The sequence below is a fragment of the Trifolium pratense genome, linkage group LG2 (assembly GCF_020283565.1).
Source record: "Trifolium pratense cultivar HEN17-A07 linkage group LG2, ARS_RC_1.1, whole genome shotgun sequence".
Taxonomy (NCBI): Eukaryota; Viridiplantae; Streptophyta; class Magnoliopsida; order Fabales; family Fabaceae; genus Trifolium; species Trifolium pratense.
Window position 1 is genome coordinate 42,104,083 of NC_060060.1, and position 60,948 is coordinate 42,165,030.

The 60,948-nt window shown below is 32.5% G+C and overlaps 10 protein-coding genes across 12 annotated transcripts; 4 read left to right on the top strand and 6 right to left on the bottom strand.

The window, feature by feature from the left end:
- Positions 1-1,712: 1,712 nt before the first annotated feature.
- On the bottom strand, positions 1,713-2,291 carry LOC123904723 (zinc finger protein GIS3-like). Its single transcript, XM_045954351.1, has one exon. It carries the CDS (start codon positions 2,289-2,291, stop codon positions 1,713-1,715), a length of 579 nt encoding a protein of 192 aa, XP_045810307.1.
- A 3,331-nt stretch (positions 2,292-5,622) lies between these two features.
- Positions 5,623-10,526, bottom strand: LOC123908065 (hexokinase-3-like). The gene is made up of 9 exons (XM_045958572.1): positions 9,975-10,526; positions 8,754-8,904; positions 8,467-8,646; positions 8,234-8,308; positions 7,512-7,667; positions 7,330-7,428; positions 7,122-7,249; positions 6,265-6,346; positions 5,623-6,171 (listed from the first exon to the last, which is right to left on the bottom strand). The coding sequence occupies exons 1-9, from the start codon at positions 10,244-10,246 to the stop codon at positions 5,821-5,823; spliced, it is 1,494 nt and encodes a 497-aa protein (XP_045814528.1). The 5' UTR covers positions 10,247-10,526; the 3' UTR covers positions 5,623-5,820.
- Positions 10,527-23,925: 13,399 nt separating this feature from the next.
- Positions 23,926-28,787, bottom strand: LOC123908066 (zinc finger CCCH domain-containing protein 55-like). Of its 2 annotated transcripts, XR_006809551.1 has the most exons (9): positions 27,421-28,787; positions 27,132-27,320; positions 25,699-25,878; positions 25,524-25,621; positions 25,132-25,386; positions 24,871-25,045; positions 24,588-24,780; positions 24,401-24,445; positions 23,926-24,284 (listed from the first exon to the last, which is right to left on the bottom strand). XR_006809551.1 is itself a non-coding variant. In XM_045958573.1 (7 exons), exons 1-7 carry the CDS (start codon positions 28,383-28,385, stop codon positions 24,603-24,605), a joined length of 2,040 nt encoding a protein of 679 aa, XP_045814529.1. In that variant the 5' UTR covers positions 28,386-28,755; the 3' UTR covers positions 24,585-24,602. The 2 variants fall into 2 exon arrangements, 1 of the variants encoding a protein (XP_045814529.1); XM_045958573.1 differs by lacking the exons at positions 23,926-24,284; positions 24,401-24,445 and having other exon boundaries at positions 24,585-24,780; positions 27,421-28,755.
- Positions 28,788-32,879: 4,092 nt separating this feature from the next.
- Positions 32,880-36,469, bottom strand: LOC123908069 (RNA-binding protein Y14). The gene is made up of 5 exons (XM_045958575.1): positions 36,328-36,469; positions 35,957-36,229; positions 35,725-35,861; positions 34,348-34,499; positions 32,880-33,205 (listed from the first exon to the last, which is right to left on the bottom strand). The coding sequence occupies exons 2-5, from the start codon at positions 36,222-36,224 to the stop codon at positions 33,160-33,162; spliced, it is 603 nt and encodes a 200-aa protein (XP_045814531.1). The 5' UTR covers positions 36,225-36,229; positions 36,328-36,469; the 3' UTR covers positions 32,880-33,159.
- A 1,405-nt stretch (positions 36,470-37,874) lies between these two features.
- LOC123908068 (probable serine/threonine-protein kinase At1g09600) lies at positions 37,875-41,975 on the bottom strand. The gene is made up of 8 exons (XM_045958574.1): positions 40,802-41,975; positions 40,092-40,376; positions 39,584-39,901; positions 39,212-39,439; positions 38,983-39,083; positions 38,778-38,892; positions 38,384-38,671; positions 37,875-38,253 (listed from the first exon to the last, which is right to left on the bottom strand). The coding sequence occupies exons 1-8, from the start codon at positions 41,225-41,227 to the stop codon at positions 38,110-38,112; spliced, it is 1,905 nt and encodes a 634-aa protein (XP_045814530.1). The 5' UTR covers positions 41,228-41,975; the 3' UTR covers positions 37,875-38,109.
- Positions 41,976-42,786: 811 nt separating this feature from the next.
- LOC123908070 (11-beta-hydroxysteroid dehydrogenase B) lies at positions 42,787-45,132 on the top strand. The gene is made up of 6 exons (XM_045958576.1): positions 42,787-42,969; positions 43,421-43,613; positions 43,773-43,858; positions 43,948-44,079; positions 44,212-44,376; positions 44,598-45,132. The coding sequence occupies exons 1-6, from the start codon at positions 42,787-42,789 to the stop codon at positions 44,913-44,915; spliced, it is 1,077 nt and encodes a 358-aa protein (XP_045814532.1). The 3' UTR covers positions 44,916-45,132.
- A 391-nt stretch (positions 45,133-45,523) lies between these two features.
- Positions 45,524-48,794, top strand: LOC123908071 (pentatricopeptide repeat-containing protein At4g20770). The gene is made up of 2 exons (XM_045958577.1): positions 45,524-48,089; positions 48,172-48,794. Exon 1 carries the CDS (start codon positions 45,680-45,682, stop codon positions 47,996-47,998), a length of 2,319 nt encoding a protein of 772 aa, XP_045814533.1. The 5' UTR covers positions 45,524-45,679; the 3' UTR covers positions 47,999-48,089; positions 48,172-48,794.
- A 290-nt stretch (positions 48,795-49,084) lies between these two features.
- LOC123904724 (butanoate--CoA ligase AAE1-like) lies at positions 49,085-51,648 on the top strand. Its single transcript, XM_045954352.1, has 2 exons — positions 49,085-49,282; positions 50,161-51,648. Exons 1-2 carry the CDS (start codon positions 49,085-49,087, stop codon positions 51,646-51,648), a joined length of 1,686 nt encoding a protein of 561 aa, XP_045810308.1.
- A 3,786-nt stretch (positions 51,649-55,434) lies between these two features.
- LOC123908072 (butanoate--CoA ligase AAE1-like) lies at positions 55,435-58,602 on the top strand. 2 transcript variants are annotated; one of them, XM_045958579.1, is made up of 3 exons: positions 55,500-55,878; positions 56,426-57,906; positions 58,473-58,602. In XM_045958579.1, exons 1-2 carry the CDS (start codon positions 55,681-55,683, stop codon positions 57,899-57,901), a joined length of 1,674 nt encoding a protein of 557 aa, XP_045814535.1. In that variant the 5' UTR covers positions 55,500-55,680; the 3' UTR covers positions 57,902-57,906; positions 58,473-58,602. The 2 variants fall into 2 exon arrangements, with proteins under 2 accessions (XP_045814534.1, XP_045814535.1); XM_045958578.1 differs by lacking the exon at positions 58,473-58,602 and having other exon boundaries at positions 55,435-55,878; positions 56,426-58,171.
- A 113-nt stretch (positions 58,603-58,715) lies between these two features.
- On the bottom strand, positions 58,716-59,771 carry LOC123908073 (ethylene-responsive transcription factor ERF020-like). The gene has a single exon (XM_045958580.1). It carries the CDS (start codon positions 59,515-59,517, stop codon positions 58,987-58,989), a length of 531 nt encoding a protein of 176 aa, XP_045814536.1. The 5' UTR covers positions 59,518-59,771; the 3' UTR covers positions 58,716-58,986.
- Between the last annotated feature and the right edge of the window lie 1,177 nt (positions 59,772-60,948).

The following is a 60,948-nucleotide window of genomic DNA, read 5'->3' on the forward strand; positions in this document are numbered from 1 at the left end:
AGAGATTTTCACAAGCGTCCAAAATTATGACCGCTATAGATTGAGTGTTTGGGTAGTAAAAGACTAGTAGTCTTGGTTTAGAAATTTATTTTGAGTTAAAGAGAAATTCAATCTTTTGAAATTACATTACTCTAAATTATTAATTTGGAGAGATCTATTATTATAATACTTAATACATTTAGCATTATGAGTTTACTTTATTCTTTAAAAGAAATGGTTCATCTTTTCGGTTAAAATTTGGTTAATTAACGTCCCGAAAATTTGGGGTGTTAGGTTCGAATCCTAGTCAAGACAAAATTGTATTATTTTTTAATAAAAATTGCAAGATAAAATAGAGGGAAAACAGAGAAAACAAACTAGAGTTTAGGGTTTGCTTGTGTATACAAGCTTATAATATAAAAGTTTGTGTGAAAAAATCTTAAACGGTTGTTATTTTATTTTTAGTCGATTAATTTAATGGCTATAATTTTATCTTATAAAAAGAATAAGTGGATATACTGAAGTTTAAACTTCGGTCTCTGCATATTGAATCCAATATTCCTATCAACTAAAATATGGTTTCTTCAAAACCTCTTATAATTTAGGACGAAGGGGGTATAATTTATTTTATAAAAATTGTCGGTATAATGATTTGAACTCGACATTAATCACAACTATCATATTATAAAAATTATTTGATTTTAATAATACTAACTATTTTATGGTTTATTTTTGTGTTAATCCTCTAGTTTATTTATAAAAAAAAAAAAAAAAAACTTTCGCAATTTCCATTAATCATATACATCGTTCGTAATATATCTGGAATTGTGACAATTGTTACAATTTTATTTTATTTTTTGACAATAACAAATGATATTCACTCATCCAAAATGATAGAATACATCAATTACAATAACATATTCAACATCGCTAAAAACGTAAAAGGTGAATCTGAGAAAAACGTACAACACCAAGGTTAATAGCATACAACGACAAAATACCTACAAATAATATGATAAAATCAAAGTGATCAAAATATTCATGCCTCCAGATCTGCAACGCTAATGCCCAAATCATTGGTTAAATATGTAATTGACTGGAGTCGATCTTTCAATAGGAATTAAATGGACACCGCAACAAGACGGTAAATCAAACAACGACGAACAACACAACGTCGCACTTACATGACAGAATAATAAAAAAACACACAAGAAAAAAAAACTTAATCAATATGAAAACCCCTTATTTAGATTAAAAGAAGGAAAAAAAGATACAGATGGTTCCAAACCAAAATATGATCTAACATTACGTCTAGGGGATGAAAAATTAGGGCTTGCTTTTACAATTAGGGTGACTTATTAAAATTTTGGCAAGTATAGAAAATAAAGTATTAAAGTTAAGAGAATGTTATCGATAACATAACACCTTTGATGGTAAAAAATGCCAGCTAGTTAGCATATAGGAAACTTTATTTTAAGCAAAAATGATGACTCGAATAAGGTAAACAAAGGCATCCCAACTACGTTGGTGCCCTTCATTTATCTTAAAAACCGAGTCATGACACAATTATTATTAAAGAGAAAAAAAAGGAATACAAAACTTGGGGGGACCAGACCAAAACCCAAGTCGGAGCTAAACAAATTAAAACTGCCTCATTAAAAACCTTACATGTAAAATCCAAACGGAAAAACCAGGTGAAGGGAAAAAGAGTACAGCTAACGAAGAAATGGTGATCAAATTTGGTGGTTATTTGGATTGTGATTGTTATTTTCCATTAGAAAATAATTGTTACGAGCATCACCAAATGAAACCTCCAGCTGATTATTGTTCAGTTGAGTTTGAGTAGCCCAAGCAGAGTTGTTGATCATCCCAAATGGATTGCCATAGCTTGTAGGTGCAACAAGATGAGGCCATCTAATTCCATGATAAAAAGGTGTCGACCCTGCAGTTGTAAGGGGATATTGATGATGATAATGACGATTTGAGCATGGACACAAATGAGGACCAAGTCCAAAAGTTCCCATTTGAATTTCTCTGTCCATTCTTGAAAGCACCCTTTCACGCCTATGGGCGTTTTGGTGTCCTCCCAAGCCTTGAGGACTTGAAAACATCTTATTGCAAAACTTACATGGGTATTTTCTCTGCTCATCATGGATCTTAAGGGATTTGGATGAAGATCCCCTTCCTCTTCCACCTCCTATACTCAAAGACAATGACAGATGTGAATCAGCAGCTAATCTTTCCTCCATCTTGCGCTTTTGCTTTCTGTTCTCTCCAGTAACACCATCACCAAAGTGTAGTGTTTCAGACATTATTAATTATATTGTTTTGCAACTCTGCAGACGATTGATTGTTATGTGAGTTTGAAGGATATTTATGAACAGAATATTTGATATATTTTATTATCCATTAAAGGAATACGTTCGGAATACCAAAATAAAAAAGGGTAATTCATTGCAAATGCAATGAACTTAGCTTAAAATAATTAAATAATAATTTGTTATCGTTATTATCACTATTACAGAAAATAATAAATCATTATCGTTATTACTAGTAATACAGAATATAATAATTCATTATTGTTATTATTACTATTACTGAATATTTGAATTTTTAAACTTTAGGATGCATGAACGTAATTTTTATAATATAATATTGTATAGTCGAAAGATTTTAAGCTCAATTATAGGTCACTTGGGTCGTGTTAGATGCGACCCAATACCTCGTCTAGTCGTATAGAGATGAAGGCCAGCCTAATTGAGATAAGCATGTGGTGAGTCTCAAGCGGAAGCGGCTGGTAGCTGACTGGACGAGTGACACCTAACATGAGGGTACAAAGGAACGGAAAGTAGGTCATTGAGAGGTGTAGAGCTGAACTCACCTATTATTATTCGTCACTACTCTTTCGACTACCCAAAATATTTTCAATTAGTTAAAACATAGTGTGAGAGTGGGTCTCTCCACTTTTTCCTCAATGAACTCCCTAACTATATAAGAAAGGACTAAATCTAAGGTACCAACTATACAAATTTTGTAAGATCGTTGTTAGGTACACTGTCCGCTCGATACCACTAAAAATAACCTTGGCAAGATAAGTACATCTCAGTCATATCCTCCATAGAGTATGCATTTTAAACATCTTAAATTCATGTTCCCCTTCACTAAAAAAAAATTGAGGGCGATTTGAACTATCTCAGTTAACAAACGCAAATGCAGTTGTTAGTTCTTTTTGATGTAGTGATATTTTTTTTAAGTAGTCTAGAGGTTAAAAATTCACCCCTTAAAATGAATAAGTGAAAAATCTTGAGTTTAAATTTTGGTTCTTGCATATATAATGCGATGTCCCTACCAACTGAGTTATGTTCTCCGAGACTTATGTAATGCCATTGGTAACACACATGATTGTCAAAATATATTTTATTTGTATGTATAATTCAAAGAAGAAAATCAAGCACTCTTATTCATTGTATCAGTCAGAGTATGAGTCATCCTTATTATCCCATAGTTTATCGTATTTCATCGCTATCTCAGATGAATGGTGAGATTTATTGGCACCACATATTCATATAAGCAAATATCAGGCCGCGGATGCGATCTGCCAAAAACATGAATTTAGTCTTTTCTTGCCTTTTCATAGTTTTGATGTCCCTTGGCTGATGTTGTTGCGATCAACTTCCTTAGGGTTTTTAGTCTTGTTGTTTCTTGGGCTTTAATGTCCTTTTTGTTAATATATATATATGGCTGCTAACTTACTTCCACCTAAAAACATGTTGGAGTAAGTTAGCAAGCCTACTCCCACTTTTCTTTTACCAAAATACCAAATCTATCTATACATAACAGTTATTATTATAAGGTTAATTTTGTAAATTTACTTTCATTAATTAAGAACAAAAAGAAAACACCCTTTCACCCCAAACAAACATCACAGTCACACACATCGCATGTTTTTAATTCACACACATCGTAGGTCTGTGTCAGTGAATTTGTAAGACGTCACTTAGTACATACCCTAAACATGACATGCATGGCTTCTGATTTTTTTGTTGAAAGCTTGATTCTACGATTCCATAGATTAAGTGTGTGTTTGGTTTGGCGGTGAAAAGAATTGAGTTTGACAGAATTGAGTTTAAGAGAATTGATTTTGGTTAAAAGTGAGTTGAACAGAATTGATTTATGTTTGGATATATTAACAGAAAAGTGATTTTTGTAAACTCATGATGTTTGGATAGTTTGGATCAAAATTGAGTTTGAATGCATAATTACTAAAATGGGTATTGACATCTACTTAAAATTATATTTCTAATTTTTTGTCCAGACTTTTTCTGTTTTTTTATATCTAAGTCTCTTTATGCTAGGTGATTAAATAAATGGTTAATTGCATATTTTGTCCCTTATGTTTATTTTAGATTTTAATTTGGTACCTTATGTTTAAAAAGTTTTAAGTTGGTCATTTACGTCAAATTTTCGTTTAAATCGTCAACTTATCTAATGAATTTATGTACGTGGACCACTTAGGAGAGTACTATGTGAAAGTTTTAAAAGAAATTAACTCAAAATTTAACAAAAAGTTAGAAAAAATTAACTCAAAATTTAACGAAAATGACCAATTTATGTTGAGATCAATAACATAAGAGTCCAACTTAAAACTTTTTAAACATAAGAAATCAAATTGAAATCTAAAATAAATATAAAGGACTAAATATGCAATTAAGCCTTAAATAAAATATTGTCAATTTTTTTTTGTTACAATAAAATATTATCAAATAAGTCTATCAAGTAAAACATAGTAATAATAATAAAACAATTGTACTGAGAGAAATAATAATAATAAAACAGCATTGCCCACTCAAGGTTAACATTGTAAATATAAAATTGAATAACTACAAAAAGATGAGAATTGATTTTACTAAACGCAAAAGCTAGGAAATATAGCTTCTTGTAAACGTGAGTCTGAAGCTAGAATTGATTTGCTTTAGTAAAAGCCAAACACCTCAATTTATAGTCAAATCACGTTTGACCCATCTAGAATTGCTTTTGATGAGTACAAACGTGGATCCAAACAGGTACTAAGCTTCCAGATAAGCAAGCAGCCCTTGAAAAGATATATACATCAGGAGAGTTTGGATTAGGAATTTGATAGAGAGAACAAGGTGTTGAAATTGCATGGAAAAAGTTCGATGATGGTGTTGAAACTAGTGTTTACTTTTGGGAGGATGATGATGAAAACAACTGTGGATTTTATAAAATTAGTATTCGTTATAATGTTATTATGACTAGTCCACCATAAACCACTTGATGAAGTGGTCTATATTAGAATTTGGGTTTCATTTCTCAAAATGAATAAATGATATAATTTTTCTCTTATAAAAAATTCTCTATGTGGCTCTCTCTCTCTCACACACACACACTTTTTTCTCTTTATATTAAGACTCTCTTGTGCAAGGTTATGCATCTTGTCGTTGCTATATTGTTTTCTTTGTCTAAGATCTTATTTATAGGAGAGAGCACTGCATGCGACATGCCAGATTACAATTTTTTCCAAAACAAGACTACAATAAGATATTCTAAGTCATAATAACTCCTAATACTATTGCATTTACAACCCCAAAGGATCTCACAACTTATAAGAGATCAACGTCATAGTAATATAAACATTCAGTAAAGAATTATAATGATAATAATATTAATGAACATAACCTGATCAAAGAATAGATGAACCCTCTATACAGAGATATTAAATATAAAGAACAAATTCTGATTTACAGGGCTATGTGTGTGTGTGTCTATATATATCAATCAATGTTGATATATATAAATAGCAGGTGTACCCTATCCACATTTTTAAGAATATGATGCAGCTAGCAGTGCCGCTCCAATGCCTGATCCATCTTCGGTGACATTTAGAGTTACATGCTTAGCAATATCTTCCCCCAATATTTCGTTCAAAGCTTCATGCAAGTACTCCCTAAATAATGTATAGCTCGAGTATAATCCTCCTTCAATTGCCACAACTGTTCTTTTCATTTTTATATCACTCCTGCTCCGCCCGCCTGTAATGCCACCACTCCCGTCACGACCAATCTTCTTCAAGATGCCAACAATACCAGCAGCTGCTAATCGAGCAGCCCTACGAGTCACCACATCACACACCTTCACCACAGTTTTTCTTGCCTTCAATGGAAGATCTAGAATCTAAGACAGGCAAATACAAGATAAATGGCTTTTAGAGTTGCAGACAGAACACTCAATTAGGGACAAAAAAAATATGGTGGCCAACTATTTTACCTCAAAGGTGTCATTGAGAATTTTTGCTACTTCTATCAAGTCAGGTGAATCATCCTCATGCATGGCAGCCATCAAAGGAGTCCTGAAATGACATCAGGAAAGAGTTTCAGATCTAATTCAAGCCAGAGATTTGGAAAACCTCAATTGAGCATTGAACATCGTAAATATCAAAAGAAATATATCTTCTCAGCCTATGCCTATTGTTCTCATTGAGGACATTTTATCAAGCATACGTAGAAAGCAAGCATAGCAGCCAGAAAGAAAATGGAAGAGTGCATCATATAAAATTCAAATCCATACACTGATCATATGCTAATGAATCCCTCCACACCAACCTAACCTATAGTGAAGTCACTTCGGTTAAGCAACGAATCATTTCCCCCCACATGCTCCAAAGAAAAAAATAGTTTAAAAAGAAATCGTATTTACCACCAAGAGGATAAGAAAACAAAAAGAATTGATCCAGTATGTTTCATGCACTAAAATTGGACATGAATAATCAATTAAATTGAAGTGATAACAGAAATAATATAATACAAGAACAGAAATATTCAAATGTCAAATAAACACCACGGTAGGTTGTCAAATCACCAAACAAAGATATATACACATCAATATTGAATAATAAAGTAATAGTTAAAAAAAAAATAAACGAATAATTTCAAGAGTAGAATTTGCCTCTAGCAAATGCTTTGTAAAACCCAAGGTAAAACCGCCTATAACAGAACTACAATCGGTTTGATCCTTCCCTGGACACCGACACAAGAGATACTTTGTCCTATCAGATTGCCTTTTTATTGAATAACAAACACATCTGGCCTTAGTATTTAAGTATTTTTCCTCGACATAGGACATACCTCAGTACGAATGGCGTTGAAAGCTTGGAAGAAATAGGTCCAAACATTTCTGACTCTAGTGACATCCTGAGAATGACTCTCCTCACTATGTCACCGAGATACATTCCTGATATCATTTTCTCAAAACCCTGCACCCAAATCACCAAAGTTTTAGTCATGACAAATGACTAATCAAGCAACAGAAGTCATTAGCAGCACAGAACCTAACCTGATCGTTTGGATTAGGGCTTTCAGCATCTAATTCAATGTCATACACTGTTCTTGGTAAGTGAGACGACCAAAAGTTTCCCCATTCCATATTGACAACCTAAAAAACAAAAGGATTGCAATAAGTTCATAATTAGAACCTAAAAATAAAATATAAAAACTGAAAAGAAGAGAGAACAATACCATGCGTCCTGATGTTGTAAGAAGACCTTGACACTTGATAATAGCATCAATTCGTTCCAAATAGCATGCATTAGTACCAGTACCGATTACTATTGCAGCAACAGTGTCTGGATCATGATAGTGTCCAACAGCTAATGTTCCAACAGTATCATTGACCTGTTTAAAGTGAAGAGGAAAACATATTTTAAGTAACATAATAAAACAAATAGGATTCATCTTAGACGACAACACCCATTTTCCTCCACACCAAATTAGAATATAAAAAAATAATAACTTAGGGGTGTAAATGGATATCCATGGGGACGGATAGTATGATATTTGTGCCCGCTCCATATCCGTGTGGGTATTCTCTAATCGGGTAATCCACAGATATTGAGGCGCGTGCGGATATTTATAGATATCCATGGATGACTTTTTTTTTAATAAAACCGATTATTGAAAAGAAAAAATAGCTTCTTTTAAAGACATAAAAAATATTAACACATAATATTCATATATTTTGCTAAATATGATTTTTATCGAATATGAAAAGTTGCTTCAACAGAAGAATATGAAAAGTTGAGCCTCAAGATTAAAAAAGAATATGAAAAGTTTTCTTAGAAATCACAAGATACCTTAATCCCAGTTGTGTAAATATAAGGCAAGCATTACTTTCAGAGAGAAGAATTGGGTAAAATAGAAAAACATATAATACACTTAGACAAAAGAAAATAATTCCTTACCAAGGCAGCTACATGCACATCCAGGCCTTTTCGTGCAAATGCTTCCTGCAAACACGCCGCAACATCTTTTCCTACCTGACAACAAATAGCTTTTGTTTGTTGATATTTACATCACTATACGGAAAAATCAAGTGCAACTTGAATGGGATATACATATTTGTTTCGTAACTATTTAAGGAGGATAAAAGAAAAAGCCAATTTTAAAGATCAATTAGGAAGATCAAATGACTAACCATATCTACAATGGAAAACCCTTTTGTCCACTTGATCAAAATGCCCGAGGAAACAGACATTTGTTTGACAGGAAAGGAGAATGTAAAGCCAAGTTCCCTTCTGTCTTGTGAAGTGTTGGAACCATCACCTTCATTAGCAATGAATTCCTTTAACGATGAAGCGATGAAATCAAAGAGATCCTGCAAGCATAAAACTCAATTTAACCTTAATATGAAAACGACATAATCATAATCATAACAAATGAATACCAGAGAGCACCAAAGTTTTAAAGTTTTGATCATGTCACCTCGCTTGTGCTAGTCATTAGATGCGGGGGAATGGGTTGTCGCTCTACTTCATGCTCCAAGACAGGAGATGGTTGACCACTTAAAAGAACACGCGTGACCCTAAAATTTGTGCCCCCAAGATGCAGGGCATAATATGGTCCTTTCTCTGTCCTGATAAAAAAAACAAACAAACCAATTAACAAAAGGACTCTGAAATCAAAATAGATTTCATCGTGTTTACGATGTTGATAACATGCGTAAGCATCATCATTGCTTGCCAAAGAAAATGAATTTGGTAACTGCAATGTGTGCTCAACTGCTCATAGTAGCATATCCGGATCCAGCAGGCGAATCTTCTTGGCCGGTGGATCTAGTAACGCTCAAAGTAGATACAAACAAAATTGTACAGCTAGAACAAACAACACTTGGCGCATCCATTGGTGTGTGCCACAAAGCGCTAAATGCCAACCCATAGACTCAACTGACAGAGTGACACATGGACTCTCCCAATACCAATCCAAAAACACAATCTATCAACCATTCTTACAGCTTCCAAAGTAAGCTTATTATTAACACAAAGCATACATCATCCTTGCAAAGTACAACTAGCCAACAGGCGCATCTATTGGCGTGTGCCATAGAGCGTTAAATGCCAACACAGTCAATAGCTGTCATAGACTCAAAAGACAGCTGACACATAGTCTCTCCCAAATCCCAACACCAATCCAAACATAATCTATCAACTTTCAAATTAGCTTAATTATTGACACAAACCATGCTTCACTTTCACAAAGTTAACTATCCAGCAGCCATTTATTGAATTTCCAAAGAACATTTTACATTCATAAAAATGTCGACTCTCATAGTTCAAAACCAGATACTGTAGATATAAACATAAATCAATGAACAATTGCACACAGATATGAAAAAACAACATCAAACAGACAATAACATCAAGTAATCCGACAAAACAAACAGCTGTGCATAGAAATTGCAAAATTTTACAACCGCGTGAAAAACAAAAACAGAGGAAATTGAAAAGAAAAGAAGAAAAAAAAAACCATGAAATGACACTGTTGAAACAAAGATAAAAAACCAAGAAACAAATCAACAAAATAGTCAGCATTTTGAAAGCAACAGCTTAATAGTAAATAAAATCACATCATCATCATAATTCATAAACTTATTCAATAGCACAGTTAAGAACACACGAAAAATGAAAGAAAGAAAAATGAGATTACCCATTAGGAAGATTATCAACATAGGTAAGAAGCATTTTGAGCTTAGAACCACCTTCAGATGCTAAACCAGCGTGCATCTCCACCGCCATAGCATCAACAACTTGTCTCAACCTTCCAACACTCGTATCACAACCATCTTCAAGCTCTTTCAACACATTAGCTACTTTCTTCCACTTTCTTCTACTCTTCACTCTTCTTCCAACAATCACCGCCGCCACCGCACACGCCGCCACCGCCACCGTTACCGTCACTCCCACAACCACTCTTCCCATCTTCACCGATCGATCAAACTACATCCGTACGACGCCGTTTACCAACTCTCCACCGAGTGTTAAAACGTCGGCGTTTTAACATGCACGCGAGAAATTAGCTCTTTGTAAAATAGGTTTGATTTTAGTTTAAAATGATTGAACTCCGGCGAAATAGGAAGTTGCCGTTGCCGTTGCCGTCGCCGGCGATTTGATTTTCCGGCGAAAGTGAACTGAAAAGTGAGAGAGAGTGAAAGAGAGAGAAAGAGAGAGGGGCGGCTTAGAAATGAAGAGAAGTGTTGGAAGAAGAACCGGTATAGTAAGTTTTTATAAGAGATATGTAAAGACAGATTTACCCTTGAACATTTCCGATATTACGGATTTGTCATAGTATCTCTCTCCGCAATCTTTTTACCGTTTATGACAGATTTTGAGGTTAATCACAACTTTGACTTGTGCTTTCTTTCACTTCATTCTCTTTCTACATTTTTTCAACAACAATATTAATATCACATGCAAAATGTTAGTAGTACTATAGTCTAGTATAGTATATAGTTTTTATTTATTTTTAGATTTTATTGTCATTCGTATCACGGTTTGAATATTTTTAAAAGTGATACCAATTCTGTGAATATATTTACTACTGTATTAAGAATAAGAATGATGCGACTTTGATAAGGTGAGAACATCAACAGTAATATAAAGCAAATTAAAGAAAAAAGACAAAATTTCTTTGTGGTCATTATACCGTTTTTAATATCAAATTGTCGTCATACGAGCTTAACTCGGTTAATAGAAACATTACATTATATATGCAGAAATAGAAAATATGGGAGTTGCATTTTCACCACCAAATATAGGAGTATTTTTTATGATTAAAAGTCTAACTTGATATTTTGAAATTTATAAAATTTATACACATCGCATAATGTGGACCAACAACTTACATTATATTACGATGATTTTCATTTTATCTAGACTAGATTGGATTTCGTGTTGTCAAAGTTGAATTTTCGAACATTGTCGACTTTAACATTTTTTTGGAAAATGATAATAAGGGCTTTCATGACACTTTTTAACCATTTCATTTAAATAAATTATTTATTTAAAAGGTTAAATATTTCAATTCTCAAGACATTGACTTCACCTATTTTCATTTAAAAACTTATTTAAGATATTAAAGAGTGTTCAGTGACACTTGTTAACAAGACTCGTATTTTTTTACTAAAAATTTGTTTATATATTAAATGAAATTATTTTGGTATACATAATTAAACTTCTTTGACAAAAAATATAATTAAAAATTCAGAATTAATTAATATTCTATAAGAAGATAATCTCTATTTTGTTAAAAATATTTTAATATTGTTTTATATATAGTTTTTTAATTAGTTATATTATGTCCTTCCAATCAAACAAATAAGTACATATTTTTTAAAAAAACTTATAGGTTCATTGAACTTAGTATCTTATTCTAATTATTAATACTAGCTTATGTTATGTTAAGTTTGTTAATAAAAGATTTTTGTTGCTAAAAAAATATGTGCTTTTTGTTATGGTGTGTTTGTTAATTTTTTTTTATTATTTCTACTAAAAAAAATAAGGGTATTGTTGGTATTATGAAAAGTCCACACAAAAATTCATGTATCCTCTTTATATATAGTATAGTATAGATATGGAAAGTTTAAGAAAAATAGATTTGTTTTTTATTTTAAGAAAAAAGTACATATTTTTTTAAAAAACTTATAGGTTCATTGAACTAAGTATCTTATTCTGATTATCTATATATGGAAAGTTTAAGAAAAATAGATTTTTTTATTTTAAGAAAAAAGTACATATTTTTTTAAAAAAACTTATAGGTTCATTGAACTTATAGTATCTTATTCTAATTATTTATATATGGAAAGTTTAAGAAAAATAGATTTTTTTTTATTTTAAGAAAAAAGTACATATTTTTAAAAAAACTTATAGGTTCATTGAACTTAGTATCTTATTCTAATTATTTATATGGAAAGTTTAAGACAAATAGATTTTTATATTTTAAGATAAATAAGTATATTAATTGATCATATTACTTAATATGATTATTTAGTTTTTTAGTAAAAAAATTATTATTCATTTTAAAAATTAATTGAATAATCATTTCCATGAGAAGATAATCTATATTTTATTAAAATTATTTTAATATTGTTTTTCCCAATCAAACACTTGAGCACATTTCCTTTTTAAATGGATTAATTGGACTCAATAACAATAGTTAGTATCTTATTCTAATTAATTACATGGAGAGTTTATAAAAATGTATATTTTTATTTAAAAAATAACTATTTAAATTTATCATATCATTTAATATTATTATAGTTTTTTAGCAAAAAAAATTGATTATTTATTTTTAAAACCGTTTCCATAAGAAGATACAAAACTTAATTGAATAACCGTTTCCATAAGAAGATAATCTATATTTTATTATAATTATGTTAATATTATGTTTTTGGTTTATTTTTAAAAAATATTTTAATATTTCTTTATATATAATTTTAATTAGTTATATTACGTCCTTCCTAACCAAACACTTAAGTACATTTTATTTTTAAAATGGGTTCATTGGTAGGGGTGTGTCTAATCTATAACGATGCAACGGTTTTGGGTCGGGTCAACTTTATTTTGCATAATTTTGTTGATAAAAATGACCGTCTAAATAATAATCTGACATCGGGTCGGTATGAGTATGGTTGACTTTCAAGTTATACCCAATTCATCCTATTATCCATATACTTATATTAACTATTTTGTTTGTAACAAATTGATCATTTAATTCATAAAATGCTGGCATAAGTACCTGTTTTTTCCATCCAACTATGTTAAAAAGTGTTTAGGTGTCCGTTTAATGCTTAGGTAACATGTCCAAAAACTGTTCATTATAGCATACAATATATTCTTATAATTTTATAAACACGCGAATATAAAAATTCATTCAAATATGTGAGAGAAAACATGAATCGACTTAAAAATAAAGATTCAAAAATTGTGACAAAAAATATTTGAAATTAAAACTTATTTGGAATTAACTTATAATTTTATTTATATGAATTATAAATGAAATTTGAGATGTTTATATGAACACAAAAATTATTTAACAAGAAAATGTCGAATACGAGTACATTTTAATCAATCTTATAACAGCTCATCTCATGAACACTTTCACAATTAGGGATGGTGTGCATTGTGTAACATTTGTACGTAATCATGTATATATGGTTTGTCCTACGTGTTTTGATCTCTTTATCGTGGGGTCAAATGTTTTTCACAAGATGTTTCCTTTGTAGTACTAATTATGTATAATAGTGCATATATACTAGGATTAATCTTGAAAAGGTACTAGCATGGGCAAGGTATATATGGCACATGAGATGCTATATTTGTGCTCTAATTGATGATATGCACCTCAAAATGTTTGGGATATAATTTTATTAAAATATAATGCGAAAAAAGTTTGCATCAATGTACAACAAAGTTTAAACACATATAGTTGGCATCGATTTATATTATTTGTTTTCTTCTACCCACCCTTCTAATATTTTCATGACATATTTACATAGGTGTACATGTGGTTGTTGGAGAATAAATAAAGCCAGTTAGAATTAGCATACTTTGTAACATATCTCTCACTTGTTAGTATTTTTCACATGTCTTCGTAACAAGCCATTAGCAATTTAACATTGGCATATTAGCACATTGCTATCACAAATCCACGCACATTGATCAAGAAAAGAGTCTTGATTCAATGTACAAAGTATAAACAAAGGAAAAGGGCAAGACCGTAATCTTACAATAATTCGTGGGTAATAATAGCATGGCTCTTTGTCTCAGCATCCTGGTCCCCACTCTGTCACTCGTGTACTGCTTTCAACTCCCATGCTACAATAATAAAATTTAATAAAACAATAATTTAGTAATTTATTATGTTTTTAAAATTATCGTCTAATTCATCATAGAGAAAAAGACCTAATAATACAGAGTTCAATCGTAAGATAAATAATTTTTTTTTTATCAAATATTAAATTCAATTTTTTTAAATATGATTCGGCTTAAAGAAATTCATTAACTAATTGTATTCTTAATATTTTAACTAGTAATAGTATTCGTAAAAAAAGACACTAATAATATATATATATATATATATATATATATATATATATATATATATATATATATATATATATATATATATATATATATGTTTATAATTCTCTATTTCTTAGAGTAAAGGAGTCATAGTAATTCATAGTTCAACCGCGAGGTAAGTAAAATCTGATCAAAAAATTGTTCTACCCGGCAACCGAAGCCGGATAGTAATAGTGATATTTTAGAGACGATGCATTTTGTTTGGTTGTTTTGTTTTTGGGAAAGGAAAAGAAAAAGGAACGTGCAGAAACGGCGACGGTAGCTGCGTATTGGCGTCCGTACTACAATGCCAGCTGGGATCCGCTAATTCCAGCTGTACTCAGAGATCCACAACTAAAGCTTAACTGACACCTGCATTCATTCATTCAAACTTCAAACTCAAAATTAAATTAACTCACTCACTCACACCATCACCTTTCCTTTTCATTCCACATATCTTCATTTTTTATCATCACTACTATTTTGCTATTCTTCAAAACTATGATCATTGTGTTCATATAAAGTATGTTGATAAATAATAACAGATAATTAATAAGTTCATTTATTAATTTATTGTGAATAGTTAACAAGTTACTTCATAGATTATAATGCATAAATTGGTTGATTTAATTTGCAATATTCAATAAAATTAGTAGTTGAATTGAAAGATAAACATTAAATGATATATGTTTAATTAATATTTTTAAAAACTAATTAATATACCATGTGTTATAAAAATATAATCATTTTTAGCATTTTAAAGAAGTCATAGTATCGAATGCCAGAGGAGATGGAACCCCTTTTTTTAGTATGAAATTCTATAATTGATAGATCATACATAAAAAATTTCAACGAAGTTGATAGTTCTCTTCAACATCGATTATAATTTATAATTGAAGTTATGTATAAATTTACAATTAATCTATTTTTTTTCACCACCAGTATATGGTTACCGGACCGTTTAATATGAGTTTGAGATCAGCTTTGACATCAAGTGGTTTCAGCTCCCTCCTGATCGCAGTTGCGGGGATCGAACCGTACTTCTTCTTACAAAATTAAACGTCAATTATCACTAAACTAACTATCGATCGATAACAAACTTTTTCTTACGTAAAATACCGGAGAGAGTAATAGACTCCTAGTAGTATATAATAGTCATAAATAAAATGCAATCAATGGGTTGATTGATGAAGTCACGAGAGTTTTGAAGTAGTAGGAGTAGATGAACAGTGATTGTAGAAGGAGGAGTCGGTAAAAGGAATGATCGTGACCGTACACCATGTTTGTTTATGTCTATGATACAAATGAAGAAAGTAGTTGACTTGAATACTAAGATTTTGCCGTTAATAAATTGCACATCGTTATTGTTAAGATTTAGTAGAATTAGTAGCATCTATCTTAGTTTTTTCAAATAAAAAACACGTGCTCTGTGTGTGTAGTGTACCCTACACCAAAAAGCAAAAAACGATTGGACCTTGTTCTTCTATATCATATATACGACCCATCTATATGAAAATGACAACAAACTACAGCCTATAGTAGTAATTACACAGTATTAATCAAGTGGTACTATTGATAAAATGAATTAATTTAAATCAATATATTGAACGGAAGTGGTTAATAAGTTTCCTATCGATCGAAAGAATTCAACTTGGATTCTTGATTGAAATAATTTTTTATCAGACTTTATCTATCTTGCGATCAAACTCTAGATTACCGGAATCTTATTTCTTTGAGAGCTAGATGATTAATACAAAATTAAAAAAATCCAGTTGTAAGAATGCAAAACTTAGAATTGAATGTTTTGGTGACAAATGTAACATATTTTATTTGTTAGGAACTAAAAATAACAAATAAAATAAAAATGGTTGAGGATGAAAACATGTGATATATCATTGTTGAGAATAATATCTAAATATTTTTTTGAAGATTTTAGATTTAAATATATTTTGGATTTATATTTAAAATAAAATAATATTAGAATTTATGATTTATACAGTATTTTGGTTTAGAATTTTAAGGATTTGTTTAGAATTTATAGGATTAGTTTGTTATTTAAAATATATGAATAATATATGAGAAAGGAAAAACAAGTACACGAAAGTATTTTTTATAAACACATAAATATATCCCACACAATTCCACAATACCAAAAACACAAAATACCATATCAATTATAAGGGAGAAAATCAAAATTTATTAATTTTATAGAGATAAAAATATCTTTTTTTTTTTGAAGTATTTAATTTTGTAAAATTATTTTTTCTTAAAAACAATTTTACAATTTATACATGCAAGATAGTTTTTTTTTTTTGAACAAGCAAAAATGTACATGCAAGATAGTTACACATAAATGAATGTCAATTAGACAACAAGTTGCGACACTAACCTTTTTGAATGACAAAACCAATCTTCTTAAACACTAAATCGAGTGACTTAAAAGATACAATATTATTATGCATAATTTTTTGAATTCTTTTTAGAAGATTCACAACTTTTGATGCTAGAAGTCAAAAATATTAAACGCAAATAATATAAAAGTATGTTGATTGTCAAAACACTTTATTGTATTTTAACATAATTAACTCTTTATTTAATTTAATGATATTACTGAGGCCAACAAACCAAGTGACAAAATGACATTACTAAATATTGCAAAATTGGGAAGAAAAAAAATAGTGGGAGACTACAAAATTATAAAGGGGATAAATGTGAGGTGATTGCTAAAAAGTATAAGAAGGTAACTAAAAGTCTAAAACTATGCGTGCAATTTATGAAGTTAGGGTCAGTCAAATGTACGATTAAATATTCATTATGTAAGGACTAAGTACAAATATGGCTATTGTTGAGAAAGCAATTCAATTCCAGCAATATTTGGCTCAGCAAGCAACTTCTGGCCAGGCGAAAATGTGTTTGACAGTTTCTCTATTGTTTACAGTTTTGACAGTTATGATTTGTTAGGTGTTGTAATTGTCATTATGTAGTTGTAACTGTTTTGTTTTAATTGGTTAGACACAAACCACTTATGTTAGTTGGTAACCAAGTAATCTATACAATATGTATCTCTATAAATTGTATCCATATGATCAATAAAATCAATGTTCATTGATGAAATTATTATCTCCCTATCTCACTCTCTTCCACTCTAACAACTATACTTGTTACATCAATATTTAATTTTCACCCTTATCTGATAAACAACACTCGGTATAGTTGATCATATGAACATTGATCAACTATATGACACAATAAAAACAAAAATAAAAGAAAGCACGACAACAAAGACTAAATACAAAGGAAAAAAGTTTCGGCCGCATCGCTCTTGAGAAGTTCAAGGATGCCTTCCGGAGGAGAAACGTGAATTGAGAGACCGACGTCTGAAGAACATCCTTGATCTTCTCAAACGTTTTTCGAAGTTTCCTAAAAAAATGGAAAAACGTTTTCCGAAGTTTTCTGCGTGAAAAGAGAAATTTAGGGGTGGAAAGAGAAGTAATATTTGTTGGGTCATGCTAAACAGTGCCCCCGGGGCACTTGTTAAGCATACCTAAAAAGGAAATAAAAAATAAAATTTATATTGAAAAGACAACTTTTTGTACTTTTGAGGCATTGAATGCACGCATTTCGAGATAGAATTTCTATTTTAAGATGCTTAACCAGTGCCCCGGGGACACTGTTTAGCATTTTCCATATTTGTTTAAGAGAATTTAAAAGATTTGGGCTTTTTGAGCTATTGGCCCATGAAGCCCTTACGTGGTTGGACTGTCTTTGAAAATTTCCATGCTAAATTAAAATTACTATTACACTCCCTTTCAAGATTGAACTTGAACCAATGCAAATGAAAGAACAAGCTCAATTAAACACTTCATTTTTTTTTGTTAATAATATTGTAACTTGTACGTTTACATCAAAGATTATCATACTAGTAAGACCTCTCCATTATCTACAATGTTAAATAATTACTTGACCAGTTTCACCTACAAAATAACAAAACTACACATTCAACATGGTAAATTGAAAACCGTTGTTTATCATATATGTTTCTCCAAATTTTAATCCCAAACATCAAACAATGACTAATTCCTAGTAATCATATAAGTAGTTGTGAAGACTTGAGACCTTAGAATGTGCTCTCCAATTTTAAATAGATTCCTGATAGTGGACGGTGAAATTTATGTTCCTCTAATTAATTAGTTCTTAAGCCGGATATCAAGATTTCAACAAAAACATAACTCATTGTCGAACATTGGATCGAAAATGCAAAATAACATCCGGTTGAGGATTTCCGGTTCGTTAGTATGTCTTACGATACCCTGATCTTGTGGCTGAGTACTATTTGCAGATTTCTAACACTTATGGTTCTCAAATTGCAGATTTCTAATACTGGTGGTGCGAGCTTTTTTGTTATGCTTGAGAATATTCCTACTAAATGGTGGATGTGAGTTTTGTTCAAGAACATCTCCCATGCTAAATTGATACCTTTCATTGGTTACAATTACTATATATGTGGGATTTTACTTCTTCTATGTCATTAATCATGTTGAATAAATAGCCAAGAATTAGACATGCAAATAATAAATTTGTGAGGTATTTGCTTCAAATCATTAAGCAAATGATGTACAAATTCCAACAAAATTAATTTTCTTATGTGGGATCAGGGATGGGCCTTTCAGTCATATACTTTTAATAAGGCCCGTCGCGTTAATGGGCCAATGATATATCAATCTCATAAGAAAATAATGACAATAGATGGTTGCTTTTTGCCCCTCCCGAATTGCTCACACACTAAATAACACACTACTGGAAGATATCTTTCGGTAAAATTTGCATTATCAGGAGATATCTTCTGATAAATGGAGAGGATGTGGGAGAGATCTTGATCAATTTAGGAGGGAGAAGAGCAACCATCATGACAATATGTGCGTATAATCGGTCAATATGTGGAAAGAATTAATTGGTAATGCCAATTGATTGGTGATGAGCTTCTCCAAAGTTAGTTTATTGGAAGAACATGTTTTTTTTTTTTTGACAAAGGAAGAACATGTTTTTAAAAATATATAAAGTGTAATATAAATGTTATATGATCGATTTCCGTAAAAAAAAAAAATGTTATACGATCACTTAACGTGTTATTCTTTTAAACTTTTTAAATTGTCAAATACATATTAAAATATAGAATTAGGCCCTGTTTGGATTAGCTTATTTTTGAGCTTATGCAAACAACTTATGCAATTTTTAAGTATTATTATAAGTTTGTCAAGGTAGTTTATGATAAAATAGTTTATAAAAATACAATTTTCACTAGTGTGAACTTATAAAATAGCATAAAACCTAATTTATATTGCATAAGCTGTTTGCATAAGCTCAAAAATAAGCTAATCCAAACTGGGTCCTTCAAAACTCCACTCTCGAAACACACCCTAGATTTGGGTGTTGGAAGAAAGAAGAGGGGAAGACTTATTTTTCAGACTTCTATTATCCCTTGAAGACTTTTTTTTTTTTGAAGAATCCCTTGAACACTTGTAATGTGTTTTTTTTTTCTTTCCTTTATGGCTTGTGCCATCTTGTACATAAATAGAGATTTAATATATTTGTTTGGCTTATTAAAATAATTAAGGACACTATTAATTTTTTAAAAAAAGAATTAAGTTCAACTGAAGTACATGATCATTTATCATGTTGTTCTTCTAACTTTTTAAATATCAAATATGGAAAATGTTTGGGGCACTCTCTATAGACTATATGGGTGTATACACTTTGAGATAAGGATAAAAAGAGAGTAATGTAATGTATACAATAAGTTGGTATAGCCAAATTTAAGAGAGAAACCTTCAAATATTCCATCGATCAAAAGCTATAGCGAAATTGTAAGCTATAGCGAAACCTTCAAATAGCACCATTAACAAAAATGATATTTTATATGATCTAACAGAAATAAAATGATTTTTTTTTTTTTTGATAAAGCCGTAAATATTGAAAAAAATAGTGGAAATGTGAAATATGTCTCGTGGAAATTATTGTTGGCTAAGAAACAAAATTCTCCATATTTATTTTATGAATAGAGTGTTGATCTTTTGCATTGTATAGGTTGATATTGTTCCTAGTAAGAAGTTGTTTGTTCAACAAAAAATATTATTTCAATGACAAGAATTGTTGGTAATGATATATTTTATGTACAACACTCTTTCAATGGTAGTGTTGAAGTAAATAAAGTTCTCATAAAAATAAAATAAAAAATAAAGTTCTGAGAAGAAAATGACACTTCCTTGGTCCTTTTCTTTCTTTTCATTAATTGTGATGCATGGGGTCATATACACATGTGTCTGCCCCCTTTTTTGGGGTTCACTATATATTGAGGTTTATATGCTTCAAATTTGAAGGTTATTTTATATACTAAATACGTCAACAAAAATAAAACAAGACAAATTAAAAGCTCAAGACCAAAACAAACAATTGTGATGGACATGAACTTGGATCAAACTGGATTCAATAACAAGTTGGAAAATAGCAAACATAAGCCCTAGAGTTTGTTTACAATAATCACTAAAATAAATTTGATGTTGACATTCAATACTCCCTTGATTCTATTTAAAAGAGACAATTACTTTTTTTTTTGTTCTTTAATTTAAGAAACATAGTATTATTTTTAAATGCATTAACCATAGAATTTTCTTTGTTCTTTAATTTATGTAATTAATTATTAATTTATTTAAATAAAATTTAAATATTTTTAAATAATCTGAAAAATTATATAAAAAAATATGGAAAAAATGTAATTGAAAAAAAAATCAATAAAAATCGGTTTATAATTATAAATTAATTTTAAATTGATTCTGAATTGACTTAGAAAAATTAATTAGTTTTTACAAAAGTGAATTTTACGAACTAAACCAAATCATTAATTAATATGGTTCAGTTCATTTCATAATAAAATATGAACACCCCTATTTTTTTTTTTGTGGTATTTAGGTTGAATTTGGATTCTAGCAATTTGATTTTTTTTTTTTTTTTACATTTTCATGCATTTAACAAAAAAAAAAAAAATTAGAGAGAGAAAAAAAATTCTGAATGAGTATGACATAGTATGTTGTAAAGATAAAAGTACAAGTACAAATACAAGATTCTTTTGACTTTAAAGAATCCAAAACTAAATTCAGTTATAAAAGAAGAAGAGTTTGGATTCTAAACACAAATTTCATTAGGCTTTTCATGTACTTTGTTTTTACTTAATTAGAATTGGCTTTTTGCATTGTCAAACAGTCAGAGTTTTTCCTTTTTATGGCAATATGTTCTTGCTCTTGCATATGCATACCCTCCCTCCCTCCCCTCTCAATACCCCTGAGGTTAGGGGGCACACACACAAAGAGCATCAACTTTGCAGACCTTTTTCCACAACTTTTTCTGTACCATTAATTTACATCTAACTTGTTTAAGATTTTATACTATTTTCATTACTAGTGAGATATAATTATATTAGGTTTTACTATTCAATTAATTAATCACTACTTCCACTTCTTTATTGTGGTCAAATGATCATGTTAAAGTTTCATCTATTTTTAAGTTGTTGAGACATTTTTTCGTTAAACCTAATTTCCTTCAGATACAACTGCAATATATATTAATCTTTTCGAGGTACTAAATTCATTTAAGTTAATATTTTTTAATAAATATTTTTTATATGTTAATTAAAAATTGAACTTTGAACTAAATAGTCGTTGAAACAATTAAATACGAACATATAGTTAATTTATTTATGAGATTATTGCGATTATAATTGACATAAATAATCCTTTAAAAAAAATAATTGACATAAATAATGTGACCCTCTAAATGACTGTTTTGAGCATGACAAGAAATAATTGAATATAACTAGGTTAAGGTGAAGACAATCCATATGCAAAATAACTTATCCATTGGCTTATATATGTGTGAGTAAACTGTTACAAAACAGATTTAAATAAAAAACCATTTAAACATTTTTCAAATAACTTTTTCACTGTTTTCTAACTTCATGTATTTCTGTGTTTAATTTTTTACTTTTTTTTTTTGTTTTTGTAAGAGATAGAATATGTGATATGATAAAAGTAATCTGCACATAGTACATAAGCAGGAAAAAATAATAATAATCTGTACACAAATGGCAGAAGATTTATTATAGGGCAATGATATCAAAGGCTTTCACATTTATTCAGGCCCTATTTTAAAGTCTTACATGGTCACACTAAATAATTATTGATAACCAACCGGTTGAACTGAATTTTAATTAAGTATTGATTGTTTAAGAGAATTATTGATATTAGCTAAAATAATTTTTAATCAAACTTTAGTTTCAAACATAACTAAAAAGACTGTTCATTCATATACTTCACATGTGGGCTTAACCTAACCTATATTAAAATACTAACATTAATTTTATTTTTTTTACTATACTGATTTACAGGGAAAAAATAAAATCATGAGTGGGCGTGACTTTTTTAGAAGTGGGAAATTTTTTTACTTTTTTTTTTACAGTACCTAAAAAGGAAACAATAATAATTCAATAGTCCATCAACCACTAAAATAAAAGTAAAACTCAACCCCATCAAAGGGTGCAGTGCCTTTTACAAAGGCTGCAATAAAAAACAAATGAGGTAATGCGTAGGACTGTGTAGTACCATAATTTAAGTGCATGCCAAGACAAAATAAGCTCTACAATCCATAAGAAAAAAATATTAAAAAACAATGACTTCCCTTAATTGCGAAAGTACGAGTTGGTCTGAGTGAAACTGAACTGAAAAGTTTCCAGGTTCGAACTTTATAGGTCAAGGTCAAACGAAATGCGGTCGAGTAGAGATTTTACTAAAAGTCGGCCAAATTTCCTGATAGAAATTAGTTATCTTGAAAAGTTTTTAGATTTGAACTTTATAGGTCAAGGTCAAAAGAAAGACGGTCGAGTAGAGATTTTACTGAAAGTCAGCTAAATTTCTTGATAGAAATTAGTTATCAACAAAGTTGGTTGAATTGAAAAGTTTTTAGATTCGAACTTTATAGGTCAAGGTCAAAAGAAACGCAGTTGAGTAGAGATTTTACTGAGTCAAATTTCCTGATAGAAATTAATCATCGACAACGCTGGTAGATATTTCGCACCGATAATAGTTGAAAACAAAAACTAAAAGTTGATAGGGAAAGGAGTGTGATGGCACAGTACAAATTGTTCGTATACTGTCACAACCATGTGAGATAGCAGGTGAACCCCCCCTTCAAACAACCCCACATGTGGACCTTACCACTCACCACCAATATCCGACATATCTATTTCCTACTATTGTTAGTTTGTTACCACTTTTATAACCTATGTTTTTATTTATGTATAATTTTGTAACATTTTATTTTAAGGTAACACAACATAACATTATCAACAAACTTAGGAACATTGCATAGTCACATTATCAATCTATTGATTCTATTCTAAGACAAATATTTCCCATTTAGACACATTTTTTTTGTTGCATTCGCGCAATTTTGCACGAGATATTAGCTAATTAAACATAAGCATGAGAAAATAGCTACTTAAGATGGTCTATATTACATAAAAGTAAAACAACAATGTTTTTGTTCTGTCTTAGTTTGGTGAAACACATGATAATGAAGATGATGATGATGATTGTAAAATGAAAATGGAAAAGGAAGAACAGAAAACTAGTCTTATACTATTATATAAACTAATATGTCTATCCATGTATGCAATATGTATTGCTTGGTTGCTGTTAGTAGTATGTATTTTGATTGATGATTGATGATAATGTTGACCTTGTTTTGATAGTACTTCTCTAGGATCTAGTCTCTTGATCTAGGTGTATTCAGCTATACATCTAGAAGATTCTTTTCTTCTTCTTCTATATGCTTCTATAAATCTGCAATTCTGCATACAAATACAAACCAACAACAAAAAAACAATTATTACTATTTAATTAAAGAGGTACATTTATTTTTATGTAAAGGAAAAAAAGAGTAAAAAATGGATATGAAAAATATTACCCTAATTAATATGATCCCCCTGCGCGCTTCTTCTATTTTTATTACCTACAATTCAAAATCATAGATGTGCATAAGTCTAAGAAATAAACGTACATATGCGCGCTCACACGCACGTGCGTGCACGAGCACGTGTAACTTGTCATAAGAATTCTATCCAAGGGAGGCTGCAATCAGCATTGAGCAGTACCTTGATATTAGAATATTAAAGGGAGGCCATGTTATCACCCGAAGCAGTTGTCGATTCAAACTTCTGAGATGAGCTAGTTGAAACTGCAGTACTCTCATTGAGCTCTTCCTGTGGAGAGAAATCAGACTGATAATCTCCGGCGGCTTTTGTTGGTGAAGCAAACAGACTGTCAGGAAGGGTTTGCTCCACATTTCTGCGTAGTCGAGAAACGAATAATACAAACATCAAAATACCGATATGTTTGGAACGTAAATACAATCTGCAACAAAGTCACGCCACATACCTAGTGCCAAGATCTACGGCCTCAGACTTTGCAATACCCTCAGACTTTGCAATACCCTTTGCATTCTCATTCTCAGAAGCAGCAGCAGCAGCATCAATACAAGATGGATCAGCTTCTTTCTGCTGCTCAGTTGCAGCACCTAACGAACCAGCAGAAGTGAGGCTGCCACCATAGCCTAAAATGGAAAGCGTATCAACAATGTAAACTGCTTGTAACCATGTTCGTTAGAATTATGCATTAGGGTTCTGTAAATTAACTAACCTGTAATGTCCCCTTGAATGTCATCAGAAGAAAGACCTGCATGGTTAACATGGCTATGAAGTTGATGCGGAAAAGCCAAAGGAGCCCCAACAGAGAAACTGCGCTGGTGGTGGTAAATCGGATTATTCTTGAAATCTGGAAGCTGCAGACTCTTCAGCCTCATTTGTTGGAATTCAAGGACTTGCTGCAACTCAGCCTGCTCCTCCATTTTTCTTCTCAATAAGATATCATGCGGATTGTTCAACATTCTTGCTCCTGCATAAAATAGGTTTAGTGAGAACAAAACTGAAGCAACGTGAGACGAGACTCCATTGTAAGTATTTGCTCCTGCATATAACTTTTCTTGGGAAGTCTGAGTTGAATAAAGAAGCAAAGGTGAGAAATTTGATTACCGGGATGGAAATCAAAATGTTCTTTAGAGTCAAATCCGGAGGGACTTAAACATGGTGAAAAATCTCCCCTCTCTAATTGCTGTTGTTGATGTTGTCTCCTGTATACATCGGTCACAATGTTATTAGTTCAGGAACAGAAGATATAAACCGAACTAAAAACAAGATGCACACTTACTTGTCAGGAACTTTTCCCTTCTCCTTGTAGGGTTTCACAAGCACGCGTGAATCACATATAAAATGAGGATTCCCTTTCGATAATATCATTCTCACTGTCTCAGGAAAGACAAAGGTAACAAAACCGAACATACGCTTTTGCTGGTAAGGAATTCTCACATCTTGGACAGGTCCATATTTGCTTCAAAACAACAAAAGCAGCTAGTCAATGAATGAAATCTTTCAATTTTGGATTTGAGTGCATGCTAGCAAAAACACGTGAAGATGCATGCAATAAAAACGTATACAAACAAACACTATGGTGTTATGAGTAAATATCGAGATCTAGGACAATATAGATCGAACCAGAGATCACGATTGCAATAGAATGATATATCACCGTCTCTAACATGTTACCTTCTGAGGGTCACAATTCCTAGGGTTCACAAACACGCTTGCATCCATCCTTTTATTCATGAAATCATAATAAAGCAATAGTATGACCGCCGTAGGATAACGACAACAAACTTTTATATCGACGTCATGTTATTTTGTAACGAACTTCTCTACGTGTCTTTCAAAACAATCATGATGCTTTAAAATCTTACCAATTATGAGATATATCTCTCATACATTGAAACTGAAACACGGACTACCAATCATAGTTCTTTTAGTTAGAAATAGATTGTCGTTTAGGTGAATTTTCACATATCAAAATTCATTGGCAACTGAAAAGAATCCTAAACTATGTTAAATGGGATGTGCATCTGCGGTGTCGTGGATATTTAAGTAGACGCATCCAAATAAGATAAACAATGCATATCAAATCAGCATCGATAACGACAAATGATGGGTTTAAACTATAAATTCCATTATCTTCGAAGCTTCTTAACGACAAATGATGACTTTAAACTGTGAATTTCATGGGAGACATACATCATTCTCTTGCAAAGTTTATTGGCTGATACAAAAAGAACATTACACATAAACGACTTCGAAGTAAAACTCGTAATTTAATGCAGTAACATCACAACCAGTGACTACTGAGTTTAAATTGCGTATTGATGAAGGGCCAGCGTAAAACCCTTAACTACCAAGCAAACTCAAATTAATCAAGTATGATAAAAGACACATTACTTAAGTTAGGAGTCAGGATCAACATCAGGAGCAATCAAAAATCCATCTTCCCTAGGGCTTCCAAGAAGCATCACACCAAGGAGCACTTATGGTGTGCACAGTGAAAATCGTGGAAAATTACCGCAATTTTTCACTTTAAAGCATGGAACCTGGAATAATTAATGGCAATATTTGAGAACTTATTGAAATAATTTCTCCATTCATGTCTGCGCTAATAACCTAGATATATGATAATGTGATATACCATCACACTTCTTCACCTGCACAGCATCAGTGAGTCGAAAAAAGCATTAGTGGGTCATTTACAGCGTGTTTTACCTAAAGTACTCCGAAACATCTTCATCTTTGAATGTGCTTTCAGCAGGAAAGGTTAAATAAATCTGTCGCGAAGCGGAGTTTGGCTTATCACCAGCAACCATAGCAAGAAACTCGTTCCTTTCGGGCCTGCCGCGTCCACTAATGTTGTAATATTCTTCACCCATCATAAACGCTGCTGCAGCCGCAGCTCTGAAATGCAACATAGCAATACATAATATTAGAAGAAAATATCACTTCACAACTACAAAAAAAAAAAAGTAAAAGAAAGTAAACAAACTCAAAAATAAACCTTTGGTTATCATTGTGCTGCTGCATCAGAAAGTCAATGTACTTGTCGTACGAAGACGGCGATGTTCCACCAGCAGCAAGTTGTGATGCAGCAACCAATCTTTGATGCTGAGCAGCCTTAAACCTCATGAACTCTTCATGCTGTTCCAATCCCTCAAACTTAGAGGGTGAACCAACAATAGCAGCAGAATTAGCATCAATTGAATCACCATGAACAAACTTGCAATTAGAACCATTTTTACAAAACCCTCTAGCAAAGTAAAGACATGGTTTAAAACCAAATCCTAGTCCACTTTCTTCAACACCAAAACTAGCATCATTTGCAGAATAACTCCTCCTGTGAATATTATGAGTATCACCATTGTTACCAGAGATCCAATTCTGACCACCAAGACTCATTTCAAGACGCGGATCGACCACATCGTCGCCGTTAGACCCCTCATTAAGAAAAGGAAAATACTCATTCAACTGTTGCTCATCAACAAAATCACAATCACCATTATTAACCCTTGGTGAGAAAGAACTAGAACCAACACCAACACCAACACCACCACCTTGGATATTCTCAAAAGAGAGTAAAGGGTTAAACTTTGGACTAATTGGATTCTTTTGAAAAGAGGGTGGTGGCCAAACATTGGAAGAAGGTGAAGGAGGGTTCCTATTGAAGTCAAAACCATTAGTACCACCTCTAGGAGAAGATTTTGAAAATGGGTTTGTAGAAGAAGAAACAATTCTACCAATTGGGTTAAGAGGAGAAGGAGATGAAGGGGTAGAAAGTGTCATACCCAAATGGGTTTTGACCCTAATAGCAAGATTATGAATAACATGGTCAGGACAACATGCTAAACGTACTAATTCATATTCTTCAAGATTCATCAGAAGATAACCCATGATTTTTGAAGCATTTTCAGGGTCAAAGTTTTTGACTTTAGCAAGAACTACATTTGTTGCTTCACAAGAACCCATTTCAGAAATCTTAAAGAAAAATCAAATTTTGAAGTTACTTTTGAAACTAAAAGAGTAAAGGGTATCAAGAAATGGTAGTGACGGCGATGATGGTGGAGTTATTTGTTACAACAACATACCTTACCAGTAGCCGTAGGTTTTGGTCTCTATGCTATGCATATGCTCTCTCAACAACACTTCACTCTCTCTCTCTCTCTCACTCTCTCTCTCTCTGTGTTTTCTCTCTCTGTAATCTCTCTCTCTATCTTAGGAGCGTCAGAGAAGTAGATTTCTCAGATCCACTACAAAGAATGGATAATCGTCAACAACAACAACAACAACATCAACAAAAACAACATAAGTAACAGCAAGACACAATCTTCTATGTGGTTTTTTTCTTATATAATATAAATATAAATATATATATAATCATATGAGAAACGAAATTATAATAACACTCATTGGATTAATTATTATTAGTATAAGTATTTTTTGTTAATTGTTTAAGGAAAAAAAAAGTTGATGAAAATATTTATGGAATGATTATGAAAAGTTGAAATGTTTTTAAAGCTATTAAAGGTAAAACCTTTTTTAGGCATATTCACATTAATTGAAATAATAATAATAATAATAATAATAATATATTATATTAACTAGTAAGTGAGAAGAAAAATTGCTGTCACACATGAATATATTTTAACTTTATGCAACAAAAAGCACTGTGTGTTGCTATATGACAATTGATTGGTTTATCATCCAGCAGTGATTTTAGATAAAAACAAACCTTTACCGACCCAAAATACTTAAAATGTTTGCACATTATGCACCTGAAATACTCTCATCATAACTCAAATTTTTGTATGTTTCTTATTTTTTCTTTGGAAAGGATTGAGAGTTGAGATCCTCTCCATTTCTTATGTTTTTCATTTTTTTCATTACCAAAGTTTTTAAATATTTTGGGGTGTATAAATGACATTTGGACCCACTTGATGTCACATTTTTGCATTTATATTCCCAAAACTATATAATAATGGAGGAAATGGAAAGAATTGGAAATGGAGAGGATCCTAACCGGTTATACTTATACTTATGGCTCACGATAGTCACTTTATGTTTCTATTTTTTATTTTTTATGTCCATTTAATTTATATCTATATTTACTTTATTTTATAAAAGGAAATATAAGATGGGATGGAATCAAAATATGTTGCGATATGAGCGTATAAATTTGACACCCTCGTTGAGTTATGAGCGACGTGATTTGTTTATTTCTTTATAAAACTTAAACATTTTAAAAGTAGTTTGCATATAATTAATAGAAATATCAAAATTGTTAGTATCGGATGCCATGATCGGAATTCAAATCCTGATCTTCCATTTTGTGTGAACGAGTTTTCAATGATTTTGTCATTTTATCTACCAATAAAAAAATAATATCTTTCTACCAAAAAAAAATAAAAAATAATATCAACAATGTCGTTAATCACGAAATTACGATCTAATTCAATTGGCACTATCGTCGATACTCTCATGTTGCCAAGCCAAATAATAGTCTCTCTTAATCTCTCTTCTTTTCTCGTTTTTATAAAATCTCTTTAGTACATATGGCATTTTTCTTAATAGAATCATCTATCATTCCGTAAAAAAAAAAAATCATCTATCAATGCTTATATAATAATTGCTTGCATTTAAAACAGAAATGTTAATTTCATTAAAGAAATAAGTCAATGACAACATCTTAATTTAACACCATTACATGATCTTGCATACATTGATGTAATTTATCACACATCAATGTTGAAGGTAATAATCTTGAGGATACATATACATGTAAAAGATCACATAATAAGGGTGATGACTTCATTGATGTAATTTTTTGAGCATAGAGCTTTTCTTAATTAATATGTCAACTGGGGTTTTGTTAATTATTCAGACTACACAAGGGTGCATGTAATTGTTATAGAGTAATTTTGTCGGTATCTGCTTAAGACGTAGAATTCATGAATGCGATGATTTTGGAGTTGTATGTTCGTTAGTGGTGGTTAGACTTCCTTGATAACAAAAAAAAAAGGACACACACGCGCGAACTTGTATCATTGTCTCATCATTTGTCGTTTGTACGTTCATGCATGCGATGATTTTGGAGTTATACGTTTGTTAGCGGTGGTTAGACTTCCTTGATAAAAAAAAAAGACACGTACGAACTTGTATCATTGTCTGATTTTCAAATATAATTGATACGCGCGAACTTGTATCATTCTCTATTTCCATTTTTTTTTATAGGATCGAACTAGAGACTTCCATCTTGATAGTATCTTCGTATACTTTTTCACCCTATGGTCTATATAATAACCCGTGAAAAATATAGTTGCAAATCTGATAAAATACAAGTTTAAGATCAAAATCCAAAATCAATAATAACAAGAAAAATCATATGTAAATAACAACTTAAGAATTAAATACGATAAACAAAGAAAAGTATTATGGACTTATTTAAAAGAGAAATGTTTTTGTGACATTTGTTTATTTTGATTGGGATTGGAGTAAATAATAAAACAATAAAATTCATGTAATTTAAATTTTCAAGTTCATTGGAATTAATTGATTAATTTTTATAAAAGGGATACAACAAGAAGTAAAAAGAAAAAGAAAAAACAATGGGAAAAATAGCTTAGCAACGAAATTGGAGTAAAGTGATTAACTTGAAAAATGATACATTGTATAATTGTAGTTCAGTTGGTTGTTACTTGTTACAGAGGATATCATTAGAGAGATTAACTATCCAATTTTAGTGAATAGTCAAGACTATTTTAGTGCATTATAATATAAATCTTCTGATGTCAAATGCTCTAAATTTTCATTTTTGTAATTGCGAATAAAGTTTAAAACGTATTTTTCGAACTTTTAGTTTAATATCATATTTAAGTATTTAACGGCAAAAAAAAGTTCGAAGTGAAATTCTCTGGATTTACATTTTTGCCCTTGCGAATAAAGTTTGAAATGTATTTTCCGAAGTTTAAATATCATTTTTACTGACAAAAACAAATTCGAAAAATACATTCCAAACTTTATTCGTAAGGGCAAAAATGTAAGTTCAGGCAAAAATGTAACTTCAAAGCTTTTCCATAAAAATTGTGGCATTATTTGCTTTAACACAAGGCTGAACAATGAGGAAAGAAACTCATTGTTGAGGGAATCAGGGTGTTATGGTATTGTCCCATTGCTAAATTTAGAACCTAATTGAGCTTTTTCATCAACAGTTTGCTAAATTTAGAACCTAATTTAACTTTTTCATCTTTGGTTGAGCAAACCTGTTTTCACTTTACGAAATTCACTAAACAAAGATATCTAGCAAAAAGTAAACTTTCTAATTCTAAAAACATTATACTTTGTACCTAAAATATAAGTTAAACAACAATATACAACATTGTCAAAAAATAAAAATAAAAAACAGCGGATATGCTGAATATTTTCTCTCGAATTCAAATTCGCCTCACAAATGGTGAGTGAGTTTTAGATAGTGTTTACTATTTGTCTACAGACAAAAAATAAATAACCATAAAATTATACTCAAATTGATTTTAATTTAAAGTTAAAATTCGTAACTTTTGATTGATAATTGATCTTAACACCCAAATTTATTGTTTAACTGACTTTTGCATGAACATATTTAAACATAAATGATAAATTACTTTATCTTATTGTCAAAAAATAAATTACTTTATCTGTAACTCGCTTTTTGATAAAATTAATTCACTCAAAAGCAATTATTATCTCCTCAAATCAAACAAATATCTGTTTTATAGGTGGAGTTAAATTTAGGAGTTAAAACTAATTTTCAAAGTGTCGCAATGAACTTAGCTTAATTGATAAGGACATTGCATTATATATATAAAAACTTAGCTTAATTGGTAAGGACATTACATTATATATCCAAGGAGTGAAATTCAAACAAGACACTCCACTTATTCACCTTAAAAGTAAAATTTCTAACTACTAGGTTACTTGACCCAAAAAAATAGTTCTAAGGATATAAAATTTATTGATTTTGACATTTAGTTGCTCTCAAGTAAAATTGATTTTATCTTCAAAATTGATTTTAAGTTAGAACTAGAACTCGTAGCTATTGATTCTTGAATTAATTGAGCTCACTTTTAGGCAAAATAAATTCACTTAAAATCAATTAATGTCACAGAAAATCAAATATTGTCCCAGTTAAAACCAGTCATTTTATGTTATACCACCAATTTTAGACATCACATATTCACAGGCAAGGTTACAAAGTAAACGACAAGAACCATTCAAAGCTAGCTACTAGAGATTGTTGTTACAAATATGAACCCTTAACACGATACCTATGCCACAAAAATGCACGGAGTGTAACGTTATCATTTAAAAGTACAATACATAAAGACAAAGAAAAAAGAGAAAAGAGAATATGCCTCCCTCGTTTAGAGAAAAAAGTTAACAAGCTGGCACACTTCACTCATTTATGCGTACGTACCACACAAAAGATGAAATCCAAAACAGATCCTACCTTCCTCAACACAATGTCATTACATTACATATTAATCAAAAAAACAACTAAATCAAACAGATTAATATGTTAAAACATCATACACCATAATGAACTTGAAGTTAGGTCAATGGCATTTAACAAATGATGTAAGATAAGAATCCTTAACAACCAATATGTATTTTGCCTGATGTAAGCAGAGCATAAGTATAGGAAAAATCATTCACAACAGGACAAACAGAAATCACACCGCTCATCTAAAGGTTCACACAACTGACATCATGTATATCTCCTCCGAGGGCTCCTGGAGCGCCGCTGAGGTGCTCTGCAAAATGACAAAGTTGCAAATACTCAAATGCTAAACTCTGACAAATTTATACAATAAATGTCGAGAAAACATCCCTAAATTTTCCACCCATTTGAAGTTCTGACCAACTGTTTTAATTTACAATGGGGTGTTTGTATAAGGGGAAGAAGCTTAGCAATAGCATTTAGCATCTGCTTAGCGCAACTGAAAGGGGGAGAGGGGGCTTATAATAAACAAGTTGAAAGTTGGAATACAAATGTATAAATGCTAGTACAGGACAATACACCTTATCTTCATTTTTCAATCTATTGAAAAGGAGAAAACATAATATCCATTTTAATTTCTGATGAAGCCAATCAACAATGAAGTGGAATATGTTTTACAAACTTTTAAGAAGGTTGTCTATGTTGGCAAAAATAAATTCTACAATAGGACACCACATGTTTAAATATTTCAGGACCATAGTACAAAACAACAATGTAGAAATAGGTGTAGATCATTGGATTTAAACAGGGTGGTTGAAAGGAAGAAGTAGCTCATATGTTTTATGTGAAAAAACAATACTGCTCAAGATAATAACTATTAGACCAACAATATTGTATGGACGGAGTGTTGAACAATAAAAAACCAATGCGAACGTTAACCAAGTGTAGAAGGGATTCAAATGTTGTGTTGGATGTGTGGAAAGACTGGAATGGGTAGGATTAGGGATGATATCATTAGAGAGTTGAGTAGAACTTATTGTAGAAAAGATGGTAAAATCTCAAATTAGGTGATTTTGACATGTGCAGAGGAGGGATTAGGATCCTTTAAAGTTTTGAGTGCAATTCAAATTAGAGAATAAACCGAGTAATATCAACTGTTGATTAACAAAGGGCAATCCAATTGCTAGAGGCGGGAGAAGGCCAAGAAAAACTACTAACAACTTTCAAAACAGATCCAGATGCCAATGAATTGGTTATAAGCATGAAATATGATAACAAACCATATTGTGGTTTGATCCATGTAGCTAACCCCACCTTGTGGGATAAGACTCGGTTGTTGTAATAGGAAATATCAACTCAAATAAATGATGTAAAACTCAGACCAACACTGGATGGAACTTAGTTAAAGATTAATGTAGTGAAATAGCATACTACCCTGCTGACACAAAAACATACCTGGCATTCTTTCTTTTAACTGACTCGTTAATAGGTCCACTGCTGAAAGCCCAATCAACATAAATGGTTTGCGTAAGAAGCTCAGATCCATTCAGATTCTCTATTGCATTCCGAGCTTCCTCAGAACGCTCATATTCAATCAGTGCATAACCCTAAAAATAAAATCAAAACACTTATCAGTATAGAAACCAAAATCTTCACGTGATAGAGTGGCAGATACAAAAATGAGCAAGAGTTGCTGAATAAAGTTACAATAAAAGAAGAGACAATCTGCAGTTTCGGATGCTCATTTTGAAACATCAATCGATGCTGTATGAACATAGAAACAGAAGTGGCAGAAAATTTACCTACACAAGGATCAACCCTATTTACAAAATTACAAGCACTTTACAAAAGAGTCTTAATTTTTCTTAATAAAAAAATAAGATGAAATCAAAGCAGGGAAAGTGGCAAATAAGAGTTAAAGCGGCGTCATAAAAGTATAAAACGTAAAAGAAAAGACGATATAGCCTACACACAGTTACTAGTTAGGATTGTATATTTCTTCAACTACATCCAATAAAAATCAAGACTGCGTTAATTTATACATAAGAGTTAGAGCAACATAAATTTGAAAAGGAAAAAAAAAAATACTATAATGGAGTGCAGTTGGTGGTGGGTCATGTTATAAATAAAGTTTGTATCCATGAGAAACAAATCAACAACCAACTGCTCCCCCTAAGTAACAGCTTAGGGCCAATGATTTATTGTGTGCAGCGGAGCAGAATTCATGCCATGACTGTGACATGAAATGGAAAGTTAAGCCCACCTAACGATGAAATCATATGAGATGAAAACTTCTGTTAAGGTCAAATCATTCGGGAGTACCCTAGCTAGAACAAACTTTGGTGGCACTATAATTATCTCTCAACCCAACTCAGGATCATGGTTAACAGTGAACCCAATGGATATGAATTTCAAGTCTGTTTCACCATATCTACTTTGGATGAAATGAATCCCATCTTGAATCTCAGTTCACTATAATGATTCTCAATTCATTGCATAGCTTGCTTGTCATTTGATTTTTGATACATAACTTAAATCTTAAATTATTGACGTTCATATATGATATATCAGCTCTTAATTTTGCTATGCCACTTAGATGTATTTAAAAATGTAATTTTTATTGACCATGTATCTTATGATTCATAACAAGATTTGATTCACAATTCGGAAAATAATCACGATTTGATACCATGCTCCAATTTATAACTTAACTAAATACAATCCATGAAACTAGTCAATTTAATGAACGAGTTGTAATGCACAAGAATGATTATTATATAACAAAAACAACATAGTGAGTGAAAAATGAATGAAAGAGCATTAGTTACATACTTTGACAAAACCAGTACGGCGATCAAGATTCAAGTGAAGATTCTTAATCTCTCCATATTCACCAAAAGCATTTTGCAAATCATCATCTTGAGCTTCCTCATGAACACCAGTCACCAAAATAATCCATCCTTCAATAGCTACATAATCAAAATTCAACATTCACATCAATAATAACCTAAAATCAAAATCATAAAAAACAACAATTAAATTGAAAATTGGAGAAAACACTAACATCTCTGAGGTCCAGGACCACCCTCAGCAGTAAGAGTATCAAATTCAGAACCAGTGAGACGAGAGGTACGATTAGCGGCGGAATCAGAATCCTGACGGAAACCACGACCTTTGGTCTTTTTAGGAGCGGAGAGAGTTGAAGAAGCGGTTATGGCGGATTTGAGTTTGGGATGTGGAGGAGATGCATCGGCGTCAGGAGCATTATCTTCGTCCATCAAGTCATCATCCTCCGGCTCGAAATCCAAAGCTTCTCCGTCGGCGGCGCTCATCGTCGCTGAAAACGCAAAAAACGAAGCAAAATTAGGTTCGGTGATTATGTTGTGGCAAAATTGAAGAAATATTAGGTTAGGTTTTAGGCTAGGAGTTACGAACCTGGTGATGGAAGAATGAGAGAATGAGGAAGAAAGGGTTCAGCTAGGGTTCCAATTTCCGTTCGTTTGAATTACGATTTACAACGAGTGATAATAATCGTAATAAAGTAATTGAAAATATTCTACACTATTCGAATAATTCAAATTAATTTATAATTTCTGTGTCATTTTTTTTAAGTAAGAAAATCAATAAAAAAATTGGCCACCAATTTTAGGTTTTTGTTTTTTTTTTACGAACGAGGACCGAAGACCCAACAAGAAACTAAAAAATTGAATGAATATTTCTATGCATGTAAGTTATAGAAAAATCATCAAAATAAAATTACGGAGCTCACTAGGAGGAGTCTTCATTCTAACACAAATTGACGAATCTAATGAGATGCTAATGTTAGCAAGCCAATCATTACAACGATTATCCTCTCTCCAAGTATGACAAAACTTGACACGCCAATTCAAAGCCAACAATTTCAAATACACCACACTAATGAAGGAACCGCTCAGTTGAACTTGCAATTATCCGTAATCATATTAATCATAATTTTGAAGTCACTAATGAGTTGTGGAATACGCTCCCTCCAAGCCTAGATACATGCCCCACAACTCAGCGTAAAAGGCGCCACACACACACAGATCTTTTTAACGTAGCCTTTCACCTATCTCCCATTAGAGTTTCGAAAAAGACCGCCACAACCTGACGACTCTACATCTCCTTTGCAAGCACCGTCACAATTGAGGTTTATCCAACCTTTAGCGGTTTTTTTCCAGCCTATGTAGATTGTATACTTTATTTGAAGATCACTGTGAGGCAATTGGGTTGACCGCAAATCCATCTCTCTAGTAAAATTTTGTGTCGCCAAAATAGAATTATTTGACAGATGAAAATCATCTTTAAAAATAGATTTATTTCTCCACTTCCACAAGAACCAATAGGTGGTCATGAAGGTCCACCTTGTAATAATAGCCCCGAACTTGTTGATGTTATTGAAAAAAATTTAGATTCTATCTATGCTTAAAAACATAATATTATCTTCACTCGTAAGTATCTTGATTAAAATAATTATATATTTAAGTTGACTAAAAATTAAAAATAACGAATCTGTCTCCTGCGAACAAACTCATAACATCTTCAAATTCATCACTTCCTTACAACTAAATCAATTTTCACATAATTAAAATTAATAATAGTTTTAGAAGTTGCCACAATATGTAAATAGTGTTTTATATTTTGTATGCACCGGCCGTATGTAACAATAATATTATCTATATTTTATTAGTAAACTAACAATTGTAATTGATTGGTCTTCAAAAAAAAAAAAAAATTGTAATTGATTGATGGTGTAGAAAAACCATTGACATTGTTAGAATAAAGACTTTTTTTTTTGTCATATTTTAAATGAAAATTATTTTTGTGGTCCCTTAATTTAATTTCATACAACGATTTGATGATTTATTTCTTTTTTTACATCATTTTGGTCATTCACGTATGTTTAAATATGAATTTTCAAGCTTCAAAATTCAAATATATGTTTTCCTTTCAGGCATACCATATACTTAAACTAATTATCAGGCATAATGTATAAGAAATGAAAGAATTTCCATTGTAACTTCTCCATCAATATGTAGTAACAAGTTAACAACAAAGAACCCCAACGATCAATGATCATAATATACTTTTGCATCAATAATTGTTAACCATCTATCATACATATCTCATTCTTTTCCTTTATCAGGCTGTAGAAAATGCATGCCAAAATAGGGTTTCACAACGATAAACGCTCGAGTTTCATTGCGGATTCCCCTTCTTGACACTACGGAAAACATCTTGCATTAACCGTTCGTGCTCTCTTAGCATGTCATCAATATTTCCACCAGAAGACATCATCAACGGTCCGGAACAATGGATTCTATTTTTCTTAGGCACATAACCCTACATTCACAAAGAATCTCGTGTTAAAACTATAAAAATTACTATCTTCGTTGCTAAATATATATATATCTCATTTATGAAATAGGGAGAATTAAAAAAGTTGGCAGTAGTAGAGAAAGTTGATATTTACCGTTCCGGTTTCTTGGCCTGACATGCCTTGTTCCTTTTTAATAGAAGAATCTACTGCTACTTCATTCAATTGAGACCTTTGTGTCCTTAACTCAGGAATATTTTGTATAGATGATTCTGGTCTCTTATTGCATAACGAGGATGGTCCTGTTGTATTGCTGTGCGTCAATGCTGCTGAATTTGTATAGCCGTTGTGCATAGATATTCTACTTGGTTCACACTTATGGTTCGACTCATCGTCTTCTTGTGATTCATATCTAAGACGGGACATTCTAGTATTTGGCTTACCCTATCAATGTTAAAAGCAATCATGAGAGAGAGAGTTAAGCATAATTATTAATTATGCAGTAAATAGCATAATCACTATGGATATGTTTGTTTTCTTAAAATGTTACCCGCAAAGATAAATCTCCTCGAGCATTATAGTCCGGTGCTTCCAATGCTTTGGTATTTCCCGATCCTCTTAAAACAGTTCTTGGTCCGCATACTTTGACAGCTTCTATATTTTTTCTGATCATATCAACAAATAAAGAAAGCAATCATTTATAGAGAATCCTCAATCCTCAATCAGTATATTCAACATCTAGACATTTAAAATACCTTGCGGCTTCTTTATTTTGACGCTTTAGATCGAACTCCTTGCTTGGCGGAAACTTTGGTAAACGCGAAGGATCACAAGGCAAAGGATCCGTAGTGAAGAACTGAAAAATATCCAACATGAACATTAACAAGGTAAGATATTTATAACAATTACTACAAATAGAACACCATCAATCTAAAACAATCCATTATGGTGAGAGAGAGAAAAAGGATGTTGAGAAAGAATTACCTGACTCTGAAGGGCGAAAGTTGCAGTTCCTCGTTGTTCTGGTTCCATTGAAAGGAGCCTATCAACAAGTTCCAATGCAGTAGAAGGGAAGTCTTTAAATGTATCGGCTAGTTGTCGTTTATAAGCGTTTTGTGGTTTAAAACTTGTTGCATATGGAAGTTTTTTCCTTTGCCAATAGTCTTCAGATGGAGAACCACAAAGCTTAAAAATTTTGTGCATTTGTTCCACCTGCACAAATTGAATCATTGTCAAATATCACATTACCAAACTATATATTATTTCATATGAATGAATTTTTTCATTTTATGGACAAGTTCTAATATATAAAAATATAAGAATGATACATATTGGTTACTGAAAAAGTATATATACCTCTGTCCTTCCAGGCATGATAGGCTTGCCCATCAACAATTCAGCTAGAATGCAACCAGCACTCCACAAGTCAATTGTAGCACCATAGTCAGTAGCACCTAGTAAAAGTTCAGGGGCCCTATACCAAAGAGTCACGACACGACTTGTCAATGGCACCTTGCTATCAGGTTCATGGACAGTTGCTAGACCAAAATCTCCAATCTTTAGATTTCCGTCTTTATCAACTAGAAGATTAGAGCCCTTGATGTCACGATGCAACACACCCCTACTATGACAGTGTTCTAGCCCGGATAATAGTTGCTTCATGAAACATTTAATCTGCATAAACAACTTTATACCATGAAACTACAATACAAAGAGATTTTAGAGATATCTACAATGACATTGCATTTGAAGTTGAGGCTACATCACTAGTTACACTTCCCTACATTTTGTAGTAAAATCAATGTTTGCAACATAACCGCAACAACAACCACATTTTTGAACCATTATCAAATTTATTATATACCTGTGGTTCAGTGAACTTGACACCAGGTCTAGCTGCTAATCCAGCAAGGTCATGCTCCATATATTCAAAAACAAGGTACAAACTAGTTGATGTTCTAGATGTGACAAGACCTTCAAGTTTGAGGATGTTAGGATGGTCAAGTTGACGCAAAATATAGATTTCTCTTGCCATAAAACGGACACTTTCAACATCTCCACTTGAAAATCGAACTTTCTTCAAAGCCACATATTTACCAGTTTCAAGGTCAATAGCTTTGTGCACACTACTATACGCCCCTTGTCCAATCTGCATATACAACAATATTCACTTAAGTCTAAATAAATTATTTAGGCAAGTTATACATTCACGATCGATTAATAATGTAAAATTATTCAAAAATCTAACGATGATCAATGTCGGCTCTCATAAGTATAAGCTTACAAATCTTCTTGTTGCAGTGCCTGAGATAATGATCTAATCGGTTTTGGTTTGATAAAAACAACTCCTGCTTTTGTCAAACTAAACCGATTAGGTCATCATCTTAGTCGTGAAGACAAAGAAGACTGTAAGCTTCTACTTCTAGAAGATGACATCATCAATCGTCAATATTTTGGAGGACTTTCAAGTACTAGTGCATCGTGGACCACCTATCAACCATAGTAAAACTTGCCAACAATTAAAACTAAACATTTTGAAACAAAAAGAGAAAAGACAATATAAATAGAACTAACTTGGTCTAATTTTTCAAAAGAGTCCGCCCTTCTCGGAACCCAACCTTTGATAGCCTCTTTAGCAACCGAAGACAACCATATTGGCCACCCAGAATCAACATATTGTTCTCCTGAAAAATTTTGCACACTGAGTATTCTACTCATTAGTGGCTTTTTTTCACCTACACTAGAACTTACTGTCATACATCTATGATGTAGACTTTTTATAGCAACATCAAAGTGACTGCTTTTCTCTTCTTCTGCTCTAACCACTTGCGAAGGCGCCTTAGCCAAACGACGCACTGAGTTAGAACCATCCGAACCAACTCCAACCCCATTTAACTGTGTAGGAGCAACTATTTGCACTGAAGACTTATTCCACTCATTTCCTTTCCCATATTCTTCAACTTTGTCTTTGTTTGAGTATTTTGAGCAAATGCACCCCATTTTATTGTTATTAACACACCCTCCTCTCTAATTACAAAAGGGTACTTTTCAATTAATAGATAATTACCCTTTTGTAAAACTTAATCCTTGTTACAATTGTGTTTTTCTAGGGAACCCAAAAGCTCCCACCCTTATATTTCTTCCCAAAATCATGTAGCCATTAACAATGAAAATTTGTAAGGGGTGCCCTTTTATTTAGGGCAAAGATTGATACTAGTGAAAAATCCACCTTATAAGATCAATGTCGCAACAATGTAATATTTCAATATATATTAATTTCCAACAAAATATTCCAAAATTTGGAGATTATGAATTTGGCAAATAGGTCTCAAAATTCAATGGTTAATGCCACCAAATCCTCAAGAAGGACTCAAGCACAATCTGATGATAACAGATTTTTGAAAATCAAGGAACAATTAACTAAGGAAGATGATTAATTTACCTCTTAATTAAGAAAAAGATTGATAATTGAAATATTACAAATGGAAATTTCAAGAAATGAAGGATAATTGCAAAAATTGATTGACCTTTGAACAATGTGAAAGGGTGAAAAATGCTTGATTAGAATTTTCTGCAATTTACAAGATTTTTATTTACCCTCTTAATTGAATCAAAGGTAAAAAAAAATCAATTTTTTGGACAAAGTAATAGATTGTTGAATCTTGGAGAAGAAGCTAAAGATGGAAGAAAGAGGGACATAAATGGAAATTTTGTTAGAAAAAAACAGAAAATTTGATTATTATGATGTGATTTGGAAGAATCGTTGGAGGAAGATAAATTTTGGGGTGTGAGTGAAGTCAAGTGCTAAAATTACGTAGGACCATGTATTTTACATTAACAATACTTCATTATTACCTTGCACATCAAATAATTTGTTGGAATTTGAAACAGAAAACAGTATTCTTTTACACATCAAATAACAAGCTAAAATTGATGTATAGTGAAAATGTTATATTAACTTAACTGTGTGACAAAATAAAATTTGAATACTGACAGAAAAATATGCAAAAATTAACTTTCTTTTATTTGATTTAAATTTTAAATACTAATAATTTTATGTTAAAAGTCGCACAAAGATATAACTTTACAATATATTTATAAAGTAATACCAGAACTAACTAAAATTCGTTGAATCATATGTTATTAAATCTTTAAAATGTCTAGTAATATGCGTATATTAAGAGTCATAGATGGCGAGTTTATGGTACGCAAGTGAAACAAGTCTTTCACATGCATACATTTATTTTTAACATATAGTGTTGCAACAATTGAAATGTTAATAAAACATATGTGCAGGTGTCCCCTCCCCATGGATGTAGTGTAGGCAGAGATCAAAGAGAATTCATGCAGCTTGCTAGCTGGAAAATCCAAACCAAATTCCAAACGTCACAACAAGGGCTCTTTACACCTACACGTGTGATCAAATCTCTTTTACAATTGCATGTATGTAATAATAGCAATAGCAATAGTATAGTAGTGTGTTGAGCTAAATCACTATATAGTACATTATTATTTTCTCTCTTATCTTACTAGCTCTTCCATCATACCTTAACTCAGTTATGGATTTTCTGAATTTCTTGCTTAATTTGTTTGTCCCTCCAGCAAGTTTAATCATGTTAGCTTTCTCATGGCCATCACTTTGTTTCCTTAATGCTTGTGAGTGGCTATATAATCATATATATGGTGAGGATATGGATAGTAAAGTTGTCATCATCACTGGAGCATCTTCTGCCATTGGAGAGGCAAGTTTGGATTGACTTATACGAGCTTATTTACTTACTGAGATAAGCACTTGTGAGACTGTTTGAATAAACTAGTTTATAGGACAAATTATTAGGCCATTCACCATTTATATCCATGTCCCAAGTTCAATAGTGTTGGATGTGATATGGTGTGTTAAGAAGTCGCACATTGGTTTATGATTTTAACTTATTTCCAATAGCTTGTTTATAGAAAACAATTTGACTTTATTGTTTATAGAAAACAATTTGACTTTATTTTAACTTTTGTTATAGAAATAGCTTATACATAATCACGTTTATAATAAGCACTTAATTAAGTTGTTTATTCAAATAGGCCTTAATACTTTAATATCCCACTATTCTTTTTGTTCGGCCTCTCTAAAAGTTGCTAAAATGTTTGTGTTAAAGTTTTTTTTTTTTCATGTGTATGGTTTGGAAATTATTAATGCAGCAAATTGCATATGAGTATGCAATAAGGAGAGCAAATTTAATGTTGGTGGCACGCAGAGAGCATAGGCTAAAGGGAATTGCTGAGAATGCAAGGCGACTGGGTGCAAGACATGTCATCATTATGGCAGCAGATGTTGTTAAGGAAGATGATTGTAGAAGATTTGTTAATGAAACCATTCATGTATTCGGTCGTGGTAAGATTCGTCTGAATTGACTTATTTGAACTTAGTTATGTGAGACTGTTTGCAAGACCTTATTAAAACAATTTGTGCCATCTCCATAAGTTGTTTCCAGCTTATTTTTATAAGCTCTCCATAAGCTGTTTTCAACTTTGTTTGTTTATATGAGTGCAGTAGATCACCTTGTAAATACAGTAAGTTTGGGACACACATTCTACTTTGAAGAAGTTACAGACACCTCAGTTTTCCCAGTTCTCTTGGTAAGAATTCGAATTTGTAACTTCACCAATTCAATGAAAATTAAAAGATATAGATTGTTAAGGTTGAGAAGCTAACTGTGGTCTTTCAGGATATTAATTTTTGGGGAAATGTTTATCCAACGTTAGTGGCTCTTCCTTACCTTCACCAAAGCAATGGTCGCGTTATTATCAACGCGTCTGTTGAAAGTTGGTTACCTTTGCCAAGGATGAGTTTGTTTGGTGTAAGTATATATTGGTTTATGGATGTTTCTTTTAGTTTCTTCAAACTAATTAAGTTGTTTTTGTTAATTTAACTTTGAGGTTCTATTGGTTTATGATTCTCTGTATATTTTCTGTGCATGTAATGTAAATAGGCTGCAAAGGCAGCACTAATAAACTTCTATGAGACGCTGCGATTTGAATTGAGAGATGAGGTGGGAGTAACCATAGCAACACATGGTTGGATTGGAAGCGAAATGACGAGAGGCAAGTTCATGCTAGAGGAAGGTGCTGATATGCAATGGAAGGAAGAAAGAGAAGTAAGTCCTTTGCTACATGTTGCTTTTGCACTTGCATATAAAAGTTATAGTCAAGTGGAGGAGTGGACATGATTTTTTTTTTTTATTAGTAGAAATTGAACTCGGTACCTTGAAATTTACAACACTCACACACACCGCGCACCAACCACTTGCGCTACACCCCGATGGTTCAAAGTGAGTACATACTAATTTGATTTGTGATGATTGATTAATGAATTTAGATGCATGTGAGTGGTGAAGCAGTAGAGGAGTTTGCAAGATTAATTGTAAGTGGGGCATGTAAAGGAGATGCATATGTGAAGTTTCCAAGTTGGTATGATGTATTCTTGCTATATAGGGTTTTTGCTCCAAATGTTCTCAATTGGGCATTTAGGCTTCTTATTTCCCCACAAGGGACAAGAAGAATTTCTTCTTATATAGGGACAGGAAGATCCCTAGATAATGTCACTGGAGGTATTGGTTCTCCTAGTCACACAGGCATGGTTCCCCTTACATTCTCTGGCCCATTGAGTCATCAAATGCAACAAAAGATGGATTGAATTGAATGAAGACATCTTCATTTGTGTTAGATGCTTATGCTTATGTTTTACTTGTGTATTAAGTAATGTTTCATTCTTGCTAGAATCATGTTTTGTGGACCTATAATGTCATGTAATCAGTTTTCAGAGTTGTGTTAAAATTGAGAGTAAACTTGTGCTGATTACCGAAAATCTCTTTTTGTATGAACCAAATCCTCTGCCTGAGAATGGATGAATAGTTTTTCTAATTGCTTGTGCCATTTTCTTAACTTATTTATACTAGTTAGTGTTTTTGTCAAAATGTAAAGTTTCTCATTGTTTTTTTTTTATCGAACCAACACGGAACAAGTTTTTTTTTTTTTTTTAACGGCACCAACACCGAACAAGTCACCGTCTATTGAGACCGAATAGGATCGTGGTTTCTTTTTCTTACAACAAATAAAATGATTAAAATCTAAAGATTTAATGAGATCTATGGTGACCACCTACAATATTTGATCACTTTATAATTTTGAAGTTAAAAGTTAACGAAAAAGACCGATTTAACTAACAAAATTAAGGGATATAAACGGAACATTTATTAATTAAGAGACGAAAATAAAACCAATAATTTAATTAAGGACCAAAATAGAACTTTATAAACACAACCGAACTGGAAACATCACAGCCATTGAAGCTAACAACATTGTTGCTAGTTGAGCCATAATTTAAAGATGAACTAAGAAAATTACTAAGCCACAATATATAAGAGTGTTCCAAACCACATTAGAGTGTTCTGAATATTGATGGAAAGCAAGAGTTTGAATTTGGCAAATCTATTGCAATCTTGCATAACCAACAAATCTCTATTATCCGCCAAAATCATCCATGCTAGATTATTCCGTTTCACCCTTTTCTCAGACACTTTCCTCTCAAACCACCTCATTGAACTCTACTCTAAGTGCAATGAAATCACTTCTGCACACAACGTGTTCGACAAAATTCCCCACAAAAACATTTTTTCCTATAACGCCATTTTGTCGGCTTATTGCAAATCAAACAACTTGCAAAATGCCTGTCGTTTATTCCTTCAAATGCCTGAAAGAAACACGGTTTCGTTGAACACCATAATCACCACCATGGTTCGAAATGGATATGAACGACAGGCATTGGAAACTTATGATTCAATGATGATACATGATTCAGTTAAACCTTCCCATATAACATTTGCTACTGTTTTTAGTGCTTGTGGTGCTTTATTAGATGCACATTGTGGTAGGAGAAATCATGGGTTGGTGATCAAGGTTGGTCTTGATGGTAATATTTATGTGGGTAATGCACTTTTGTGTATGTATTCTAAGTGTGGCTTAAATGGCGATGCTTTTCGTGTTTTTGAGGATGTTCATGAACCTAACGAGGTTACTTTTACTACAATGATGGGTGGGCTATCGCAAACAAACCAAGTTAAAGAAGCTTTGGAATTGTTTAGACTCATGTTGAGAAAAGGGATTCGTGTTGATTCTGTTTCGTTGTCCACCATATTGGGTATATGTGCAAAAGGAGCATCTTTCAGTGTCTGTGATGATAGTCGTGGTTTATTGACTAATGGACAGGGAAAACAGATTCATAATCTCGCAATTAAACTTGGTCTTGAGAGAGACCTTCATTTGAGCAATTCTTTGCTTGATATGTATGCTAAAACTGGGGACATGGATTGTGCTGAAAAGGTTTTTGTTAATATGGATAAGCACAGTATTGTTTCTTGGAATATAATGATATCTGGGTATGGGAACAAATGCAACAGTGAGAAAGCTGTTGAGTATTTTCAGAGGATGCAATGTTGCGGATATGAACCAGATGATGTTACTTATATTAATATCCTCACAGCTTGTGTTAAATCTGGGGATGTTAAAGTCGGGCGTCGAATATTTGACTGCATGCCGCGCCCGAGTTTGATTTCATGGAATGCCATACTTTCGGGGTATAGCCAGAGTGAAGATCATGGAGAGGCAGTTGAACTGTTTAGAAAGATGCAGTTTCAATGGCAGCATCCTGATAGGACTACTTTGGCCATTATTCTCAGTTCATGTGCTGAGTTGGGACTTCTTGAGGCTGGAAAACAAGTTCATGCAGTTTCGCAAAAGCTTGGATTTTATGATGATGTGTATGTTGCCAGTAGCCTTATTAATGTGTACTCGAAATGTGGGAAAATGGAATTGTCTGAGCATGTATTCAGTAAACTGTCTGAACTAGATGTTGTTTGTTGGAACTCAATGATAGCTGGGTTCTCAATCAATTCTCTTGAACAAGATGCTTTGGCTTTTTTTAAACGGATGAGACAATTTGGCTTCTCTCCTTCCAAGTTTTCTTTTACCACCATAGCAAGCTCTTGTGCGAAACTTTCCTCTTTGTTTCAAGGACAACAAATCCATGCTCAGATCGTAAAAGATGGTTATGTAGATAATGTATTTGTGGGTAGTTCTCTCGTAGAAATGTACTGTAAATGTGGGGATGTAGGTGCAGCCAGATCTTACTTCGATATCATGCCTGGTAAAAATATTGTTACTTGGAATGAAATGATACACGGTTATGCGCAAAATGGTTATGGTCATGAGGCTGTGTGTCTTTATAAGGATATGATTTCATCTGGCGAAAAACCTGATGATATTACTTTTATTGCTGTTTTAACTGCTTGTAGCCACTCGGCATTGGTCGAAGAAGGGGTCGATATATTTAATGCAATGCTACAAAAATTCGAAGTGGTGCCAAAGTTGGATCATTATACATGCATCATAGATTGTCTAGGCCGAGCAGGAAGATTTCATGAAGTAGAAGTCATTCTAGATACCATGCCGTATAAAGATGACACAATTGTATGGGAGGTTGTGTTAAGCTCATGCCGTGTTCATGCTAACTTGAGCTTGGGAAAAAGAGCAGCTGAGGAACTCTATCGACTGGACCCACAAAATTCTGCACCTTACGTGCTTCTTGCCAACATGTATTCTTCTATGGGAAGATGGGATGATGCACAAGTTGTTAGAGTTCTGATGAGTGATAACCAGGTAAATAAGGATCCTGGTTATAGCCGGAGTGAATTCAAGTATGATGTACAAAGCATTGTGTAAAACAAACAATGGCTTTTATTGCTTGGAGATAAACTCAATTCTATAAGATCTCATTAATTTCTCCAAATGGTGCTCTCAAACCACTCCACAGGTAGATTTTTATACTGTTCTTAATTGCTATATCTCCTTGAAGATGTTTGATAATTCTCCCGACGACACTTTGGCAACTATAGGTGGAAGTCCAACTTATTGGATTGCTTACTAAACTGGAGTTCCATGTCATCTATATCACGGTAGTTGCAGCGTCAATTGTTTGAGCTGAACAGGGGCAGTTTCATGAATTAGAAGTCATTCTAGATTGTGTTGCGATCATGCTGTATTCATGCTAACTTGAGCTTAGCAAAAAGAGAAAATGAGCAACTCTATCAACTGGAGTCACATAATTTTGCACCTTATGTGCTTCTTGGCTACATGTATTCTTGATCATATAATTATGAGATAATAAATATTTTTCAATCTCATTGTTCCGAAGACAATAATTATGAACACAGAGCAGGAACGAGAAGAGACTAATTTATGGAGGACTAGCATTGGTTCAGATATGTGGAGAATGCTACTTAGGCAATAATGAATTTGTTTTTTTGAAGAAGCTAAATCAGCCCACCAAAATTGGCACCAGAGGACTAGTATAGGCTCAGATATGTGGAGAATGCTACTTAGGCAATAATGAGTTTGTTACGAAAAGATTTAAAATTTCTATCGTTTTTATTTTCTTTATTCAAACTTTATAATTTATTTATGTAATAAATAAAAAAGTTAGAATTTTTCAACAAAAATAAAAGCTAGAATTTATTTATCATATTTTTTATTCACTTTTGATGTATTTGATCAAATTTTAGACAAAACACATCAATATTTTTTTTACCGATAATTTCTTTGGTTAAGATTTTGACCAATATTTTCTAAAAACATTTTTTTTTTCTTTTTTGACCAATATAAACAATTTTTTATTTGATATGGATAAGTTTGATCAAAATGATAATTAATAAAAAGGAAGGTGGTAGGTTTATTTTTGCCTATATATATCAAGGTTCTAAGACAAAGAAAAAACATTGTGAAAAGAAAAAACAATTTGAAGTTAGAGATATGGAGGGAAGTATGCAATGTAATGCTAACTATGTTCCTCTCACTCCAATCAGCTTCTTGGAGCGTTCTGCCATTGTTTATGGTGACAAGCTCTCTTTGGTTTTTGGCAATGACAAATACACATGGTCTCAAACACATCAACGATGCATCAAACTTGCTTCTTCCATTTCTCAACTTGGTGTTTCTCATCATGATGTGGTACGTTTTTATTTCTATCTATTTTTCATTGTCAACACTCAATAATATTTAATGTTTAATTTGTATAATGTTTTTCATATTTTTATTCCGCTTTAATTCCTTGATATTCAAGGTTTGCTTGATGAGTACAAACCAATATCAATTGAGTTATATTATATTACTTGCAGCCAAGAACTTCCATATAAATGAAAATGAAAATGTATCTAATTCATCTGTCACATAATAAAGTTATTGATTAATTTGATTCAATTCATCTTTTTAATGATAAAGAGTGATCCAATCCATCCACTTGACACAAAAAGTTTGATAAAATAAAATGTTAAGAAGTTTGCTGATCCAATCCATCTTTTTAGGTAAAAGTACCAATGAATCACTTTTTCTGATGAAATATAATGGATCACTTTTTTTTAATTAAAAAATGAAATTTTGTTTTTTTGACTAATAATTAACTTTTATATAATTTTTTTCTATTTATTTCCAAAATTAATTATTTTTATTAAATAAAAATACAATATCATGTTTGACCAAACGGAAAAATATGATACCTCAAACCAACCACCAGCCATGAACGCCGCTAGGCACCACCCTGGCGACCAAGTGTAGTTGTCGCGTCTTCCGCAGGCCACCACTTCTTACAACATTTCAATAGTTTTATTTTCAAAATAATAAATAGCTTTTTAAATAATAACAATTATTATTTTGATCCATCCATTACAATTTCAATATATCTATTTTGCCACACCCTACCCATGTAAGTAGCCTAGTGATCCCTCGGTTGGATTTAAAAAATTATTAATTAAAGTGACACTGATAACCATTTTACTTATTATACGATATTGATGTCGAATATAACATCTCATGTCAACTTATTTATGCAGGTTGCTGTGTTGGCCCATAATACTCCAGCAACATATGAGCTACATTTTGGTGTTCCAATGTCAGGGGCTATTCTCTGCACTCTCAATACTCACACAGACTCATCAATGGTTTCATTATTATTAAAGCATTGTGATGCCAAAATTCTTTTTGTTGATCATCAACTACTTGATATTGCAAAGGGAGCCCTTGATATCCTGTCAAAATCATCCACTAAGCTTGCCACTTTGGTCTTAATTTTAGAGTCTGATGCTCAAAACAGCAACACTTATGTTTCTCCTGAAACATTGATCTATGAGAATCTTATAGCTGAAGGAAAACTTGATTTTGAGGTGAAGAAACCAAAAGATGAATTTGATACAATTTCAATTAGTTACACTTCTGGAACCACAGCAACTCCAAAAGGTGTAATCTATAGTCATAGAGGTGCTTATCTTAATGCTTTGTCTACAGTTATTATCAATGAGATGATATCTTCATCTGTGTATTTATGGTGTGTTCCAATGTTTCATTGCAATGGTTGGTGTGTCCCATGGAGTATGGCTGCTCAAGGTGGCACAAATATATGCCTAAGAAGTTTAACTGCTAAAAGTATATTTGAAGATGTTTTTAAGCACAAAGTAACTCATATGGGAGGTGCACCAACAATTCTAAACATGATAATAAATGCACCACTTGAATTTAGAAAGCCGATTCCGTGGAAGGTTCAAGTTATGACAGGCGGTGCTCCACCACCGCCTGGCGTGTTTGCTAAGATGGAGGAATTAGGATTTTATGTAACTCATGCATATGGTATGACTGAAACTTATGGTCCTGCATCAATTTGCACATGGAAACCAGAATGGAGTTGTTTGCCTCAAGACGTGCAGGCGAAATTGAAGGCGCGTCAAGGAGTACTTCATGTTGGAATGGAGGGACTTGATATAAAAGATCCTGTCACAATGAAAAGTGTACCGGCTGATGCGAAAACCATCGGTGAGATTATGTTTAGGGGAAACAATGTGATGAAAGGATATCTAAATGATTTGAAAGGAACAAAAAATGCTTTTAAAGATGGATGGTATAAGACAGGTGACTTGGGAGTCAAGCATCCTGATGGTTACATAGAAGTTAAGGATCGGTCAAAGGATATAATCATCTTCGGCGAAGACATCTACATTAGCACAATTGAGTTGGAAAGTGTGATTTATAATCACCCTGCTGTTTTTGAGGTTGCTGTTGTGGGGAGACCTGATGAATATTGGGGAGAGACACCTTGTGCATTTGTGAAGCTTAAGGAAGGGTACAATGCTACAGAAGAAGAGATAATGCAACTGTGTCAAAAGAGTTTGCCTCATGTTATGGCTCCACAAACTGTTGTGTTTGGTGATTTACCAAAGACACCAACTGGTAAGACACAAAAATATGTGTTAAGGGAGAAGACAAAGGCTATGGGAAGCTTATCAAAAATCAAATGCATTTCTAAAGAAACATTCTTCAATGTTAAGTGATTTCATGTCGGTACTTTTCAGATGTATCTGAGACTTGATTTAACTAGCAAATGCTTAGTTAATTTAGTTATTCTAGCTTGGGTTCTGGTCTAGTTCCCTCAAACAATGTTGAATTTTTCTTTTTATTTAATAATATTTTCAATAATTTGTACTTCACATTATTTGTTGTTGTTATTAGAATTAAACTTTTCTCTTATAAATCTCCAACCAACAACATAATTAATAGTAGCGGACTAATGATTTGGTGTTGCAGTAGGGTTTCAAAGGGTGTTCGAGAGGAGTAGCTGGACAGGGCACCACAATTTTATGGGACCAATTTTTTTCCACTTGGTGTTTGTTTATGTGTGTGCGCGCGTACGACGTGTGTGCGTGTGTACAATCGTGTGTGCGTGCGTTAAAATAAATAAATTAAATAAATATTAAATTAAATTTTAAAATAAACTTAGACTCTTATGATCTTGATAGTAAAATTTATTTGAAGAATTAAAAGTTACTAGAGAGATTTTAACAATTGAAAGTATAATCTTTAACTTTTCTTTCACATTATATATTTTTATATGACTTATAAAATAAATGGGGTACCAAAATTATAACTTGTACGGAGCATCCAAAATCTCATGGACGACTCTGATCCAAGGCATCACACTTCCCAGCTTTTGATATCAGTGGGACATAAAAATAAAACTTGAAACAAACGGAATAGAGGGAGAGAATTTGTTAAACACTATGTTTTTATTCACAAAATTGATATGTTACAACAGTGATGATACTTAATAATTAAGCAAACAAATTCTTATGGATTAAGCTAATCAAAAACAAACGGTGGAGAGGGGTTTGGGTAATATATTATAGGTCTGGGTTCGATTCTCAGCTCATTAGCCAAGATATTTTTCCAATGTTTGGAAACAAATGAGGCAGAGAAGAACAATATTCAATGACTAGATGTCTAAGATTTTGTAAGCAAGCCAAGCGATTAATTGAAAAAATGTTCGCAACGATTCAACTTTTTTTGAAGACACCCTCATTGATTGATAACAAGTCGTCAGAGTGAACACTTATGTGTGGTGTGTGCTTTTTGACAAACTAGTCATGTTTGCATCCTCCAAATACAAACATTCTTGCCCCGTTAATGATTGAGCAAGATCATGCATTTTGAATGAAATGTCACCAGAATCTTCATACATCTTAATGTCTTGAAAGAATGATTTTTGGCACAGTTGATTCCAAATCATGTTGCCAACAACTTCAACCTCCAAATTTTTACGAGATGAAATAAATCCATGAGCCATCCAAAGATGAATCAATTCTTCCTTCGAGATTTTACACGGCACCCAAAACTCAGGGACAACTCTGTAGTATTGTAATTCGTATATCTTTTTCAATAAAAACAATAGAAAAATGACAATTGTTTTCTTAAACTAACTCAAAGGTCGGACCACTTCACCCGTCCCTACCCCACTTTTTTAACAGGTTAAATGAAACGAATCAAGAGATTGAGGTTAAAATGTCAACTTTGTCTGCCAAAAATAGAGGCAAGTTAATCTACCAAAAAAAAAAGAGGCAAGTTAAATGAGCATGCCCGGAGACTTAATTCGTTTTGTCACCCCTATAAAAAATGACTTATAATTCATCAAACCTCCCTGCTCCATTCACACAATATATGATGAATGCAAATAATATGAAAAATTAAGATTAAAAAATTGAATGAAAAGAGAATAATAAATAGTTGAAAGCATAATAAGTAGATGAACGCAAATAGGGGACATTACACTGTTAGATCTCTCTTTTTGTGTGCAGGGATGACAACGGGCGTCCATGAGTGCGAGTTTGACACTTACTAAACCCACACCCGAAATTATCACCCAAACCCAAACCCAAATCCAAAGGCTGTTCGGGTGGCAAAACAACACCCACGCCCACACCCATTGGGTTCAAGTTTTTTCCACCCAAACCAAAACCCGCAGCACATTTGAAAATAATTTGCAAATTTAAGAAATTAAATTCCAACATAGACTTTGAATTAAATTACAACTAAAATTAAGGTCTTCCAAGGAAATTCAAACATAGACTTTCAAGAAATTACAACATAGACTTTCAAGAAATTAAATTACAACTAAAATTTATGGTCTTCCAAGGAAATTGAGGGAGACTATGGGGGTAATTAGGTAATTATAAAATATTTCGGGTGGATGTATGAGTTTCGGGTGTGGGTTTGACTGATACCAAACCCACACCCATATTATCGGATGTCACCCGAACCCAAACCCAAACCCAGTCAAATCGGGTTTCGCCCGTTGACTTGGGTTTGAGTTCGGGTGGGTCTCTCGGGTTTGAGTTTTTTTGCCATCCCTATTTGTGTGGCTGCCCTATTTGTGTGGCTGCTTCTATATGTTGTGTGGTGGCTTCTAGTTTGTACTACTACTACTACTCTTCATCCTTTCAAAGTAAATGTTCTTTGGAGAGTGTTAATTTGTACAATAAGAGTCGGGTTAGGGACGACAATTTGACCCATCCCCAGAGGGTATCCGCAAAAATTACCCACAACGGGTAGAGTAAAAACCCGCATTTTGGGTACGGGCACGGGTATGAGTAATTACCCACAAAAATGAACGGGTATGGGTGCGGGTACGGGTACCTTAGTACCCACCCCGCCCCATACCCGCATAATATATATTTATTTATTTTATATATATTAGTATATTATAATATATGTAAATCAATTTAAAACGATACAACTCTACTAAACTATTACATATTTTTATTAAAAATGTTTATTTATAACATAATATAAAAAAAATGTGAATATTTAACATAAATATGAAATTTAACATATGATTAGTAATAATTTTGTTTATAATTTTCATTAGTCAATATTAAAATCTTTAATTTTTTTTAATTCTATTAAAATTATATGATATTTTATAATTAATCAATTTATTTTTAGTAAAAATGCGGGTAACGGGTATGGGTATGTACCCATAGGGTATGGGGACGGGGGCAAAAGTTGTTATCCACGCGGGTATGGGGATGGGTACGGGTATTTTTTCAATCCGCGAGTATGGGGATGGGTACTATAGTACCCTACCCATACCCTACTCATTGTCATCCCTAAGTCAGGTACAATGATATTTGATGTGTTGATGAGTTGGTTAATGAGTGTGAAAGAGTTTAATTACGGCGATATTTCATATTTAAATAAATGCGCATAAATAAAAGATTTGAAATTTAAATTTCTCTCTTTTTTAATAATGGCTACAATAACTATCAATTATATTAAACTTATAAAATTGATAGTTATAAACTTACAAAAAGTTCAAGTGAGTTAAAGGTTAAGTAGCAGGAGCTCAATGGTTCAAGTCATATCTGGTCAGAGATGTATTTTTTTGATATTTTTAGGCGTGTGAAAATTTCTGTGAAGAAAGAGGCATCAATGAACTTCTTGACTGACCCACAAGAAGGGAGATCGACAATTCGTCCAACAGATGTTCTGGTGTATGAATAGGTATGTGGGAACACATGCTTGTGTGGATTTGATTGAAGTTTCTTCACTTGTGAGACTGAAGATTGGAGATTTTACGGTGGGACGAGCAACCCTAAAAGTTATTTTTAAGCAAAATGGTCAAACATAAAAAAACGTGCTCCGACAATCAACACGCTTGTATATCATTTGCATTCGATATTTTTGACTTTCTAATACCAGAGGTTGTAAACCTTAGTTCAAAAAATCATACATAATAATGTTGTGTCGTCTATGTTTATATATAAAAAAAATTATCGGCACAAGTTGTCTGTTGTGTTAATATAGTGCTCAATTATGGATGGCTGGATGTTATCATCTACCCAGGAGCCATGTTTTACTTGGACCACCATAGCCTCCCTCACAGTCACTCGCCATCTCTGTTGTTATATCTATCTATATCTATGATCATCACTCTCTCCATTCATATCATTGCCATTTAAAAAAACAAAAAGTCTTCATACATATCATCATCAAGTTTCTCAGACAAAACATCAAACACTTAGTAGGTGGAAATGGAGGGTACTATCCAGTGCACAGCCAACTACGTTCCTCTCACTCCGATCACCTTCTTGGAACGTTCCGCCATAGTTTACCGTCACAACATCTCTATCATCTACAACGATGTCACCTTCACATGGTCTCAGACTCATCAACGATGCATCAAACTCGCTTCTTCCATTTCTCAACTCGGTGTTTCTCCTCGTGATGTGGTTCGTTTCTATTTGTACCAAATTGAAATTCTTAATTCTTTAATTCTAGTCATCTTTCTATTGAATTTCAATTTATTTATTTATTTTTTAATTATTGATATTTGATTGTACTAGTTTGTTCTTTTCAATTGTGTTTCATCTGTTAAAAAATAAGGACCGGACAGAACAACTACTGTTGTATTCCTGGGTGTCAAAGGATTGGACAAAAGTTGAAATTTTGTCTTTCACTTTAGTTAACCACAAGATAACTTTTGTTCCAAGTATAAGTCATCTAAAATGCTAAAATAACTTTTTATCTACCAAACATTGGACAAGACAAAAAGTTGTTCGGTATCTTAAAAGTTTGTCTTGTAATGTTTTGTCGGGTACTTATCTTTTGTAGATCAAACAACAAAGTCTTTCCGATAGTTTGTAACTTGACATGAAACATGACAGTATAAATTCTGCGCTTCAAAAGAAAAAAAAACTATAAATTCTGATTATAATTTGATCTGAAATGCTTTGTTGATGATTTGTGGTTTTTGTGAATTTGAACTAATTTGAGCAGGTTGCTGTGTTGGCTCCAAATATTCCAGCCATGTATGAGTTGCATTTTGCTGTTCCAATGTCAGGGGCTGTTCTATGTACGCTGAATACTCGTCACGATTCATCGATGGTTTCGTTATTGTTAAAGCATTCCGACGCCAAGATCCTATTTGTAGATCATGAATTACTTGATATTGCTAAGGGAGCACTTCAAATCCTGTCAGAATCAACAAACAAGCTTCCAATTTTGGTCTTAATTTTGGAGTGTGATGCTCATTCATCATCACACAACAACAGTTCAATGTCTCCGGGAACATTGATATACGAGAATCTTGTATCTGATGGGAGACTTGAATTTGAAGTGAAAAGACCGAAAGACGAATGGGATCCAATTTCGCTTAATTACACTTCTGGGACAACATCAAGTCCCAAAGGTGTAATATATAGCCACAGAGGTGCATATCTGAATGCTCTATCTACACTTCTTCTCAATGAGATCACATCTATGCCGGTGTATTTATGGTGTGTTCCCATGTTTCATTGCAACGGATGGTGTCTCCCTTGGAGTATTGCTGCTCAAGGTGGTACCAATGTTTGCCAAAGAAGTGTAACAGCTAAAGGAATATTTGATAATATTTATAAGCACAAAGTTACGCACATGGGAGGTGCACCAACAGTTCTGAACATGTTGATAAATTCGCCACCTGAAATCAGAAAGCCACTTCCAGGGAAGGTGGCAGTGATGACAGGAGGTGCTCCACCACCACCGGCTGTGTTTTTTAGGATGGAAGAACTAGGATTTGATGTAACTCATTCGTATGGCTTGACAGAAACTTATGGCCCTGGATCAATTTGCACAAAGAAGCCAGAATGGGGTAGTTTGTCTCAAGATGAGCAGGCGAAGTTGAAGGCGCTTCAAGGAGTACAGCATGTTGGAATGGAAGGACTTGACATAAAGGATCCTGTAACAATGAAGAGTGTACCGGCCGATGCGAAAACCATGGGTGAGGTGATGTTTAGGGGAAACACTGTGATGAGTGGATATCTAAAGGATTTGAAAGCAACAGAAGATGCGTTTAAAGGTGGATGGTTTAGGACCGGTGACTTGGGAGTAAAGCATTCTAACGGTTATATTGAACTTAAGGATCGGTCGAAGGATATTATCATCTCCGGGGGAGAAAACATTAGCACAATTGAGTTGGAAGGTGTGATTTATAGTCATCCAGCAGTTGTTGAGGCTGCTGTTGTTGGAAGACCTGATGAATATTGGGGAGAGACGCCTTGTGCATTTGTGAAGTTGAAGGAAGGGTACAATGCTACGGAAGAAGAGATAATACAATTTTGTCAAAAGCGCTTGCCTCGTTTTATGGCTCCAAAAACTGTCGTGTTTGCTGATTTGCCAAAGACATCAACCGGCAAGACACAGAAATATATTTTGAAAGAGAAGGCAAAGGCTATGGGAAGTTTGTCTAAGAAAAAGAACACTAGCCGATTGTAATGCATTTCTAATGAATAGAAAATTGAATGTAATAGTAATATTCTTCGATGTCATGTGATTTTTTTTATAGCAGAAAACGATGTCATGTGATTATTCATATGTAAGATTGATTTTTCGATTAAAGAAAACTTCAATTGTACTGACTTGAACTTCTTTCTTTTCTCTAGTGAGTTCAACTTGTAGAACACTGTTGAATAATAAACAAACTGTTATTCTCTGGTAGCCCTGCTAAAGAAATGGACTAGACTGCTAAATTGATCTTTCAATGCATATTATCTTCCCCTTAATCTTTCAATTTTTTTCATATACAACTATTGAGTAATTTGAGTTCATAACTTTCTACTAAAAGATTAAAATAATTTTAATGATAAATTTTAAAAGATTAAAATAGTAACACCTCAACTTTTAGTCTTTAGAAGAGTTGTACTTGTTGGATAAGGGAAGGTTTCCAAATTGTAAATCATCCAAGTTTGTGAGGATACTGTTGATTGATTTATCAGTTGGCCAATTTCCTTATTAGGACGAGTTTTTTGAGTGGTCTGATAGATGAATGAAAATGATGGGTGCAAATTTCTCCACCAGAAGTTATTATATTTTGGCTAGGTTCTCATGCAGTAGATCCACCACATGTGTAATATAAGCAATTGTGAATTACCTCAAGTGCTATTATTGGTAGTGTATGGCCATAAAAATAGAGTAATCTTTTATGACGAATGATGAGTTAAGAATGGTAAGATGATTTTTTATTTTATTTAATTAATATATATATGACAATGATAGGTTTCTGTAAATGATATAAATTCACAATTTTGGCAATTGGCATGTATGCATCTTTCTTTATTGCTGTTGCAAATTTTTGACATTTCCTTTATAATTGGACAATTCCTAACTCAAAAATTGATGTGTTGCATTCCTTCTCTTTGTTTCTTGGGAATAAGATTTTAAGAGTTACATTTGGTTGGATAGCTCAACTAGTTAAGTATCTGATCCAAGTACGGTATGTATGAGTTTTATAAACTCCGGTGTATCGAGTTTGATTTTTACTCATGAAAAAAAACTACTAATGTATACATATGTACCTAAATCTAAAGATAATCTTCAATGGAAATGTTCAAGTCCTCTTGTTGGCTAGAAAACTGAGTAACTCCTTGCAAATTCAAGTCATCACCATCCAAACCTTCCCACCAAAACACATCATCAGCAACAACATTATGCACCTGCTGATTCTCATTCATGTGATGATGAGTACTTTCATTGATCATCGTTGTTTCTCTTGCGATGTTTCGCGCATCAACATCCATAGCAATGTCTGAAGCAACCTTCTGAACAGACCTCGGAGACATCAAATGATCTCTCTGTTGAATACAATAAGAAGACAAAATCTCAGGAAAATTGAGTTTGTCCAAAGTAGAAGGTCTCTTTAAACAATAAACAGCTACATCGTGCGCCACCGCAGCCGCCTCCCGTGTAGCATAAGTTCCCAACCATAAACGCTCTTGACTCCCCGGAACTCGAATCTCAGACACCCATTTCCCCCATTTTCGACGCCGAACTCCCTTTAATTTCTTGTCATTTCCATGACTTGTGCTTGATGAACTTGAACCAATCCAATTCATGTATATAATATATATAACTGTACAAAGAAAATTCTATTGAAGTTTATGGATATTTGAATTTTGATGAATATTGTGAGGGAAGAGGGTGCTTATATAGGTTGAAGATTTTGAGAGTCAAAAGGGTTATAGGCAAGGCAAGGTGGAGGAAAGGGTGGACCATAGAAATAAAGTCAATATATTCAAAGGTCAAAGTGAATAAAAAAATAATATTTTTTTAAACAAAGAATAAATGGTTTTGTGATTCATGAATAAGAAGATTGTTATATTGACAAAATAATGGTTAGTATAAATGAATGAAGGTGGTGTTGCATTAAATAAAAAGTCTTGCAAGTTGAGGTATAGAGAAATAAATGAGCAACGACCAACTCAACTTATCTATTGTTCTCCAAGTTATGACTCCCTCCTTAAGTAATTGTGAGTTAATAAAAATTGATGTTTCTTTATATTAAAAAAAATATTAATGTATCTAATATCTAATATAATATATTAGTAGTTATTTTATTTTAGATTAAATATATTTTTAGTCCTTATAAAATTATAAAATTTTGTTTTTAATCTTTATAAAAAAGTGTTATGTTTTGCTTCCCGTAAAATTTTTATGCATTCAATTTTAGTTTATATTTTTTTGAAATTTTAAAAATTATTTAATTTTCTTCAAACTTTTAAATTTTTTATAAAACTTTAGAATTTTTAAAATAAGAAAAATTAAATACGAATTTTTTAAATTTTAATAGATAGAGATAAAAGTGAATTTTATATTTTTTTTCTCTTCTAATTCTAGCCATCACCACTTTTTCTCTTCTTCGTGATTTATCGAAGACAGGTAATTTAGGTTTCGCTCAACCAAACGGAGTCTTAGGGTCAACTTAGGCCTAAAATCACTCATCCAAATCATTTTTTCTTTCTATTTTAGTTAAATAGGTGTGATTTTCATGTATATTTGGTGCTTCTTTCGGAGTTTTTTTTTTGTAATTTTGTCGTCTTAGTACGACGTTGTTTGTTTTGATTTCTCGTCTTAGTGCGGTATATTTTATTTTTCCGTCTTGATATGGTGCTCATTTATTTCAGATTGAAAAATTGGTTGAAGGATTAAGTTTGATCTATTACAAATTAAGTCAATGACTTTTGTATTATTAACGCTATTTTAAACACTTCGATATAATCAAATGTGTAGATTTATTCAATTTATCAATTTATGAGATAGATATAGTAACGTGATTAATTAGCATGTAAGGTGGTGATGATTTGTATTTGCATCCAAGTTGATTGAAAATTGGTTACTTGAATAAGAAAGGAGTAATGACTGACTACTGACCAATGACTTGTTTCTTTTCGAAAACGTGGGTAACTTCTATTTTCGGTGCTTGTGCTAATTTTGTAAATCCCACGCGCAGTACCGGCGAATAAATATTACACCACTTCAATTGAAAT

Excerpts from the sequence above, each read along its gene's own strand:
- LOC123908069 (XM_045958575.1), bottom strand. The coding sequence starts at position 36,224 with ATGAGCGCCGCCGACGGAGAAGCTTTGGATTTCGAGCCGGAGGATGAT. Across the intron at positions 35,862-35,956 it reads TGGTCCTGGACCTCAGAGAT|CTATTGAAGGATGGATTATT; the intron begins GTTAGTGTTTTC and ends TTGATTATGTAG. Across the intron at positions 34,500-35,724 it reads GCCGTACTGGTTTTGTCAAA|GGTTATGCACTGATTGAATA; the intron begins GTATGTAACTAA and ends TTTTATTTTTAG.
- LOC123908066 (XM_045958573.1), bottom strand. The coding sequence starts at position 28,385 with ATGGGTTCTTGTGAAGCAACAAATGTAGTTCTTGCTAAAGTCAAAAAC. Across the intron at positions 25,046-25,131 it reads CATTCAAGGGGACATTACAG|GCTATGGTGGCAGCCTCACT; the intron begins GTTAGTTAATTT and ends TTTCCATTTTAG. Across the intron at positions 24,781-24,870 it reads GCCGTAGATCTTGGCACTAG|AAATGTGGAGCAAACCCTTC; the intron begins GTATGTGGCGTG and ends TCGACTACGCAG.
- LOC123908065 (XM_045958572.1), bottom strand. The coding sequence starts at position 10,246 with ATGGGAAGAGTGGTTGTGGGAGTGACGGTAACGGTGGCGGTGGCGGCG. Across the intron at positions 8,905-9,974 it reads GTTGATAATCTTCCTAATGG|GACAGAGAAAGGACCATATT; the intron begins GTAATCTCATTT and ends TTTTTTTATCAG. Across the intron at positions 7,250-7,329 it reads GCCCTAATCCAAACGATCAG|GGTTTTGAGAAAATGATATC; the intron begins GTTAGGTTCTGT and ends ATTTGGGTGCAG.
- LOC123908073 (XM_045958580.1), bottom strand. The coding sequence starts at position 59,517 with ATGAATTGGATTGGTTCAAGTTCATCAAGCACAAGTCATGGAAATGAC.
- LOC123908071 (XM_045958577.1), top strand. The coding sequence starts at position 45,680 with ATGGAAAGCAAGAGTTTGAATTTGGCAAATCTATTGCAATCTTGCATA.
- LOC123904724 (XM_045954352.1), top strand. The coding sequence starts at position 49,085 with ATGGAGGGAAGTATGCAATGTAATGCTAACTATGTTCCTCTCACTCCA. Across the intron at positions 49,283-50,160 it reads GTGTTTCTCATCATGATGTG|GTTGCTGTGTTGGCCCATAA; the intron begins GTACGTTTTTAT and ends TTATTTATGCAG.
- LOC123904723 (XM_045954351.1), bottom strand. The coding sequence starts at position 2,291 with ATGTCTGAAACACTACACTTTGGTGATGGTGTTACTGGAGAGAACAGA.
- LOC123908070 (XM_045958576.1), top strand. The coding sequence starts at position 42,787 with ATGGATTTTCTGAATTTCTTGCTTAATTTGTTTGTCCCTCCAGCAAGT. Across the intron at positions 43,859-43,947 it reads CAGTTTTCCCAGTTCTCTTG|GATATTAATTTTTGGGGAAA; the intron begins GTAAGAATTCGA and ends GTGGTCTTTCAG. Across the intron at positions 44,377-44,597 it reads AATGGAAGGAAGAAAGAGAA|ATGCATGTGAGTGGTGAAGC; the intron begins GTAAGTCCTTTG and ends TAATGAATTTAG.
- LOC123908068 (XM_045958574.1), bottom strand. The coding sequence starts at position 41,227 with ATGGGGTGCATTTGCTCAAAATACTCAAACAAAGACAAAGTTGAAGAA. Across the intron at positions 39,902-40,091 it reads TCAAGTTCACTGAACCACAG|ATTAAATGTTTCATGAAGCA; the intron begins GTATATAATAAA and ends TTGTTTATGCAG. Across the intron at positions 38,254-38,383 it reads CAGGCCAAGAAACCGGAACG|GGTTATGTGCCTAAGAAAAA; the intron begins GTAAATATCAAC and ends TTGTGAATGTAG.
- LOC123908072 (XM_045958578.1), top strand. The coding sequence starts at position 55,681 with ATGGAGGGTACTATCCAGTGCACAGCCAACTACGTTCCTCTCACTCCG. Across the intron at positions 55,879-56,425 it reads GTGTTTCTCCTCGTGATGTG|GTTGCTGTGTTGGCTCCAAA; the intron begins GTTCGTTTCTAT and ends TAATTTGAGCAG.